Source organism: Siniperca chuatsi, linkage group LG16 (genome assembly GCF_020085105.1).
Source record: "Siniperca chuatsi isolate FFG_IHB_CAS linkage group LG16, ASM2008510v1, whole genome shotgun sequence".
Taxonomy (NCBI): Eukaryota; Metazoa; Chordata; class Actinopteri; order Centrarchiformes; family Sinipercidae; genus Siniperca; species Siniperca chuatsi.
In genome coordinates, this window is record NC_058057.1 from 2519748 (window position 1) to 2580695 (window position 60948).

Genomic DNA, 60948 nt, shown 5'->3' on the forward strand with positions numbered 1-60948 from the left:
GTCCCCTTCTCCAACAGGTCAGCTTCTCTCCCCCCCCCACCCCTCTCTCCCTCTGCCAGTCTTCCACCCTAAATCCCACCTTCCAGCTCCCTTGTCCCCTGCACCCTCCTGGAGCTCACACAAACCTTCTCACTTAAGAGATGCTATCACTTCTCTACCGTTCCCTCCTGCTCATCCTTGCTCAACAGGTAAGAAGGGCGTTATCTTTTTCTATTCTAACTACAGACAGACTGGGGTTTCTGATAGTACAACACTCGAAGGCACTCAACACCTGCCATATGTGGAGCAACAGGAAAATACAGATGTGTGGGTGTTCTCAGTGGCAGAGCACCAGGTATTTCAAATTGAATTGCAGAGAAATAAATGACTCTTGTCTTGCTTAGGATTGTTTCTGGAGATACTGGTGTATTTTTCAGAATTTGCCTTTTCATTATTAGGAATATACTTAATTGAATTTGTTTTACTGGGCTAGTAAAAACTGGCAAAAGGGGAGCAAAGTCTGAGGTCTTTGTATTTAAAGCTTCTGTGGACTCATTTTCACACCATGAAATGAGCTCATTCAGTAAATCTGGCAGACAGGCTTCAGATTTTTGGCATAACCCTCAGTGAACCTCAGGTTCAGTCAGGGGAATTGGAGCACAAGTGGCACCATGCATAGATTGCATCATAGTAAATACCAAGCAAAGCAAACCAAAAATATTAGTTTTACAGGACTGAACAGTAGAATATTTAGAAGCTGTTAGGCTGTCACCACTCTGTAGTGCCGTTTTCACCTCAACATCGACTTCTATTTGAAATGCCTTCCTACTGTATGTGCAGTTAGGCTGAGGCTTTAAAACACTTCATTTCAACGAGGCTATCTAACCATAATAGATGAAATGCTTGAATTACAAACCACAAAAGAACATTGTATCATTTGTGCTGGTAGTGAAAAGAACGACGTCACGATTCTAGCTGATTGGGCTCAATATTGCTATTTGCATTTTTACGGTATTTTTTTCTTTTAAAATTCTTGTAACCCACCGTCGAGAGCTGGCATGCAATGAATATCCTTTGCCAGATGTTGTGTGATTACAACTGCGATGTGGCTTAGACACATCTGAGCCACAAGGACACCCGTCTCAACTTCTAGTGAAATTTCTCTTAAATAATGCCAACAAGCAATAACTCAAATGCTCTAAGAAGGAATTCAGCCTCTGTCACAGTCTTATATTCAGTTACTCCAAAATTTCACCATGGCAGGACGGTGTGTGCGGGACTGAGTCAAATGAAGGAACATGTCACCCAGTGCAACGGTGCGGCTCACTGATGTGTTTTTAACCATTTTTGGACAACAATGGCGCGCTGTGGCACAGAGGATTCATTCATTGTTGGTTTTGGTCTTTTCATGGGATTCGTTGCACATCAGAGTGAGGAAAGAGGCACGAAGCAGCGAAGGAGGGGATTGTGTACTCTCAAATTCTTGCTCATTTCTCATTTCAGTTGCCTGAGGGAACTTTGACACAAAATATGAATTTTTGGAAAATGTTGCTTCAGTATCACATATCAGTAGGACTTTTTGGTACCTGTCATCTGTACAATTGTCTTGTATACAACCAATATGCTTAAATTTACTTAGAGAAATTATAGAAAATGCAATCTGATATTGCATTTTGGTAACGATTACACTGAGATTAGGATATGAGGATTTTTTTGTCCTCTGAGCTGGTTATTTTTTCTTGTCTTTTCTTGAAAAGCAAACCAGAACTTTAAAGGACCCTTCTCTCTCCTGTTTCCATCTCTCTCTCTCAATCTGAGCCAAATAATATTTGACACAAAAAATATTGACCTTGGTGGCCAAATAGCACTTCAATGAAGAGCAAAACTACATATGGGAAAGCATTTTATTACCCTGTTATGCCCCATTAAGATTTCTCAAATTCAAACAACTACCTCATACTTGGCATGCTATGACCGGCCAAGTCATACTTTTTCCAACGTAGGAAGTGGGACAAGAAGCTGTCCATGAGAAAGATGGATGGGATTATAAACAGAAAGTAGTCAGCTGTAAAAAATAAAATAAAAAATCAGTTGGTCCTGGGAATGCGACATTTCACTATTTGCAGGCCACTAAAAAATACAAGAGGTCTGTTTTTTAAAGCTTAGTTTGTTTGGCAATTTTGCCTTTATTTGATAGTGACAGCTGCAGAGACAGACGGGAAAGGTTAGAGAGGGAGAAGGGATGACATGCAGCATAGGCCGCGGGTTGGAATCGAACCTGGGCCGCTGCGGTAAGGACTCAGCATTAATGGTACGCTCCCCCGAGGGGTCGCCCCAGAGGTAGGTCTGTTTGGGGTTGATCGGCGATCAAGCTGCTACAGATTTTGAAAGAATCCAACTGAAAAAATCACCCCCTCCCTTCAGGCCCCCCTGAAAAGCCACTCCCCCAAAACACATTTTCATGCGCACTGAGTGCACAGGCAGAGTAGGCCGGCTAATCATTTCATTTGGGCCAAATTAAACGATTGGTTGGGCTTATTACAGGCCTGCGACAGAGCATTTGATTTATTGATTGCTGTCGGGATGTAAAGAGAATTTCACCAAATATAACAAAAACTGCTTCTGAAATACACTACCTCCCCTAGCTTTAACCTCTTTCAGTCACTAGACTGGTACCATGGCAGGATGCATGAGTTCAAATATTGATTCGTGTTTGGTTTTGCCACACTATGTTGTATGTCAAATCTATTTTTTTACAATTGAATTAACAGACCAATTTGCACCCTTTCCTGTGATATATGCTGATGTCAGCATGGAAGTTTTGGTTGGAATGAACATACTGATACATACTGAACTACTATTCTAAGAGCCTTACAAGTAGTGGGGCTAAAAGACTTACTAAAGGCAAGGTCATCAAAATCTAAATTGTGTATCCCCTTGGAAGCATGAATGTGCTTTTTACTAGAGATATTTTATGTGCAAGCTTCACATTTTGGTCTGAGGGCGGTGCTAGAATATGACAGATACCCTGTCATGTTCCCAAATCTTGGTTCAGGAGGTAGAACGGGTCGTCCACTGATCAAAGGGATGCCACGTTCAATCCTCACCACATCCTGTTCACATGTCGAAGTGTCTTGGGCAAGACACTGAACCCCAAATTGTTCCCGATGGTCAGGCCAGCAGTGTGAGTGTGTGCATGAATGAGCAGAAAAAACCTTATAAAGCGCTTTGGATAAAAGTGCTATATAAATGTAGCCATTCACCTGACCTGGGTCTCCAAAAAAATTAGCAATCATCCTCTGGCAACAATGTACATATTTATGAAAAGACAAGGTTTTGATCCCAGTCCCTGATCTCAAATGGAACTTACTCTACTTAAATTATTTTGTGTTTGGAGTCAGCGTGCAGGCTTGATACTGATTTCCAATAGCCTTGTGATGTGTGTATAACTACACTGTTTCAAATCCATACCAAGTTTCATGGTAACAGAGAGCAAAAATATCTTGCTCTTGACCTGAGTGTTGGATGGACTGAATGCCACGGACATCCAGATGAAATAAGTACATAGATGTAGACGAAGGTGTTGCTGTTGTCCATTCAGCATTTTTTGATACATATGGAACACCAGCTCTGCAAGTCTAAATTCAAATGGATGCCGTTGAGGTGTGGGGGTATGCTGAACAACTCTTTCCTAGCAAAACATACAGAAGCAAACAGTGATACAAATATGGAATATTCTTTTCTCAAAGCTACGGTGCAGTTCAAATTTCAATACAGTAGCAGCCGTTGCTGTGTCAAGAATAAACTGAATTTGTAAAGCACTTGAAACCCCGCCCATTTTTACATCTCAGCACACTCACCCAAAGGCTGCAAAAAGTGGTGTGGCCTTCAAAATGTCACTTTGTCTAATAAAAGGAAGGACGCTTTATCTCCCAATCCAATCCACGAGAGTGGTGTTTAAAAAGGATTCAACTTTTTTCGTGAAAACAGCTCCAGTATGAAATGGTGAGAAAAAATGAATTGCAAAAGGACATTCAAAATGGATCTCTGTCCTCCTCACCCAGTGCTTCAGCAGGGCTCAGAACAATGGGCAGCTGGCTCCTCGAGACGGGCGGGCTGCGGCTGAGAGGCGGCAGTTCTGCCAATGGCCCTGCAAGTGTCGGGAAAGACCTCACTGTGCCCCGGGGGTGAGCTCTGTCCTGGACGGGTGTGGCTGCTGCAAGAGCTGTGCTAGGCAGATCGGAGAGCTGTGCAACGAGAGGGACGTCTGCGACCCGCACAAGAGCATGTACTGCGACTTCTCCGCTGACCGGCCAAGATATGAGGTCGGAGTGTGTGCATGTGAGTGGCTCTCGTCTTTTCTTGATTAGTCATGATAGGGTAGGTCAAAGTCACAGGGGTGCTGCAAACTTTCTGCTCCCTTATTAAATCCCTTACTTCCTTAGAGCTTGGTCAGTGGGATGCATGCTGTTACCAGGTGTTCAGACTGAAAGCAGCACCGTGTTAAAAAGAAGGCAAGGGGCTGCGAGGCGCGTTTGAGTCTCAAAGATCACACTTTACGATTGGGTTTCTGCCAAAGCTGAGTCTGATATATACCTAAATGCTGATTGAATATGTATCTGATACACTGAAATAACAGCTGCAGCTCACTTAAAAGGTTTCCGGTGGAGTTTTAGACCTCTAGTAGCTATGGAGCTGTTTTTCTGTCACAAAGGAGAGCTTCCCTGCAACACTAGCAGACTGAGGTGGACAAAACACAGTAGAGTACAGCCCGCAGAGGCTTTTTTGGTGTATACACTCAGAGAGCAACTTTCATAGGGGGCGCGTGTTTTTTGGTCCACCATTTGACAAGCGTCTGACAGAAGAGATACACTTTAATTCTAATCAATAAAGCCACCTACACTACCCACATAACAGCTCACATTTCACTCACGCTTTATGTACGTGCCTGAACCTGAAGCATATTTTTACATTTAAAGTCTATTTTTTCCAGCTTATGTGCGGAACTACAGGGATCGTGTACTGGGCTGTGAAACAACAGCACTATCAAAAAACTACTGTCTTGTGTATATTAATTACATTCATGTGTTTCATTTGCAAACTTTTATTGTAGGAATGAATTCTTTTTTGTAAAGAAATCAATGCCACATTATATTTAAATCTTGTGCATTTGAATTGTCATGCTGATAATGAACTGTTGAATGCTATTTTGAATATGTTTAACCGTTCGTAACAACTGCAACATGGCAAATTATGATATTACCTTTGAGTCACAATTCTGAATATTTAATATACTGTCAAAAATAATATTATCACAATGACATGATTTCTTGGATAAGTTCTTGGATTATCACAAAAATACCAAATTCATTTATGTAAAAATCTTCGCCGCTTTTAAGATTCAACATCATCAAGAGAGGTATGTCGCCTGCATCAGTGAGTACCACAGCTTTGATATGTTTCCCTCATTCTTTCAGACCTGATGGCAGTGGGCTGTGACCTGAATGGGGCCCACTATGAGAACGGAGAAGCTTTCCAGCCCAGCCCCCTCTATAAGTGCACATGTATTGCTGGAGCCATCGGCTGTACCCCTGCTTTCATCCAGAAGCCTACTGGTCTCTTAGGCCCTGCCACGCTGATGGGCAACATGCCAGCCGGCCTTCGCAGTGGCCAGAGCCCAAAGAAGCACCAGCAGGACACTACCTACATGTCAGGTGTGTGTCTGTAGAGTAAATCTGTGGAGAAGGGCAAGCCTGTCTGGCCTGGAATGGTAATTGTTAGCTGGACGGAAAGGGGAGTGGGCCTTTCATTACTGTGGCAGTGTGAGCAGAGGGAGGAGTGAGGCGTGGCTGGCTGTGGGTAGACTGCCTCACAGAGACAGAAAGATGGATGGTTCCAGTTATAAACAGGAGGAGGGACAACTCATTTTATTAAAAGCACCAAAGATTCCACGTTGATGTAGCTGTGTAGTTTGTTTGCTTCGCTTGGCATGAACCGTATTTATATCATGATGTGTCTGATTGAGGGAAACACTAATTTAATTTGTCACTGTGGAAAAACAGAGCACATTGTTTTGATTTAAAATTCACAAGCTGAGCTCCACACAAGGAAACTGAAACCTTTTTGGGATGTCTAAAATGATCTGGTGCTGCAATGTAGGCTTTCGTTGAAAAGCAATTGGTCTGGTATAGCTACAGTACTAAGTTGTGTAAGTACAGCTTAAAGGAGACATTTTTAGGAGCTGATACAACTGGTGGCAGAAAATGAATTCCCTTGTGGTGGGTGAGACCAGGTATCTGGGGTCTTTCGGTTGATTCTGATCTGTGCTCTGCTTGGCAGTACGGTGGCACGCAGACTAGTTCTTTGTGTAGGGTGTTGTTGACACAGTGCCCTTTAACTGTAATACTGAAAGCTTACAGGGATCCTCCTTTAGCCTGGAAGAAGAACTGTCTGATCCAGACCACCCCTTGGAGCCCCTGCTCCAAAACCTGCGGCCTGGGCATCTCTGTGCGTGTCAACAACGACAACAGCAAATGTGAGATGAGGAAGGACAGACGCCTGTGTCTACTGCGGCCGTGTGAGAAAAGCGTGATAAACGGTGTTAAGGTGACAAGTTAGTCAAATTCTATTCAAGTATTGACCCAGTTTTATATAAAATCAGAAAATGTACCAATAAAATCACTGTTTTCCCCTCATTAGGTGCCAAAAGGAAAGACATGCCGTCCTAAATTCCAAGCAAAGAAAGCGGAGATGCTCACACTCTCGGGCTGCACCAGTACCAAGAAGTTTAAGCCCACGTACTGCGGCGTCTGTACGGACAAGCGCTGCTGTGTCCCCAACAAGTCACGCATGATCAAGGTCAACTTCACGTGCAAGGGAGGCTCCATACAGTGGAAGATGCAGTGGATAATGTCCTGCGTGTGCCAGAGGAAGTGCAATGATCCAGGTGACATGTTTTCTGACCTGCGGTTACTCTAACGGATCCGTCCAAGAAGTCCAGAGACAAAGACACAGGATACGAGCCCTGCTGTGACAGACTCAGGACTGAAACATATGCGTACTTTGGTTTTTCTCCTCAGCAGTGGTGATGTGCCTCAAGAAATCTAAAAAAAAAAAAAAAGACACAAACTCAAACTGAAGCTGCAAAACCTCATTTCATAAGGAAGAATGGCTGGGATCATTAAACAAATGAAGCGATATGTTGTTAGTTATGATAAAAGCTTTTATGAACCCTGTCTTCAGGACATGCACGTGCAATAACAAAAAGGAATGTAGCCAGTGCAGTAGCTGTAACAGCAGATGTCGACTCATGAACAGTACCTCATAATACTATGATCAGGGAGCCTAGAAATGGCAAATCAGGTCATACTACAGATTTAGTTGAACTCTTCCATTCTTTTTACATGTTGTTCCTGCTTATTTTTTCAGACAGGGAAAAATTTAACCAGGTCATAAATGAGACAATATTGATATATAACTTATAAAGGTATATACAAAAGATTTGGTTGTGTGAAGTCATTTTTGGAAAATAATCACTGCTATACAGGCAGACAGACAAAGCAACAGATTTACAACAGAGGGGACCTTCATCTGGCGATGCTGAGTCTGGGTGCGTCGGGCATGAGTCTCCCCTTGGTGGCATCCAGATGGTGGTACTCTTCAATCAGTGAGCTGAGAGAGTTGATGGCCTCTGAGAAGAAGCTCTGCTCCATCCCTTCTACATGCAGGTAGTGGTGTAAGTGAGCCTTCAAAAAAAAAAACAACAGAGACAGAGCACAATGTGCTGTCATTAAGTCTGAATACAAACAAAAGTATTTCAATCAGATTCAGATTCCTCTCTCACTCTTTTAAGAAAGCATGTGGCAATACATGAAACATGTGGAAAACAAAACAAAGTTCTTAGTAAACAAGCAATATTACTTTTGGAATGTAGTTCTGGACAAGTGGCAGTACTAATACCAAGAATATGACCCAACCAGAACTTTAATTTGTATATAGTGGTGAAAAGAGACTAGTGGGCACACTGAAGGTAGTGTTTGTAGTTTTGGTGTTGACACTGAACAAGGGTACTCATTCCTATTCAACCTTTACCCCAATTTTAAAGTTCAAGTGTGGAATGACGCAAAAAAGATTGAACTGGAAAATATGCATACTGCAGAAGGACAGAAGAGCCATTGAACTGAGTATCATGCTTCCACTAGTTCTGCAATATGTATATATATAGTATTTATTTTTTCAAGTAATCGTTTAATCTATAACATGTCGAAAACAAATGACAAATGTCCCCCACAAGTTACCAGAGCAGAAAGCTACAGTATGTCTTCAGTCTGCTAATACTGTTGAACCAACTGTCAGAAAAACACAAAAGGTACTGAATTTTCTATCATAAGTAGTGGAGGAATACACAAATAAATCCTCACGTTTGACAAGGTGTACCCAGAAAACATTTGGTTATACTTGATCAATGATACATTCCTTTGACTCTTCTAATGGTCTAAAAACATGAAATTACTTAAAATGCACCTTCTTCCTGTAGAGCTTGGTAAAGCGTTCTCTCAGCTCCATGAATGTGGGCTTCACACAGGTGTTGTTAGCCAGGGCTAACAGGCAGTGGGAGTGGCCCACAGGAGGCACTGAACACAGGCCCGTCTTCCAGCCTTCCTGGTTCCATGAGACAAAGGGCAGCAAAGGCTTGAGTCTAGAGCGGGGAGAAAATTACATATCAAATGCAAGAAATTCTTGCAGGAAGTTCAAAGGATTACAGGGTTCATGGGGCACCTAAGAGGACATTTTACATTCATTATCATTATTGGAAAAATCTACAAGAGTCTTAGTTTCACTGAAAACAGTTTTACAGCACCGTTTGTATTATTATTTGCTATCTTGTGAAGGAGAAATTTGTACAGAATAATGTTGGTGCCACTACAAAAATGATAATGACCCAGTGAAGGATGCCAACAGACTGAAGTTACGAAAATCTTCATTACTGATTCATTTGTTGATATTTTTTTCAATTAACCAATTAATAATTAGGTTAATAAAATGTCAGTTTCCCAGGTGAGGTCTTCAAATGGCTTGTTTTGTCCAACCAGCTGTCCAGAACTCAAAAATATTCAGTTTATAGTATAAAATAGAGAAAAGCAGCAAATCTTCACATTTGAGCAGCAGGAACCAACCATGTTTGGCATTTTTGCTTGATAAATGGCAAACGTTTAATCTTTTAATTAATTAATTCATTACTTTTTCATCAGCACCTACAAAAATTTACAGGAAAAAAAACATACTGTTAAGTTAAAAAAATTTTCAATGAAAAAAAAAAAAAAGGCTGACATAACCAACAGCAAAATATGCTGCAATACATGTCCAGTGATTAAGTGTGCCCTTAAGAGTCTTTCCGTGGGCAATATTTCTGTGCTTTTCCTCCTCCTCCCTCCCTTTCCTCCTCCTTTACACCATGGTCACGCACAAATATGTGCTCTCACAGCAGCTTCTGTTTCAGTTTCTCTTGACAACGTGCCACATGAAAACAAGGTCTGCAGGGAGAGCAGAGGAGAGGCGGGTGCTGAATGGACCAGTCATGAATCATTGCTGGCAGTGCTGAATGGGGGTACTATTTGGGAGAGTGAGTGTGTGTGAAGGTCATCTTTGGGCCTATTTGGGTGGGTGAGCTGACTCGTTGGCTATTTTGGTGCAGAAGGAGGTGGAGCGGGAGGATGGTGCTCTGACCTCTCGATGTTCCTGCGGAGGTCGGACACCTGCACGTCGCCCCTGACCATGAGGGCGCAGGCCAGGTAGAGGCTGCGCTTCGGGTCAGCTCGGATTAGCTGGTGGTCTTTACTGAAGGCATCACTGAACATCTGATCCAGTCTAGAAGGCACAGTTACGAGACAGAAAAGTAAAACCAATTTCATGTCATGTTACTTGACACTTCACAATAAAAGTGGTCAGTGCAACAAATACATCCAGATATTACATTTACATTTGCATCCTGACAAATAGCAGCCTTTGTGGTTTGCTTGTTCAGCACATAATGTCTCTATTTACTGGCTATAGTAACTGAAATGGCCTTGCAGGGATTTCAGGTACAGCTGAGTTGGGGGGCCAAGGGGGCTAATGTTTGAGAAAGAAGAATTTTTGTACCTTTTATTTATTCAGGCAAGTTCTGCTGAGCAGGCAAGATATTTTTAAGCAACATGTTGCTCTGCATTCATACAGTCACATATATTCACCTCTGGGAGTTTGCCCAGTACAACCACCGCTCTTTTTGACAGATGAGCAACTCCTCTGGAGCAGACGAGGTCTGTATGGCTTTGATGGCAGTTGTTGTTGCAGCACTAAACTTGAAGTTGCCACCACCCCACTTGATAAAATGAAAGCCACCTTTGTGGGGTTTGAAAATAAAAAAAATGCAAAAAGAGCTCATCTACTGAGCCTACTGATCATTTGTATCATCTCTGAGGGTAAAATCTGTAGTGCTCATGTTTATATAAATATGTTTTCAGATAACATTTGAAAACACAATAGATTATAACATTTGTCAAAACAATATTCTTATTTGTATTGTGACACTAGTTTTAACCATATCACTCATCTGTAATACATTAAGCCCTTGTCCTACATGACTAGTAATGTTTCATCATTATGTTTCAAATGACAGTTTAAGTAACAGTGTAAATAAATTCTACACACTTCTAATCAGGGAGGGCATTACTGGAGGGGGTTCTCTTCTCATTCATCACTACAGTCAACATGAGGCATGTGTTGAGGGGATGATGGAGTTCATATGAGCTCTGCAGGAGTTAGGTTAAAATAGCTGCAGTGACAGCCAGACAACAGACCTTCTGGTGGGGACACTGACATCTGCCAATGTGTAGAGAGGGGTGAGGCTGGGCACCAGGTAGTGTAAATGAGGGAAGGGGACCAGATTCATGGCAATCTCATTCAGATCCATGTTGAGCGATCCCTCAAAACGAGCTGAGCTGCAACAAAGGAAACTCAAGGTGACACATAAGTAACATTTAGAGACGTGGACAGACAGAGTGATATTGATTTAGCAAGAAAAGGCATTTTGATAATTAGATACTCACTGTATAACAATGCAATGCTCAATTAATTAGAAATAACTAGTGGAAAAATGCACATTTACACTGCCTCCCTCATATAGGCTCAAACTTCAGGCAATTCACAAAGTTCACTCACTTCACGCTGGAAACCAAAGATAAAATTAAAGAAAAAATTGAAATAAATGAGCGGGGACACATAGCGAATACAAATTCTACCATACAGGACACGAGGGCTCACTGATGAGCATGAAAAAAATGTGGATCGTATGCTAGGGCTTTCACAGTCACCAGATCTTAGCCCAGGTTTGTCTGGCTCTTAACTGTATTGCATAAAAACAGGAATTGTAACTCATAAATTCAGTTGTGCCGTTCGTTTGAGGATGAGCTTTTACCTCTAAATAGTATGTGTTCTTCTAATAAACAAATATTTTAGCCACACCAGTGAATTGGTGATTGGAAGGGTGATCACCTAACAACACGAGAGTTAATTAGCTCTTGCTCTTGTAAACCAGGTGGACAGAGCATGGATCTGCCTTGAGCTTTGGATGGGAAATGTCAGGGGATTAGGAGCATTAAGGAGTATTATAAATATTATTATATCTTAGTGACCCTAGCACCAGAAGGTTCTATTTCGTAAGTTTCTAAAATACATGTATGCAAAAAAGGTTTCAAAATAAAAAGATTTTGACTCAAGTTCACGCATAAAAAAACCCATGGGAGCATGTCTAGTGGTAAAATAAACATTTTGAGACGGGCCCCTTTCCTCCAGCAGACAGGGGTCTACTGTATATGAGCAAACACTGATACTATACCTGGTAATATTGAGCAACAGGTTAGCCACAATGTTATTCATGGCATCAAAGGGCTTCTCTGCCCCGCTGAGCCCGCCCTGCCCAGAGATGATGGTGCTGTCTCTCTTGATCACCGACCCTGGCTTTCCACCATGAGACATATGCTTAATCTTGTTCACAATGTCGACCAACGACTGGAGGAGGAGAAGTGAGGAAGAACAAAAACTCGTTAAAATTGATAATTTCGGTTTGTACATGCTGCAGAGATGTTTGCAGAGAGAGGGGGAAAATTAAACATTTACAAATGCACAAACCTGGTTTTCAACAGGCAGGACACAGTCAGCATGCTCAGTGAGCTCTCTCATGGCCAGAACGCTGTTGTAGGGAGAGGTGATGACATCATCCTCCGAAGACGGATAGACGGAGGTGACAATTCGACACACCTCAGGGAACTCCTCCTCCAGCAGGCTCAGGACTCTGGTCCCCAGGCCAGAGCCCGTACCTCAAATTCAAAATCCATGCATTTTCTTTCTGCTGTAACCTGATTTCTTTAATGTCATAAACCAGAAACCTGGTTTCTGTAATTAGTGTAGAAGTCTGTAGAAACCTGATTTTCCCGTCTCAATTCCCCCCAGAGAAACCACATTTCTTGGGCATGTATACATATTATATTGTTTAGTATTTGTAAAATTGAGACACATTTGTGCTATAAAGAAAAACTGCCAGTCCAAACGCTCAGAAAGCAGCCTCTCGTATCACTAATATGTTTCAGACCAACATCTAAAGATCACTGATTACCAAATAAAGGCGTGTTGATATGATATGAATGATAGGAAAAGCATCCACACACTCTAATCTGTGCAATAGTCATTTATAGAGGCAAAGTGTTGGTCAGGGACCTTCTTCAAGCATCAGTGCTTACATGCATGGATGGGGTCAAACTGTCTTTGTGCCTTACCTCCTCCCATAGAGTGAATGAGAAAGAAGCACTGCAGACAGTCACAGTGCTCTGCTGCCTTCCTCAGTTTATCCACTATCTGCTCCCTGTAGGTTGAGCCATACGTCATGTGTCCAACTGCCCTGGAGAAGAAGAAGCATATTAATGAAGGACTGTCAATATTTTGCACATCGCTGCACAAAACTGCTCTTTCATTTAAATAACACCATATTGTACATATATAATATATAATACATATTTTTTCATATTTTATTGTCAATTTTCTATTTCTATTTATGCTTCTTGACTTGCAGTACTTGTTGAATTTAACTGAATAAAGCAAGTTATCTCATTGCACTTTTCCTATAGAGCAGGTCTAGACCATACTCTTTATAATAGTATTTACAGAGACCCAACAATTCCCACCATGAGCAAGCACTTGGCGACAGTGGCAAGGAAAAACTTCCTTTTAAGAGGCAGAAACCTCGAGCAGAACCGGACTCAGTGGTGGACGGCCATCCGCTGCTGCCGTGTTGGGTTAATCTATCTTTCTATATATTTTTTACTTACTGTGTTTATTGTTATGCACTAATATACCAAGGCAAATTCCTTGTATGTGAAAACCTACTTGGCAATAAACCTGATACTGATGTCTGTTTTTGTTTAAAGCCATGTCTTGGAGCCAAAAATGGGCTACAGGTCTGTTTCTGTTGAAGTAGTCAAGCATTTTGTATAAATGAACTTTGGTTCCAGAATGATAGATGAATTCTATAATTTGGGGCAGATACTGAAAAATGATTTACCATTTTGCAAACTTGGTGGAAAAATAGAATAAGGATTTAGAAAGTCTTGGTGAGTATTCGCAAAAACATTAACACACTCAACATGAAATTGAAAATTTCAACATGAAGACAAAACAGAAACTAATTTAAATGTTGCTGTGCAGTGTAAGGGTGTAACGGTGCAGCCTATAGGCGACAACCTCTGTAAATAGGTTTGTCTGACAGAGAAAGACAAAGCAGAGACTGCCAAAACTGCATTTTGTACATTCCTCGGGTTGGTGTGGTATGTGCAGGATTTTCCACAGGCATTGACTTGTCCAAGGATATAAAGATATTTCAAAGGTGCTTCATAGTGAATGCTTAACTGTAAAAAAATAGATAAAAACAGTGTGCAACAGAATTACTACTCCAACTTAATATTAGTTTGTTAGGACGCACACTTACAAACTAAGCTGGTGGCAGCACAGAAAAAATAAATGTTTTGCGACAGAAGATTAGAAGAATATAAAAGGCAGTTTCCTAAGCACATGAACTTCAGATTAAGAGGCAGAACAAGGCTTTTGTTTAGGGGGAAATCTATATGATGTGATAAGCACAGCTCTAACATAGCTCAGCCACAACACGTCTCTCTGTCTCATGTGAGACAACAAGAATTCTGCTTGACAAGCATGTCATTGCAAAGACCCATTGTTTCTTTTTACAATGGTTGTCAGGCTTTAAGGTCCAGTGTGTAGGATTTAGTGGCATCTAGCGGTGAAACTGCAGTTTGCAACCATTTGAATACCGTTGGTCTCACCCTCCCGTTCCAAGCGTGTAGGAGAAACTACGGTGGCTGCGAAGCTCGCGAAAGGCCCAATCTAGAGCCAGTGACTGGTTTGTCCGTTCTGGGCTACTGTAGAAACATGGCGGTGCAAACCGCAACCTCTGTGGAAGGGGACCCGCTCCCTCTGTAGATATAAACAGCTTATTCTAAGTTAATGAAAACACCACAATTCTTATTTTCAGGCAATTATACACTAATGAAAACATACTTAGAAATATTATATTCCATTTCTGCCAATAGCTGCTCCTAAATGTTACATACTGGACCTGTAAACCTATATGGGGAATATTCACACCAGCCCTGTCAAGAAGCACTACTGACCTTTTCCACAAATTATACTATGTAGGCTTGAGAAAGTGGAAAACAACAACACCCAAATGTTGAGACTACTAGTGATCTTTTGAGATCTTCTGCTCTTTTATATTCTTGGGTAGTTTAAATGTGGTGGCTATAAAAGATAGCAGGTTTTAATTCTTCCAGCCAAGGAAAAAATAATTATTTAGCACTTTGAAGAAATTACTCTGGCAATCCAATTTCATTGACTCAATCCCCGAACACCACACCATTACAACTGAGTATGATGTAACGGCACGTGTGAAGCATTGTAAACACGTATGTTAAAAATTATGGTTTTCAACAGTTGCTACTGGCCATGTGAGCTTGTGAGACGACGTCCTGCGGCTAGTCTGTCTCTCACCAGTTGTTGCCTGAACCTGACACGTCTGTGAGGAGCTGAGTGCTGTCGAACACTTCTCTCAATGGGCCCTGCAGGATCTCATTGACCACACCCTCCTCCATGTCCACCAGCACCGCCTGTGGATTCAAATATGAGAGTATGAGGCCAGCACATATATTTCATTGCTATTATACGCTGAGCACATGGCTTTGAACCCCTGCCATCATTCCATAACTCCTCTCCGTGACCTTAACCAATGGATGACAAACCTTTCATTACACAGAATCCAACCCTGACCTTGACCCTGACTCTAAAATAAGCTGTTACCCCTGTGAAGACCAGAAGATAAAAAATGTTCTCTCAAGCTGTTTTCTGGTAGAGAGCAGAACTTACCCTGGCCTTCAGATGTTGGATTCTCCCACCGACACAGGCTCCCCCATCACTTTTCCTGGAAAAGCGCAGCAAATATAAAAGGACTATATTTGGACCACTGGATGGATGCACATGTCTCAGCTGATGTAGCAGTTACTGGATGAAAGCAGGTGTGATTACCTTGAATCCACATTTCGGAAAAAGCTACTGAGGGCCTCATCATACAATCCTTTCTGAATAGGAGAAAAACACAGGATATTAGGGATGCTCTTATAAGTTATGGTAGATGATAGAAATGTCTGTTTTTGTAAGATGAGTTAGGGCAGAGTTTTTTTCGTAGTTCAGGCCATCATTCCTATCCGTCAGACTTCATTATAGCAATGGAGTTGTGTTTCCAGTTCTCAGCAATTACAGTTACAATGTTATCATAACTTATAACTGATGAACAAAGGCCCAAAAAACTACAAAAATAAGACCCAAGTTGTAATAAACTGGAATTATCCTTTAAATCATGCATTGATTGGGGTTAAACCGATTGGGTCAACAAGGATTTGATTTGACTCAATTTCCGATTTAAATCAGTTAGTGAGTGATTCAACCTAAGAGCATTTTTAAAAATGGCAATAATTTATGTAAATCACGATTCAGTTAAGTGACTATTAAAAGTGTAAATTCATTAAATACATGTGCAATAATGAGTGAGACTATCTTACAGAGCTGCAACTAATGTTTATATTCATTATTGACAAATCTGTAATTATTTTTTTGATTACCAATTAACTGTTTGGTCTTTCAGAAAATGTCTCATCACAATTTCCCCAGAGGTGACATCTTCAAAATGCATTTTCTCACAGTCCAAAACACAAAGATATTAAATATATAGTAATTACAGCACCAATTTAAGTTTTAATCCTGGCAGGGAAGGGATGGGTGGGAGTGAATATGAGTGACAGCTGAGGGGAGGGGCTGGTGAGGATGTGAATCTCATGCACATAACCATATATATATATATATATATATATATTACCCATTGTTATAACTGTGTGTGACAGTTTCCAGAGTATACATTTTGCAATAACCACAAAAACACAGGTGTCCATTCCATTCAAGAGTCCCAGTAATTTTTTTTTACTGCATCTATCATCATTATTATTAATTACACCTGTGCTTCTCCTGCTGGGACATGTCAAAATGTCTGCTGTGACTATTGTTGTGGTCCTTGAAAAAACTATCAACTACAACATACTGTAAGTGTAATGTAAGATGAAAGTGTACTGTCCGTGGGATTGTGTTTGACTTAGTTCATGAGTGTAACGTCTTAACAGACAAAGTGCCTGTCTTTGCTGCATGCATTGTGTGTATTAGCACTTACTTTATTGACATGGGCATGTTCTCGCAAAGCAAGGTCCCAAAACCTGCAGCCAACCTGGTTGCCACACTGTCCAACTGAAGAACACGAAAGAAAAGTTTAGCTAGTTGACTTACGATAGGGAAACGTTTCCAAATGTCAGCCATGGTTAGAAGCTATATTTAAGTTATGAACGTTCACCTAATGCTACCTACTAGAGCTGCCTACAGTATCACAACACAGCAAATGACAGCTAACGTTAGCTTTTAGCTCGTTTCTGGATACTAACGTTAACTATAATGTTAGTTACTTCAGTTCAACGAGCTGCACTTGAGTTTTACTCACCTTGGACAACAACTGATTGTGTCATGGCAGCAGCAACACACAGACCCCTTTATAACGCTGCCCTAAGTCATACTTAATGTTAACATTTGTCCATAACTCTCCGTTAAAACGAGTTTTTGAAAAGACTTTTGAACGCGCCTTTAGACCGCTGTGTTTGGTCGAGTGCTGATGACGTCTTACCATGGAAACGGCGTATTTGGCTATTAATATTCATCACCGTTTTACGTGTCTACCTAGCTCATCTCAACTAATATTTACAGTAAAACGGAGAGGAGGAGGAGGAGGAGGAGGAAATGGAGCGCGAAATTGGAAACGAGGACTCGAGAGGATTTGAAAAGAAAAAGAAAAGAAAGAAGAGCAATAATGCAAGTGATTCCAGTCAGACGGTGAAGAAAGAGCAGACGTGTCTTGTTGGGATGGTATCTGTGATACAAACAGACGGGATTTTCAAGGATCCACATGAGGTCGGGCAGGATAACAGGAAGTGGGGTGGTCATCACGGACTGTGCGTTTGGAGATCACAGCGGTGTGGACTGCTTCCACTCGGAGCAGAAGTGAAGAAGGGGGCAGTAAGCGGCTTGCCGCTGACGGTGGAGGACGAGTCATGTCAGGAGGTTAAAGGTGTGTGTGAGGCAAGAAGGCTGACAAGATTCAGAAAAGGGGAGGAGGAGGACAGTAACTCGGTGTGTTTGATGTTTGAGGGGGAGTTGCCGGAAAGAGTGGATCTGGATTGTGTGTGTTACAGGGCGAGGCCGTATGAGAGAGCTCCTCTCAGGTGTTTCTGCTGTTGCTGCAGGATGAAGAGGAGGCAGGAGATGTGGGAGATGTGGGAAGGATGACTGTAATGTGGAGGAGTGCAAAGTGTCTGCACTGTGAGGGGAAACCACCATACGGGATCAGCACAGAGCCCAAAAAGAATTAAGGAAGTAAAAATTAACAAGATCAGAGCAGAAAAGGGATCGTCACACGCTGCAGCTGCTAGGAGAATGCAGAGGAACGGTGAAATGGCGGCAGTGCAAAAGGAAAAGGAGCAGAAAGGGAATGGAGATGATCAGAGCATCAGTATGGACAAGAAACGATTTCTGGCATTCGTTGCCATGGTTATAAACTGTGCTGCTGAAATAAAGGGGAAGTGGGAAAGGATTAAGATGGTGCTGGACGCTGCAAGAAGGTTCTCGAATGTTGTGGACACATCTGGAGAAGATCCAGATGTTACGTTGAGGGAAGGAGAAGCACCGACTCGGACAGCTGGGTCTGGGTTGTAGAATGGACTGTGGCACGGGAGCACTTTGGGTGCACACTGGAAAGAGTTTACACTGTGAAGCTGTTACAGTCCAGCAGCTGGTGGTAATGCACACTTATGGATGCCAACCGCCATAAAACTCAAAAGAAGAAGAAGAAGACCTATCTCATCTCTTTATCGCTCCAAATAAATATGAGATATGAGATGGTCATCGGTTTAATACAGATAAACGTTTCTGGAGATATTTTTGTTGAATCAGTCAACTATATATTATGAGAAGAATCACCACTCTATGGTTACTAATGCTACAATGACATGACTGAACACAGTGTTGGGCAAGCTACGTAGAAATTGTAGTGAGCTAAGCTACCAATTACTCTCCATTAAATGAAGCTTCACTACACTGAAGCTCCCCCAGAGAAATGTAGCAAGCTAAGCTACAGCAACCTGGCAAAAGTAGCTTACTACATACAAGCTTTTTTTATTTTTTATTTTAGCATTGAACCAACTTTATTCCAAGTCAGTGCTCTCTCAGTGGTCAGTAAAACTGTCAGTAAGCTGTGCTCTCTGCTCTCACTGCTCCAAAAGCAACCGCGCTTAATTTGATCAGAAAGTGAAAAAAGCTGTAGCTAGCTAGTGGTTAGTGGTTAGTGGTTGACGAGTTGCTGGCTGGTGTTTGCAGACTGAACTGTGATGGTTAGCTTGGTTGGTGATGGTTGTGTTAGCCAGTGTTGGGCAGTAGCGGTGCTACAAGTAACACAAGCTAACGTTACTAATCTCCCCAAGCATTTTGGGTAAATGTGAGCATTTCTGTTCACGTTCAAGCGCAGTCTGCAAACACCAGCCAGCAACTAACCACTAACTGCTAGCTAGCTACAATGCAATGAGATAACTTCTGTTATGAATTGACGCAATATAAATAAAATTGGATTGAATTGAATTGAATTTTTTTCACTTTCTGATCAAATTAAGCGCGGTTGCTTTTGGAGCAGTGAGAGCAGAGAGCACAGCTTACTGACAGTTTTACTGACCACTGAGAGAGCACCGACTTGGAATAAAGTTGGTTCAATGCTAAAATTAAAAAAAAAAAAAAGCTTGTATGTAGTAAGCTACTTTTGCCCGGTTGCTGTAGCTTAGCTTGCTACATTTCTCTGGGGGAGCTTCAGTGTAGTGAGTGATTGGTAGCTTAGCTCACTAGTAGCTTGCCCAACACTGCATATTATTTCCACATTTCTCAACTTCTCTGAGTTGTTTTCTTCATCCAACATTTGGTTGGAAAAATCCACCTAATGCGCAGTAAAGGGCAGTGTTACCATATTTATCTCAAGTAGCAGTCTATGACAATAGACAAAAATGAAGAACAAATAATATAATACGTATAGATTTTACAACAGGAATAAAATGCACCAGTTGAATAAGTCATTTTCCAAGTAGGGTGTTATAAGTTCGCAGAGTCCATCCTGTCCATCCAGGTAGCAGCAAGAAAACAATACAAGCTTACATGGATGTGAAATATCTTTTATTCATCAGAAATAAAACAGTACAAAAAGGAAACTTTTGAACATGAGCTTGTACAAAAAATGTGCCATTGAAATTATAAAAATTTGAAGAAAAGACCTTCTACTGTAGAAATAATTTAAGTCTACATAATGGATACACTGTATGTTCCTCAGGATGGTTCTGAACCTGACATCGGTTCACATTCTCCTCTAAGTGATGGGCTTCTTTTCTGGTTATTTTTAAATTTGGGCAATTTGGTCGTATTCTTGGCATGAGACATTTTCTTGTAAATCAATAAAGAAGAAATGACAAATTACAGTAAAAGACAGAAACAAGGACAAACATCTGACAAAGAGTGGAAAGAACAGTGACAGCTCTTCTCTTAACGGTTATGTTTTACAGAAAGAGAGTTTTTACTGTGTTTGGTCAGTGCTGTATTGGGGATAGTGATGGCGTGGACAGAAGTGTTATGCCGCTGGACAGCTTCCAACGCTGACCGCTCCATTGACCAGAACAGCTTTGCTGAAGCTCACTCTGCTGTTATTGATGGTCAGGTTCCTCATACAGCCCACGTAAGCCTTCCTGCTGGCGATGCTGTCTGGGAGGAAAAGGTCTGAGAGTAGGAAGAGTGCATCACATGATTAGAAAGGTGTAATGTTAGTATAACAGGAGAAAATCAGAAATGTGGTTCTGGCTCACCTGGAGCTCCACCGATGAACACTGGTTTCCTGGCATCCGTGTAGCTGGGGTTCAGGGGTCCCACCACATGGTTTACCTCAGAGTCCACATCCAGCTGGACAACATTGGCATCCCGGATCACTAAGATCAAGCAGGACAGAATGCATCGGTTTAGTCAAAAAAAACCTCTACAGAATCCCTAATCAAGCTGTAAAGAATGGCTGTTTTTTATAAAGAAACCAAAGCCAGTGTGGGGAAAAGTTTTCAGATACTTTACTTATGAAAAGTTAATAAAAATATTCAATTACAAGTAAAAGTCTTGCATTTAAAAGTTGAACATACAGAAAGTAAAAGTACTCACTATGCAGAATGCCCCTTTCAGTAATGTAATATATATTACAATATGGGATGTTTAAATACTGGTGAATTAACTTGTAAGCATCATTTTAAAGGGGCACTCCACCTATTTTACACACAGATTATTTCCTCAATGAAAGGTCATGGTCAGAAGAAGAATACATACTTTATTAATCCCTCTAGGGGTAATTACATTTTTCTTCACTTGGCTTGGAGACAGAAAATTATAACAGAAAACCTTGTGTTTCAAACTGTAGCCATGGATTCCGAAAGACATGGGCATTAAGCCTTAAAGCCATTACTGAGTTGCATTATGGGAAGTGTAGGATCTCTCTGGAGCTTGACCCATATTAGGGACTAAACATCACCATATTTTAGCCTTTGCTGCTTCAGGTTTGTTTTTTTGTTTGTTTGTTTTTTTAATCAGTCTCTTTAATTTAAATACCATATACTGTACGATAGTATCCAATATATACCCAACAGTATATTGTATATACTATAAGATATACTGTTGGGTAGTTTAATCTGGAACAAGGCATCATATTCTATGTTGATCATACAGTATGTTTTGTTTGAAAAAACGCAATCATTTTACTGTACTCAACGACAGTATTTGAGAAAGTGTCTTAGTCCACCACTGCCTTGTTCTGTGTTTCACACTTTAGTGACAGTGGCCAAAACCTGATCTGAATCCTTATATGTGGCTTAGATCTGTTTTAATGACAGTGTGAACACAATCAAACTGAATTTAATATTTTCATGTGAAGTTTGGCTTATAGCATGGCAAAAACAGATACATCAAAACAGACTGCAAAGCTTTTGACCAGGGTCTTTAAAAGGTTAAAATGTGACAGCACTCTTGATGTCTTTACGCTGGCTTCCCTAGCAACTACTGCAGCTCACGAGCCACCGGCTTAGTGTTTATTTTATTTACTACTCTTATATTGTATCTGTATTTGATGTGCTTACTGTGAAGCACTGCTTTACAAAGCTGTCTGCCCTACAAAAGGTGCTACGTATATAAATACATTTTTACTTTACATCTGCATTAACATCACATATGTGACATATTTGGTATAATTATTGTGCATTTGCAGGTCCATTCAGCAGTGTGACCTGTTCAGATTGGCATCAGATATTCACCACATTTAACAATGTAGTGTGAAGTGTCGAACAAAGACATCAGATCAGATTGTTGACTTTTTTCAACTTTTCAGTTTTTCATCATTTCTTTTATTGGTGTTTGAGTGTTAATTAGGAAATTCTCACCAGTGATCCTGTGCCAGTTGCCAGCGCACAGACCTGGTCTCGGTGACACCTTTGTGAAGAACTCATGAGACCCGTCATTCACAAGAACCACCACCTAAAAACACAAACCAATATTGTATCCAAACTTTTGAACATATAATGCATTTTTGATTAATATAACCTGCAGGGTTCCTAAATGTGTATTTCTGGATAACTGTACCAATGACTTACTGCCCCTTGGTGAATGTACATAGTGAAGTAGCCCTCTGCTGTGCGCACATGCAGTAGCACCCCAGATGCCACACGGGGGCGCACTTCCATCACTAGCTCAAACCTTAGCCCGAGGTCAAACGTTTCATCTGAGGGAGAGAAGCAGACAGAGCAAGATGAAGTGAGTTATGGGTACCTTATCCACTCTGGACCTCACCTCTTTGCCACATTAATCAGCCATGTTTCTCTGTGGTGCGTGCGTGTGTGAAATTACTCGACTCATTCAACAGCTGCTGCTCAGTCCCTAAGTTCTGTGGGGCCTTCACCTTCCCCCATCCTCAGCTCCCCCCCCAGCAGAGAGACAATTTCACCACAGCTGCACTGAGGGTATCATGTTCCCTCACTCAACCAAACCCTCTCCATGCACACGGTATGGTGAAAGACCAGAGGGGCTTCTGAGTTTTCCAAAAGGAAATCTAATGAGCCGTGTAATATAACAGATGTTCAGCTCTCAAAGAGTTGCAGGTCCTATCAAATAGTCTTACATTTGGGAAGAAAAATTGCACAAAATCAGCACTTCGCTAATTTTGGATTAATACAAAATGTAGAAGATGGAGGAAAAACAATCCTGTGCCTTTTGTTTTCCATTAAAAACTACTAGAAATGTACCCAGCATGACGTATCCTCCATCCTCTGAGAAGTATGTTCCCGCCTCGGAGAGTCCCTCGAAGCATGGAGTGACCCCAAAAGTCTCTGCCATGGAGGACAGCCATTGCCCATCAAGCTGAAGGTTCTTCAAACAGCCGGTAAAGCTGTACGCAGAGTTTCTCTAAAAGTAAAAGCATTGAAACGCATATCAGAAGCTTAAATAAACATTACAGGGCTAGTTTTAAAAATCACAGGAAGGTAGATATTTAAGTGATGTAAAATTGTGAATAAAAATAACCCATTAACCCAAATAAAAAGTTGAATACATAAGCAATAAAACACATCCTTGCTCAGTTCAACACACTCAGAGATTTTGCCCCCTTGGTTGACCTATTCTGGTATGACCAGTAGCTTATGGTGGCTAATGTTAGCTAAAGTTAACTAACTTCAGATAGATATGGCTGTATGATGCACTCTCATCGCTCTCATAAATCTTGTTTTTAGGCGCAGTAGGCAGCTGGTTTTGGGGGAAAAAGCTTTGATTTACCAGCTGTATCTGTCCAGCATCAAACAACACATGGATAAAGTTAGCGACTAGCTGGTGAACATAGTGGAGCATTCAACTATCAATCAATTAATACTGCTTTAAAAAAAATCAGAGGATGCCATCCTGTTGAGCTCTAAGGGGAGAGGGTCACAATGGTGGTTTCCTGCTGTCTGTTGGAACAGCAGTCTAAGCTGAGCAGAGCTGGATGTCTGCTGGTATGACAGTATATGTTTCGGAAGACACCAGAGAGTTAATGTTAAATCTCTTCCACATAAACTTCAACCCAAACCTGAATATTCTTTTGGGCTCTCCCTGGAGGAACTCCTCCGACATAGATGGGACTGCTGACATGCCAGGAGAAGTTGCTTCCCTGAGCTCTGTCTTCCAGCATTGTGAGCCCATCAATTATTAACCGTCCCATACTCCCATCACGGATAAAAATAACCTTCAGCAGGAGAAGAGAGGAGGTCGTCATTGTAGAAATTGTTGACACATAAGTAAACATGCATCCACCTATGCATACAGATTGACAGAACTTACATTATGCCATGCACCGTCGTTGTATTTCTCCTCGCTCTTAATTTTGACTCTTTGATCTGCTACGTTAAAGGTGTATACGAGCTTCCCGTGGGCCAGGAAGAGAGCCATGAAGTTGTCCTCTTGGCCATCAGATACATAAAAGATGAGGCCAAAGGATGAGTGGGTCTTCACAGACAAAGAGAAGTGGGACCTGGGAGGTGGTAGATGCATTTAGTCATGCTTGCAGGCACAAAGAAACCCTTGAAAGAGTACATGTGCAGAGCTTTTGAACAGACTTGACCTTGAGGATACTTGTAAAGAGTTCTTCACTTGCCATACCTCTCAGAAAGGGAGTCTGGGAGGTCTGTGTAGTGCTGCCTGCTGTTGGCGATGCCGCCATAGTGGAAGGCTTGACGGGTTGCTCTGGGACTTGAGGAGAGGTAGCAGGGCTCGATGTTCAGCTCCGATGGCTCCTGGTCATCACTCTTCAGTTCGATCAGGCCCAGAGGGAGGCTGGACTTCTCCCTGCTAACCTATGAGAGCGTTTATTGAATGTCACGATGGCACAGATCATTGCAACCAATTGAAAAAGGATAGATCCCCCAAAAGCCAGTGTTCAACAGGTCTACTGAAGGCACTCCTTTTGTTTTACCTTCTGTGATTGGCTCGGTTTGGCTCTAGAAGTGTGTTCCCTGTGCCTTGACAGCAAAGCAGCAGGGGGGCGCTGGACTGGACAGTCCTGCAGGGAGGTCTGGACCTTCTCTGTGTACCGCTGGAAGTCCTCAGGCTCAATGTCCCGGTCCTGTCTACAGATATATAGGTAGAAGGTGAGACAGAGAAAGAGATGCAGAGATGCTCTCAACACACTAGCATGCCTCCATAGCAACAAACTCCATGTCTTTAACTATTCAGCTCACAGCTTTATTTTCTTCACATAGGGGGAGACGGGGTAAAGCCTCCACACTAAGCAGCAGCTAGAGCCAAATCCTCAATGAGAAAGCTCTGTGTTGCAGTCTGGAGAGATATGAAGGGGACAATTTGGCCTAGTATAACCTGTAGGATAATTTAGTTGCAACCCCTCGTACCCTAGGCTGTAGTGACTGTTCAGCAGTGATTTACCTGTTGATGTAGGCATAGCTGATGCAGCCTGTGAAGTTCTTGAAGCTGCTACTTGGAGACCCTCCATAGTAGAAGGTCTTTACAGCAGAACCTGATGAAGATCTTGTGGTTGGACGTTTCTTCTCCTGCTTGTCTTTGTCATCCACCAACAGTGAATACCTAAGATGAACATTTCGGTCATTAAATTCTGACGCTTAGTGTTTTCTTTAGTCACCAGTGCACCTTGATTTCTACCTACTTACTGTACACAAACCCCCACATATCCTACTATCTGATCAACGTTGCTAAAGGAAGCGCATGATATTGCTCTCATATCATGATATTGCTCTCATATCATGATATTGCTCTCATATCATGATATTGCTCTCATATCATGATATTGCTCTCATATCATGATATTGTTCTATACTGATCTCCTCAACAAAGAATCAGCTGTCAAGTCTACTCCGCCTCCAGAAGACTTGCCACTGTCAGTATCCTCAGCGGATGTGAGAAGAACCCTGCTGAGAGTGAATGTGAGTAAAGCTGCTGGGCCTGATAACATCCCTGACTGTGTACTAAGAACAAGTGCCAATCAGCTAGTTGATGTCATTACTGACATTTTTAACATATCACTGTCACAAGAGATTGTTCCCACCTGCTTCAAGACAACCACCATTGTTCCTGTACCAAAAAGGTCTGCAGTATCTAGTCTAAACGAGTACCGCCCTGTGGCACTGACCTCCATTCTTCTATAGGGCTTTGAAAAACTGGTTCTCCAGCACACGAAAAACAACATCCCATCGGCCGGATTACAAACAACATTGAGATTTCATATCGGGAGGAAATTAATAGTCTTGCAGAGTGCTGCACGGAGAACAATCTACTGCTTAATGTCAGTAAAACCAAGGAGCTGATTGTTGATTTTAGGAACAAGGAGGCAAAGACACACACTCATGTCTTCATCAGTGGAGCTGAGGTGGAGAAGGTGAACAGTTTTAGGTTCCTGGGAATCAGCATCACAGAGAAGCTGTCATGGTCATCACACATCTCCACGCCAAGTTCTTGTTAACTTTTACAGAGGGGCAATGGAAAGCATCCTGACTGGAAACGGCCAAACTGCCCAGAACATCATTGGTACCCATCTACTGAGCCCAAAGGATACTAAAAGACAATACCCACCCCAGCCTGTTCACCCTGCTGCCGTCTGGCAAGCGATACAGAAGGATCTGCATTACTATAACACTACCTTGCAGTGTTATAGTAATGCAGTGTTATATATATATATATATATATATATATATATATATATATATATATATATATATATATATATATATATATATATATATATGTATATATATATATATATATATATATATATATATATATATATATATATATATATATATATATATATATATATATATATATATATATATACCTTGTGTGTTATAGTAATGTATATATATATATATATATATATATATATATATATATATATAACTGTGTATATATATATATATAACTGTATATATATATATATATATATATATATATATATATATATATATTTGTTTAGGTTTTTGTGTGAAGGGGGCTACAACGTCATTGTGCAGCCCTGTGTTCTAGAATGACAAATAAATGTACCTTGAACCTATCTGTTTAACAACCTACCTTTTTGGCTGTCTGCAACATGTTTAAAAAATGTATCAACAGTTTTTCACGAGACGTACCTGACAGATAGATGCTCGCTCAGTGAAGAAGTTGATATATTAGGCACTGATGCAGATTTGGGAGATCTGCATTTGCTAATTATTGGATTCTAGAGATACAGGCCTTTACTTTCATGGCGGTAAACTGGCTGTATAGTCCAATAAAGCCACAGCGGTAATAGGATTTCCTGTTTGTGCTGGTTCTTTGTGTGGCGATCCTGACATGGGCGTGTTATTAATATTTTGCCTGCAGCTTTGACTAGTGCAGAAGCACTTGTGCCCGACAAATCTCTGCTCATAAATATATCATAAACTCACTGTTGAGTAGCTACAACAGAGTGTATGTTGCTATATAATATGATAAATTAAAACTAATACAAAGTGACAAAATAAAATACTGATAACAGAGACATATTATGTTACTTTTGGAATATGTAAATTATACTGACTCTCTCCCTCTAATGTTCATTTCATTTTTCATGCATTCTGCCTGAATTCAGTAATATAACACATCTCCTACTTCTTTAATTTTTCTGCACAGAGAATTAGAATTGGTAAAATAAGCAATTTAATCAAATGAAATACTAAGACAGTGCAGGAGACACTTTCCTTTTAAGCTGATGGGGAGTGTTTCTCCTCAGATTCCTGTCAGGAGCTGTAGGTAAATATTTGTTTGTCTGGCAGCTGATGGATCATAGTGGTGAACTGACATTTTACAGAAACAGTTCTAAACTTTTTTTTGCTGTTCTCACTTGTTATTTTTTCAAAATAAAACAACACTTTGTGCCGCAAATTGAGTGTTTATTTGACAATATAACGTAATAAAAAGAGTTTAGTAAATGCCCCTAAAAATCAGTTCAATAAAAGGCAAGGAGCCCTTCTTGCCCTACAGCCGGTGGGGTGGGGTGGGGGGCGCGCGCTACATCTCAAAAATCACAATTCGCCTACTACACATAGGACTCACATGGGTTAAGCAATCAAATTATCTTGAACTTTAATTGAGACGGAGAACACTTCTATCTAAAAGGATTTTTGCACTCCAAATCTCTAAATCTATTTAACATTATACAGTTGAGAGGTAACAGGATGTAGAGATTTCTAAACTCAAAACTCAAGTTGAATACTTACTTCTGATTGTTCACTGAGGCCACTAAGAAGTGTGTCCTTCCGTCATTGTATTGTTTCTTGTGTGATTTAACTCGTGTGCCTCTGGAGTTCAGCACCACTGCTCCGTTCTCCAGGGAGATGCTGAACTCATCAGACTGAAGAGGGAGAAAATACATTTATAGTTATTATCAGCACAATATCATCATCGTAATAATAATAATAATAAACTTTATTTATACAGCACTTTTCAAAATCAAAATTATAAAGTGCTTTACATGGTTGAATCAGGGTTAAAACATTTCAGGACTGAGGCAAATACAATCAGGCATATAAAAAATGCAGCTATACAATGAAATAAAATAAAATAAAACATAATAAAATAAAAATCAAGCCCCAACAATAAATATAAATTACTATTAATAAAACAGATACGATATGTGGGCAATAAAACAGATTACTAGAATTAATAAAAGGCACATTTGAAAAGATACGTTTTGAGAAGTTATTTAAAAGATGTCACCGATTCAGCAAGCCTCAGATCCTGTTCCAGAGCCAAGGGGCCCGGTCACCTTTAGTTTCAGTTCAGTTCAGCAGTGTAGCTAGGAGCTGAACCATGAAGTGCTTTAAAGATGATCAGTAAAATCAATTCTAAAACTAACTGTTAACCAATGATGAGAAGCTAAAACAGGTCTGATATGATCACGTCTTCTAGTGCTTGTTAGCACATAGCCGAGCGGGTGCTTTTCGTACCAGCTGAAGACTCAAACCTGACTACAATGAATTATAATAATCTGCCCAAGAAGAAATAAAAGCATCAATGACCTTCTCGAGATAATTTCAAGAGAGAAAAGATCTGATCTTTGAGATGCTCCTTAATTGATAAAAACATGACCAAACAACATTTGTAATTTGCTTTTCAAATGAAAGCTCACTGTTCAATATCACACCCAGATTTCTGGCTACAGGTTTGACATTTGAAGACAGGGATCCAAGATGTTTCTGTACAATCGCAATTGACTTTGAGGGACCGAAGAGAATTATTTCAGATTTATTTTCATTTAGCTGGAGAAGGTTTTGGGACATCCAGCACTTAATTTCTGACAGATAGGATAGATAGTGATTAAAACTGCCTATATCACTGTTTTTTTAATGGGACATAAATTTGTGTGTCATCTGCATAACAATGGTACTGGATTTTGTGTTTAGTTATGTTCTGTTCCAGTGGAAGCATGTATATACAGAACAACAAGGGGCCAAGGATGTACCCTTGGGGATGATATATATTGATATAGGGTGATATATGTCAATACTGTGTTTACAGCTTGTTCCACTGCCACTTCCTCTTAAGTGGATGAAAAATCAATAAAGCAGCTTTAACAGCAGTGAGCATCTGTGTCATCCAGAGAAGTTGAACTCACAAGAAGTCTTAAGGAGAGGATTTTTTTAATTACGAAAACATCTAAGGTAAATTATTGGTTTGTCTTGATGTACAAAATTATACATTGGTCATTGTTTTGACCCCCAAATTCTTAAAGTAATTGAAACTGCACAAAATTTTTTTTTTCTCAACCAACCATTTCGAAAGTTAGCATTATACCACTGTCTGAAACCATGCGTATAAAGACAGATGAGTGTATACCCCTTCAGTGTGGTAGAACAGGAGTCCACTGGGCTGCAGCGTTCTAAAGTTGAGTCCTCCCTCAAAGTTGTCGAAGGGTGAAATCTTTGCTGTGGATCCCAGGTAGCTCTCTCCAGTAAAATAGGCTTTACGGGACATCTGTCACAATAAAAACACATCTCCCTTTATCACCTATTACCTTTCACTCTCTGCACAGCTTACAGTTCAGCGATCCCCCAATGGGAATATCGATCGACTCATGTGAAAGCTGTTGATCTAGAACAGCCAATTATTTTCTCTCAATTGAGAGTGAAAGTTTGTGTATTTGTGCAGATGTGTGTGAAACTGTGTGTGCGATCTACTCTTCATCCATATTTGGTATTGATTCCAGAGGGACATTTGCAGTCCATTATCAGTGACAGTGTTTGAAGTGGTGGAGGGAGCACTTACAAAGGATTCCTCAGGACAGCCGCTGCTGATGCCAATTGTGCCAGGCTCCTCTAGCAGGTTGAAGTCTTTTTTCTGGAATTGGAAACCTTTCACACAGCCTTTCAGGCCTACGACAGCAGACAGCTCAGGCCTGTGGTGATACACATACTGTCACCACCTTATAGTGAAATTCTAAGCTGCACTACACAAGGTATCTTCAGAACATCATTATTATGCTGCCAAATTGCAAAGTGGGGCTTACCCATATTTAGAATCCAAGGAGTCACCTATTTAGCCCAAATTTATACTGTCAGGTATACTTACTACAAGGAAATCTCTTGACAAACACAACTTCTGGTTAGCTAGCTAGTTGCTAACTTTGTCGGTCTGGTGTTCGGTGCTGGACACGCAGTTTATGATGATTTATCAGAGCTTTTTTTGCTGAAATCAGTTGTCTGCTGTTTGCTGCTGGAAACAGTTGACTAGAGAAGAATTTGGGGGCTGTAAAACCAAAACAATGAGCTAAAAGAGGCTAAAAAGTTCCGTAGAGCTGCAAAGTCTGGTGATAAATCTCTGTAGGTAAGTGACCTCTTTCACACATGCTCATTTGATTCATTGTTAATATAAAAGATATTGGTTAGTGGAGCTCTAAGCTGCACTAATCGCTGTTTGCAGTGAAGAAGCTCTGCTAAACCCACGGTCCAGCACCAAACAACAGACACAGTTAGCATCTAGCCGGTGAACATAGTGGAGCATTTAGCAGCTATAGAGCCAGATATTCATAATTTGTCAGGTAAATAAATGCTAATGTTGCTCCGTAACTGCTGGATGTGTAAATGACAACTTTTTGCTAACACATTTGCTATAACAATTTTAGGTGATATAGGGTGATATATGTCACTACTGTGTTTACAGCTTGTTCCGCTGCCACTTCCGCTGAAGTGGGAGAAAAATCAATAAAGCAGCTTTAACAGCAGTGAGCACCTGTGTCATCCAGAGAAGTTGGACTCAAACTTTCAAAAATGAAATACGTTGTTCTCAGCAGCCACTTGGGGTTTCCAAAGGGTGATGTCCAGTTCAGCTTTGAACGTTTTGGTCCACACATGAGAAACATACTGTAAATGCAGTTCTTGGAAAACAGACCTCTGTTGTGTTGAGTGTAATATGTTTGGTTGCTAGTGTATTTAACTCACCTGGATTTCAGAATGCTCGAGGGAGCCCCACCAATGTAGATGTCTGAGAAAGGCAGTGTGGTTTTAGGATTCTCCATAGATTTAACATGGCTCTTGTCCACCAGTAGGATAACCTTCTTTGACTGGTGGTAGATCACAGACACCTGTGCAAACGACCCAACACCGACAGTTACAGCAACACATAACTTCGTCAGTTCAAGTTGAAATTGTCTAACCAGCTAAATGAGAAGAAGGAATCCACCTCATGGTATCGTGCATCATTTATTTGCAGCTTTGGTAAGTTATTCTCCAAAAGTTGTGGCCCAGTGCTGAAGCCGAAGTCATACATTAGGCGCAGAAAGCCATTCTTTAACTCTAAAAGGAAATATTTATCCTGAAAAGAAGAGGTAAACATACATTAGGATTTGGCTGTGCATTTGAGCTACACTGAACAATGAAAACTAAAAATGCTTCTACACTTCATCAATTGATGTGATGTGATTCAATGTCTAGAAAGAAGAAAATGTGATATAACATGATGAGATGTCCTGTATATTTAATGGACAGTATATGTGGATATTTCTATCTAGAACTTTTTTATCCATTGATACCAAGCCTAGGGTCTGAGGGTCTGGGGTCAAATAAGGGGTCACACTGATACTACATTTACCAAATGGTGAGTTTCTCTGGAGATGGAAAAAATACATTTGAGATGTTAGACTTATGCTTATATTTGAGTGTGAAAAAGGTCTTTTGTGTGAGGTTAAAGATAAAAGCACATTTAAAGAGTCTTTAGACTTACGCCATTGACCATGAGGAAAAGGACACCATTGTTTGCGACAGTTCGTACTGCAATATCAAATCTTGTGACGACACCAAATTTGCCCCTCCTCTCAATATTATTGATGAGTGCGTAGCCTGTTCCATCAAACAGGTAGCTAGCAATACGACTCTGGGAAAATGCCAACTTGTACCTGAGAGCAGAAGGAGAAGTGTTATTAGATATTTACAATATTTTGAAACAGTCTATTTGATATATTTCAGATAATAATCAGATAATTCAGATACATCCCTTATACTTCAACACAAGAAAAGGTTTCAAATGAGAGGGCTGGATGACCAAATGGGCAAAATGGGCAACTCCTACGGGGCCCCAAAAGTCCCAGGTTTACTGAATGCCAATTGGTTTTGTTAATTTGATTGATAGCAAACTTGTTAGGGACATTGCTCCACTAAAGTACAGTATCAGCTAAGCAGAGTCCTGCATTATTAGCTAATTTTGTGTGTGTCAAAATGTAGTTTTAAAAGCTTAATTATTTTAGTTTATATTGTGCTCACATTATACATATTCCTAAATAAAATGTGTTGAATCAAACTAACTCTGTAGTCTGCTGTGTGCACTGTACTCAATTGGAATTTGGAGGTGGCAGGGCACATACACAGTGCACAGTGAGTCTTAGCTGGGGGGGTCAGCAGGGACCCAACAGCTACTTTTTGCCCTGGGGCCCTGCAACAGGTTAATCCAGCCATGCAAATGTGTACCTGGGGCACGGTGTTGATGTAACTACATCCATTTTGTGCGTCTCTTTGAAATTGTACAGACTGATCACGTCATTGTTCAGCGAACCCAACTCGATGCAGCCCACAAAAGGAGCAAGACTCAGAGGTGGTGGAAGCTAGTTAACAAAAAAAATGTCATTATTTAGGAAAAAACTGATGATTAAATAAGGATTTATTTGTAATAAGGAATGTTTGTAAAAGCCATTACCCTGACATCTGGTGGGACACCACCAACAAAGAACACCATATCCTTGGGGTCAATGTCAAACATTGAGTCAGTGCCTGGAGCCTCGCCTTTCTGGATGAACTTCTGCTCGTCTGTGGAGCTGTGACTGGGGATGGTTAGGAAGATTTTTCCATGTCTGCCCAGCCTGCAAACAAAGAGCACAAAGGGGCATGAGTAATCAAAGTCATTTTACCACAGTCTGGTTTAGAGAGACATACAGTATGTGAGACAATGGGCCTCATGCAAGAACATTGTTGTATTCTTATCAGACTAGAAGAATTTCACATTGTAGAACTACAAGGTACAAAGTAATGTATTTATCATTTTACAACACAAGGTTGTACAATGAACATATAAAATAAATAAAATTAAATAAATTTGCATCTGATGGAATGTAAACAACAGATAGAGATAATGATAACAATATGGTTTCCATCTTTCCGTAAAAAGTTTGACATTTGTGAGACAGTGTCTGTCCATTTGGCCTGCGTTTGAGCACCAAGCAAGCCGTGGTGCCTGCCTGGTCCGGTTGATCTGGTCTGATCCAAACCCTGGCTTCCTTTTTGCGATGACAACGATGATGTATTATTGTCTAGCTAATACGTGTTTCAGCAATAAAACCGAAAAATGAAAAAAAAAAAAAACAGATGAAAAACAAGAATGTAGCTAGCCGAATTTGAAGGAGCTACAGGCATCTACATGCACAGCGGTTGCCATAGTCAAACTCTTCTGATCCAGTCGATTTGAACAATTTTGACTTAGCCCTTTCCATCAAATTCAGTCCGACATTATTCAATGATGTTCAGCAATAAAGCCTAATAAAAAAATAATGGATTAAAAACAAAAATGTAGCGAAGTTTGAAGGAGCTACCAGCTGCATCCACATGCTGGAACAAAGGGAATAAGGAACAAAAAAAAGAGTAAAATTGTTAATACAGCTGCTCATCAGAGCAGTGCTGACCACAGTGCAAAGTGGTCCACGACTTATGGTATGTGTCCACAGGAGTGTTTTTGGACGCGAGGGATCGCGATTCCCAGCATTGGACATAGGCTAATTTATGGAAATCAGGGGCATCCAGCGCGACTTGCCACCTCTGGAAAACTCCTGCCACCTCCATGGAAAAATCTCCACATTTCGGTGAACTATTTTTGAATACAAAAAAGTTTCTAAACTGTCCATTTGAAACCTGGGAGCAGACAGCCCATCTACAATCAGGTGCAGCGGAAGTGTTTCCTGTTGTGTTTCAGGAAGGAGAGCACCTTCAGTGTTACTCACCCAAACCCATTGTGTGTATCCTAGAGGTCTAACAAACTAGTTATTTGAATTTCCTTCCTCATAAAACATTTGCAAAGCTTGCTTGCTTGCAGTCTTCTTCTTCGCTGCCTTGTTGTTGGCACGTCACCACCACGTATGATCAGTGGAACAGCGTGATACCACCAGTAGAATGTGTGCAGGAGGTGCACACACACGTGTGTGTTTGTCATTGTGCGCTTGCACGATACAATTAAATCACTTGTATGTGCCACTTGAACGACTCATTTTGTACGAGTGATCCAAAGTTTACACCAAAAGTTTATTAATGGATATTACCTCTCTACTTTGATGTAGTTGAAGACTGCGGGCCATTGGCTGACAGGCTTTGAACTCAGTGGGATCTCAACATCGTCCCCCCCGAGGTTGTACACGTACACCAGGTTGTCATTCTTGATAGCCAGTCCAATGTAGTCTTTCCTACCCTATGAGCAAAAACAGACGATTATATTGCATCACGGTGAGTTCATTCCCTGTTCATTTTCCCATTATGGCCTTTGTTTAACAGTTCACCCCTGCAGTATGAGTGTCCGACAGGGAAATGATAATATTTTACCTTGAAATATGGTGGTTTCAAAAACATAAACATCCTTCATTTGTGACTACCAATAGCGCTCATGCTGAGGCTATTATCCCCCACTGACAAGCCGTAGACAAACACCACTGCATAGATTACAGTGGCAGTAAAATCACCAAGGTGAAGTGTTGTTAAAGAGAGGCCTCCTTTGGGCAGCTGCACTGTTTCTGTGCCCCGGTGGGCGGGGGCTAACAGTATTTATGTAAATAACTCCAACTTTGGAGACGCTCGCATGCACTATTGTCACAGGCAACTGTGCACTTTCAAAGCCTGTCATTCCCGCCTCCATGATCACAACAAACTATTCATGTCCACAAGCTGCTCCCTGCCTTTTATCTTTGCTCTGGGTTTGTGAAGTGTCAGCAGCAGATCTGGGCCACAGACTATTTGACAGATAGTTAATGATCAGGGATCATTTTCAGATTTGTGAGCAAAATGTACATGCCTAGTTGTTCCCCACAGTTGCTTGTACTTGATGTAATGGCTCCCATATGTATCCACTTAGCATTCTTTTAATATTATAATAACTGATGAACCCCAAACGGCAAAGCAACCAAATTAGTTTTCCCTGGATTTCTCACATTTCTGTCTCCCAGGTATAAGATCAAACGGTCCTCTATGGGATCCTTGTCAGGATCCACTCTCATGAACAAGCTGATGGATGTCACTGTCTTCAGTTCTTCTGGGTTGCTGTGAGGCTGAACCTCCACTGAGGACTGACCGTTGAACTTCATGGACACTTGGACCTGGGGCAGAAAACAAACCAGAATGACTTAGAGCTCATGTGAGATCAACGTGAGGAATTGTTTTTGTGTTTTTGTGCAGTAAAAAAAGTTTTGGGAATGCAAGGACGAGGGCTGCATATAAATTTGCCTAATTTCACTGGCTTTCAGCAAGTTGCTTCATGTATTAATCAAAATGTCTATGTATAAGCTATCATGAGAATGTGGCAACGAGGTCTGCACGCACTTCCTTGATGGTTAGTAAATGGGAAACAGGTCCAAAAGGAAGCTTGGGTTGACTGTCCTAAATTGACCACATTGTAAGCATGTTTAAAGTGATGAACTAACTTTCTTGGCCACACTCCTGGCCTGGGCTATGAGCTCTCTGATCCTCATGATGTTGGTTGTCACGTTGTTGACAGGCTTCTTCTCCTCAACCAGCTTCAGCTTGTCCAGCAGCTCAGGGACGAGCACGTTCAGGTTCTCCACTATAAAGTACGTTGAATGAGAGGAAAACAAGAATTTAAACAGGATAACATATACAAGGAAACTAGGGAAAGTGAACCAACCCACGAAATTACTAACAGGGTTAATACATTTTTGAGTTACTGTTATGTGGTATTATAGTGGTAAAATGGTGATTTCCCACTTAGATCTTTAAAATAGCCAAGATGTGTACGTTGTCGTGAACATTGCAGCAGTTATTATACCTGCTTCCCCGGCAGACATGACGGCCTGTTCATAAGCAGCTGTAGAGTATTCGTTGTTCCGCATGTTGTCGGCCCACTCCTCCACCTTGCTGCTGATGGGGGTGATAGTTTGAAGGACCTCTGATGAGCGGTTGAGAGTCCCCTCAGCCACCTGCAAGGTGAACTCCAGTCGCTGTGGTGTTCTGTCTGGAAATGGATGCAAAGGGTGAGGAAGAGCAAATTCTGAAAGTGGCCTGCTGTCATTAAAACCCAAAGCTTAAACTGGTCAGTTCGTAAGTTACCGAAAATGTTCCAGTGAAAACTGTTCACAGTGAGTTTGTGAATTATCCAGAGTAACAGGGACATTAGCATATCTTAAAATCTGGGCAAATATAACCAAATTAGCTCGATACAACTAGGCAAACGAGAAAATACTTTTTTTCTTGTAAGCTGGTTGTTCTTGCAATCTGGGTGAACCCGTTAATTCAAACATCAAAAGAACAGTCTGACATTTCCGGAACTACGTTTGTTGACAGGGGAAATTGCTAGCAAGCTCCATGTAGCTAGCAGTTTCCTTCTGCCTCCAGTGTTTGTGCTAAGGTAGGCTAAACACACCACTGACCGCTCTCCGTACTGAACACACAGATATGAAATTTGATTTTCTCATCTGTCTGTGGGTTTGACAGCAAAACGTCAGACTGTTACTGTAAAATAACCAAGTATTGTCTTACCTCTATGAATTCCACTGACATCCTCCGCTAATTGTGCAAGTTTATTGGCGTTTTTATCCATGGTCTCTTTGGTCTCCTCGATGTATTTCAGCTTGTCAACCACCTCAGCTTCTACCTCTGTTACAGAGAGATACGGTAAATGTCAAAGGGACATCGGACAGTGGACGCATTAACAACGAAAACATTTCACTGATTTCTCATTCTGTGAAAGCCCCATACCAGTTTGTTCTGTATGTAATGAAACAGACTCCTTGAAAACGTTGTCGCTCTGCGTTACCAGGTACCCAAGCTGTGCACTGATCCCAGTGATAGCCTGAAACAAATGAACATGTAACAAAGCTACAGAACGGTGACGGGAGTTACTGTGGATGTATGCTGTGTATTTCTGTGATACAACGTACATCTTCAGCTCTTTGGGATAAGTTGAGGGTGGTGAGCGAGGTGATATTGGCATCGTCGATGTATTTCACTATGTTGTTGTAGACGTTGGCAGCACTTATGGCTCTCTGCACAAAGCCATTGGCATCGCTGTCTCTCAGATCCCTGGGGGAGACAGAATGATACATGTTGCAGTCTAATTTGAGTGTTTCTATATTGCACATAATAGCTTAAAAAACTCCCAGTTCTCATGGGAATCTTATCAAATTAAAGCTGCACAAATCAATATTTTTATATTAAAGCCACTGGAAATGTGGCTTGAAATAGTAAAAATGCATATATGATATCAAAGTTGAGCGTCTCATTAAGCATCCACAAAAATCTGAGTGAAAATAAACGTTCATAACTATTAGAAAACAGCTCAATATGCTGTTTAGACCATTTCTCAAGACGTGTGTAGGCGTGGCAGATCACATTTTGATTGACATCTCCCTCGGTATGACTGACACCTCCCTGGCTCTGCCTATGTCATCAATCTTTCATGGCAACAGTCACTCACAGCGTCCGGCCTTACATGTGTGAGCCGTCTGATTCGGAATCAGAGGACGAGGCAGAAGCCCTGCCATCTGAAAATGTTTCACTTCAGTTGGTCATTGAATGGTGAGTTACAAAATGCTTTGCTATCCATATTACTCCTGAGTAGAAGAGTTAGCTAACTTAGCTAAAATGCCCCTATTTGTTGTGAATGAATGAATGCAATGCAAAATTATGGAAATGTAGCATTAGCCAGTGCCATACAAGGGCCGACAATCTATATTCTGTGGCCAGCACGAAACCCCCGGTCCTGCTCTATGAGCGGAGTCCACCACAGTTGGAAAATAAAGAATGAGACGTCGCACAAACAAGCATGATGGTGGAGAGAGAGAGAGCTAGCTAGATAGATCAAATAAAGGCAATATATGGTTAGCTAGCTAATTGCAAAAGGCTAAGTAGAGACGAGCTGGCTCAGACTCAAAGACTGAGCGGGAGCCGAGAGGTTTTGTTGCAACTGTTTATGTGGGAAAACTGATGTGGATGTTTTATGATTGGTTCGCGGAATTAGTTGCGGAATTTTCGTAATAAACATCAGAGCATAACCACGCCCAATTCAAACCCAAAATGAGGAAAGTTTACAAAAACTTAAATGACAATTTCAAATTTAGATTGAAACTAAGTTCTAATACTTTTTAGATGCTTACTATTATGTACATCATACCATACAACATAGCTAGAAGGCTATTGTGGATTTGGCTTTCCAGTGGCTTTAACAAAAGATCAAATGACAAGGTGTGAATGTAAAAGGGGTTGCTAGTTGTGACAAATCCACAGAGAATTATCATGCGACTCTTCAGTTCCCCTCAGATTTACGTAGCAATTTAGCATCTTTGAGCTCATGGCTTTGGTTTTTGGGCCACAACTTTACTGTTTGGTTTGGTCCCAGCAGCAGGCAGCTGTTTCCTGTGAGAAAGCTCTGATGAACCCACTGTACACTAACTGTCCAGCACCAAATGCTAGACAGACAAAGTTAGCAACTAGCTTGTGAAGAAAGAGTGATTATTCGAATTACATTTGTCAGGCGGCCAGTAACAGCACTCCTAATGAATGCTAATGTTGCTCCATGTCTGGTAGATGTGTTAATAGGTTATTGTTTGCTAATGCATTAGCCATAACAACCTAAAAAGGTTATGATATGTTAATGTATTTTTTTAGTCAGGAAAACTTCATTGACATGTAGTCTTTAGATTCACCAATGAGATGAATAAAAATATAAATAGTAATGGTTGCAAAATAGCACTAGAAAATAGCAACTGATGAAGAGCATATAAACAATATTGCTTTCTGCTGTAGACCTTTTTTGCAAAAGACATTTTGACATGTCACAGTAGGAAAAGCATAGGTGTAATTAATAAAATGAATAATGGCTGAATTCCATTTAGCTGCTTCAGTTTCAGGGTCATGGTATTGTGCATGTTGGCTTACTGTCACGGCTTATTGGGACACTTGAATAGAACAGAGCCATCGTTAATGTTATTAGTGACACCTGTGCTTTTCCAAAATGTCTGCGGTGGAAAAAATAACTATTATAAGTCACTCAAAAGCAGCAACTAAATGCCTCAACGATTATTAAAGAATGAGGCTGGTGATGGTCTATATTTTTCTTATTGTCCACAAATCCCATGAAAACACCAAAACAATGAATTGATCCTACTAACAAGTATTGTATGTGTATCAAAGCCTGATATATCTTCTTGCACTGGGTGACATTTTTCCTTCATTACCATGAACACACACACTGTAGTTTATTTTGACTCAATCCCATATATATATATATATATATATATATATATATATATATATATGTAAAAATTCTCACTAATGCACGAAATGTGTATTAATACGCAGCTAAAAATAGTCCCCCACAAATGCATTATATATGGCACTCATGTTTAGGTAAAGCTTTCTAAAGATTTTAGTGCCCAGCTGTTTTAGGATTTTACTGAAACTAGACAGTGGATTTCATTTTCAAAGGTTTATATCTTTAGTAGGAACCAATGGGCATGCGGCTCAGTGCCACAGACGGGGTCATGTTTGGTTTTGCTCTTTTCATGGGTCTGCCTATTTGTAACTAATAGGTTTAAATCAGAAGGGTGTCTCACTCCTCCAGTTTGTTGGCCTCTCTCTCCAGCTCCTCAGCGTGCTCGTCAGCCCTCTGCACCAGATCTCTGTCTGCCAGCGAGAGGCGTTCAGTCCTCTCCATCAGCTTTTGGCTGGCGCCATCGATCGCTGCATGGTACTCGGTCACGTTCTGTGTGCGTACAGACACACACACACACACATGCAAACACACAGACACAAACAGATATACATAAACATTTTACTATTTGCAAGGACATTCCGCTGCTTTGCATTTATGTCCCATTCTCAAGATCCTTGTACCTTGTGATAAAAGTCCAAACACACACACACACACACAGACACAGACACACACTAACATAAGCTAACATTGTTACCTCAGAATGATTGTTATTCCCAACAGAGTAACTCAATAGAGAGCCACTGGACTAAAAAGGGAGAGCTGTTTGAGAACATGGCTTATTCAATCTCTAGCAATCCACAAATTGCTTCCAAATCAAATTGGCCAGCTTTAGAATCTGACACAGGCTGCGTCTCAGGAATCCATTTCATGAATAAATTCAATGCAGGCCCTGAGATGTTGGAGCCCCATATAGTCTATTAGATTATGATACATACCCCCTCATTCAGTGAGCCATAAAGAAAACCTGAGCATCACTGGACTGCAGGGACCCAGAGATATTTCCATTCTCACCCTTGACCCCAGCTTCTGAAACCACCATGGGTCCTCCTGACAATCATGGGTCCTCACAGTCACATAAGCCTCACCTGCACTATATCATCCACCTCAGCCACAGTGCTCTCTGTTTCAGAGATTAAGCCTCTGGCTATATCCAGTGTATCATTGACGGCAGCGTGGTCCTCTGCCAGCCTCTGCTGCTTCACCTGGGGGCACAAGGACATAAACATGATCAAATTTAGCTACAATTCAAGCTTCAGAACTTATTCCAATACTACTGTATAATATGTTGTCTTTATTAGATAGGATACTGTAAATATGAAATGAGAAGTAGGATCACCAGCTGGACTGGAACAGGGGACATTGCAATTACATGTTTAGCGTCTTAAACCAAGACACCCTGAAACACTATCTTTAAAGGAACAGTTTGTCATTAAGCAAATACGCTTTTCGCTTTCTTACCCAGAGTCAGATGAGAAGATTGATACCACGCTCATATTTCTGTGTTAAGTTTGGAGCAAGAGTCGGGAAGTGATTAGCGTAGCTTAGTATAAAGACTGGTAGCATTGGGAAACAGCTAGCCTGGCTTTGAGCAAAGTTCACGCTTTCCAACACTTCTAAAAGACACAAATAAACACGGTATATCTTATTTGTTTAATTTGTACACAAACATAAATGTAAAAATAACAATTTGTGGTTATGAAGGGAAACTCTTTCTTGGTGAACAACTGCTCATCCATCTCAGCACTTCTGTGCAGCATCTCCGCTGGTTGCTTGGCAACCTCATGGTGACAACAAGACTCTGAGAAGTTACTTCTGCCATCTGTTGTTCACAAGAAATAGTTACAGCACATAACTCCAGTAAAACCAGTGACTGTCGTCTCCCATTGCTTCCAGTCTTTATGCTAAGCTAACTGCCTCCTGGCTCCAGCTCTGTATTTAACACATGGACATGAGACTGGTATTGCCATAACTCTTGGCAGGAAAGTGAATTTCCAAAAATGTCAAACTATTTCTGTAAGCTAGACTGAGGACAGTTTTCTCTATACATTTTTCTAGTTTAGTTTCAGATTTAGTTTGTATTTTACTTTTTCACTAAATTGTGGGATACAATTTTAGCTTGTATTACTTTTTAAATACTAAGATGTAATACGAGAACTTAGTATTACTGTTTTTCACACCATGATATACCATATAACTACAATATCCGGTTTGATAATTTGACTGCATGACTGAGTACCAATGATGAGATCATTTGATTGGCTGTGGTAACCAGGCAGTGTGCACACTGTGGCTGCAGCTGGTGTCGGCTGGTCTGTGCTGAGGCGAGGAAGAGCCCCAGATTAGGAGAGGCTCCGTGTTTGGTTAGTGCACCATTCATGGCATTGATTTACAGCAGAGACCCTGATCATGGAGATCTCCTCTCCTGATAACGCACGCGCACACAAATACACAGACACACACAGAACACAGTAGCAGCTGTTCTGCTGGACAGCAGACCCAAAATGTCAACCAGGGCGTGATGACAAGGGCTGGATCACAACTTCCTGGATCCAAATTCCAACCACACAAGATTTTACACAGTTGTAAATCAACAAGTCTGGGGAAATGATATCAAAATACACCACATAAACTCACGGACTGGAAGGCCCATACTAGTGTTTTTGCATGCTTTAACCCATTTATTACAAATCATGTGTATTTACATTACTTCCTAACCATTTTACATTTCATATGTTTGGATATTAAGATGTTTTAATGTGTTGCCTACCTGTCAGGCAGCATTTGGTTTCTACATCTCTCTATGAACATTTCCCTCTCACCTGAACTCAGACCTTAACCTGCCTGCCTGCCTGCCTGCCTGCAAGCTATTTTTGGTCATTAAACCACTGATCTCATCCTGCTACCTCTGTCTGCACTTCTAATCCTGCATTTCCTGAGTCTTGACAGTAGCTGTGTGTGTATTGACCATCAGCAGCATATATGTGAACACCTTGAACGACCTCACAGTCTTGTGAATTGTGTTTGGTTTTTAGCAGTGCGTTTAAAACCATCCAACCCCACCTGCTGGAAGGCGAACTGATGGAGCTTATCCAAGGCTCATTCTATGGATTAATGATTTTCTCCTGAATCGTACACAGCAGGTTAGATTTAATACAGCTATTTCCTCCCCTAAGTTTATAAATACAGGGGCCCCACAGGGCTGTGTCGTGTCTCCCATACTGCATACAATGTACACCATTGAGTGTCGAGCTTTAGTCTCCACTCATACCTATGTATGCTGATGATACAGCCTTGGTGGCTCCTAAAGCCTGACAACTCATATTTGGGTGGTTTTGAGGAAGAGGTATGGAACTTCATTGAATGGTGTTGTGACAATTTCCTTGAGGTTAATGTGACTAAAACAAAGGAAATAGATTTTAGACGTTATAGAGGAAAAGTCCCAGAGATTGTTGACCAGTTGGAGTTAATGAATGTGCTACTGGGAAGGTAAAAAAACTGCAACAGCTAATGTTCTTCCTACAGAAATTATACAGTGTTAATGTGGATCGCTATGACTTGCTACTGTTTTACGTGGCTGTCCTACATGTCCTTTAGACTGATTTGTGTTTGGTAACATGCGCAACCAAGACCAAGATAGGTTGCAGCGCATAATCAAGATGGCGAGTGGGGTCACTGGGCGTGACCAGAAGTCAGCTGCTTCATTTTATAAAGGCTCAGCGCATCTTCAGTGACCCTCCTCACTAAGCTATCGGGGCAAAGGAAGGATTTTGCAAAGGAAAATAAGAACAGCCAGGTTTAGCAAGTCTTGTTCCTTCAGCAATTAAAGGGACAAAGGGACAAATGAAACGGACGGGTGGGGGGGATAAGATGAATTTGGAATAAGATGAATCTCCTCGGCACAGTAATAATTCTTTGTGTTGGCTGTGGGCTGTATCATGGGAAAAGAAAGTCATGTTTCTGTGTGTAAGCTCTGGGTATTATCATGGGAAAATGTTTTGCATTGCAGCATTGTCTCTCCCCCTGCGCGGGCCTCCTCATAATGTAACAGTCCAAAGCTCCCACAGATGGTTTTGTGTTTCTGTTCTCAGCACTTAAATACCATGAGTAATTGACTTCTCTGACATGCCTGGCAAACAACAACCAGATCTCGCTCACACAGCCCCATGTAACTGTGCAGTGCATGCTAAGGATAGGCTCTTCTTGTGTCTTTTAAGGCCATTGTTTGAAGCACTGTGAGAACAGATAAAGCAGACCACTAGCACCTAGAGGAGGAGCTCCATGCCACAACACTCCCTCACAGCAGGGAGGAAGAGCTGTGAGCTCTCTAACAGGACTGTTTACGAATGCATCCATACTGAGAAATACAGAATGAGAAGGGAGTGCTGGAGGAGAGATGAGAGAGGGGAGTGGCACTCAGCAGGAGCCCACAGAGGTCATGGGAATTCACCTCATTCCTCTGGAATTTGAGGATATTGGCTCTGTTGCTGTCCTCCGTCTCATGTACGGTGCTGGCTGCTTTCTGGAGTAAGCCCTGAGCGTCCGACAGCTTGGTGGAGAAGCGGGACAGGACCTCCCTGACAGGTGGGAGGCGGCTGTCTGTGATTATCAACTTCTTCTCCAACTGACGGATACGCCTCAGCACTGGAAACACAATCAGAAACGCGAGTCGTTACTTTATCATCATTAGTGTCACATTTGAGTAACTCAAGTTTCTACTGTAGACACTCAGGCCAAAATGGCTATCTCTGTTACTCTGTTGCTGAGTGAAAATCAAATATGGGTTTGTGATTGGTCCCCTGCAGAAACTACAATGTGTATCTAAATATGTACTGTGTCTCCATGTGTGTGTATCCATATATAACTGTGTATGCATATTTTGTTTTAACACAGCAATGCTTTCTCCTTTATTCTTTAAGGGGCTTAAAGTTATATCAACACATATTCCTTTATAACAGTGTTTTTATTCATAAAAAGAATCTAATGAAATACCAAAAACAATAATATTGAGTTAACATGGGGGGCCAATGTATTTCTTCGCAACACCAGGCCATGATTTTTAGCCCCACTAAAAAAGGGTCTGGGATGTCAATGTCAAGGTTGGTTGGTCCACTACTTTGGCCTGAAATATCTGGACAACTATTGCATCGATTGCCATACAATTTTGAAAAGACATTAATTGTTTCCAGACGATGCATCCTACCGAATTTGATGACCCCCCCGGTTGATATTTTTGGTTCAGAGTGAAATGTCTCGACAAGTATTGGATGCCATGACATTAAATACAGATATCCATGTTTCCCTCAGGATGAATTGTAATAACTTATTAATAGTCATCTGCTGCCTTTCATTTAGCACCATCACTATCAGGTCAAAATTTCAATTTGTCCAATACTTTGTTTATGACCAAGTACCTGCAAAACAAATGACACTCAGCGTCTCCTGTGCATTATTTTTGGTGCTAATTAGCAAATGTTAACATGCTAACAGGCTAAACTAAGATGGTGACCATGGTAAATATTACCTGCTGAACATCAGCATGTTAACATCTATTAAGGCTCACTAGGTCTTTTTTTGGGACAGAGGACCACATTGTTATTTCTCTCCCTGACTCACTAGCTGACTGGACAAATTTACCTTTTTCTGGTCTTTCTTTCTGGTGAAAGACCATGGGAGCTGTGTGAGAAATTTGTTGTGGCTTACAAATGAAAAGTTTAGTCAGAAAAGTCATTTTTAGACAATTTCATGAGCGCTATGTCTTGCCATACCAAAATGATGACAATGAGGATAACAAGAAATAATCATTATGTCAAGCATGTTTCTGCCTGTGTTTGTACTCTTGTGTTTTGTGAACTTGTTGTATATCTTCTCACAGTCATGGGCTTCAGTCGACTCGTCAGTGGCGATGGGCTCTCGTGGGGACAGATCTAGTTTCCTCATCTGGGTTACCATTCCCTGGGCCACCTCAGTGTTCTGCCTGACCACCTCTGGATCCACATCCTGGTGAACACTGTACAGCTCCCAGTCATGGATCATCTCTGTGCACATCCATTAACACACATAGATGAGTTAGGGACCCAAATACATAAGCCCCCCAGATAGCAAGTGTAGACTTTGAGGTCAAATGGTTATATAAAGTTCAGCACTCCTCAGACACTGTGTTTAATGAGTTTTAATATGATTGTATGCAGCCTGCAAAATCAGCTCCCAAAAGTTAGTCAGTAATATTTAAAGCTGCACTAATCAACATTTTCTCCAGTAGGACAACTTCATGACTGCAGGATACCCTGGACAAAAGAGTCAGTTGCACTTGAGCAGAGCTGTTTGGTACCTTCAATGTGCACGTTGAGATCAGTGAGGTTTGTGCTGAGCTGTTCAGCCAGGGTGAAGGTCTCCAGCGTGTCGTTGTCTAGCTTGTTCCACAGAGTCTTCACCATGCTCTCCTGGAAAACCACCACAAAAACTAATCAATGACACATCAATCAGTGGCTGAAGTCACTTGCTTCTACAGACCAAACTGGAACTCTCCGGTGTCTTGTATAAAGATTTGAGACCTGAAACTGACCTAATCCTCAGGTCAAACTAGGCAGAGTAATCAACAGATACTCAGGTAGACCCCTTCCTGAGGGCAGGGCTTATGTAACACAGAGTAGCTTAAATTTCTGAGTTCCCAGTCCATTTTTCACAATTGGGAATGACTTCCGGATGGGAGCCGAAACGTCTTGATTCTGAAAACAGTGTCCAGATGACTACAACTGAAACCTTTTCTACGATAGAGCACTCCTGGACGAATGAGGGACTGCACCGTCTGAGATGCACAATGTATTTCTAGGGACAAAAACATTGGGTTAAAGTTCTAAAGCCCTTTAAATTCCAGAGACTTCCCTTGAATGGTTAATGTGCATTAAATGAAAGATGACGGCTTTGCTGACCGATTCTCCCAGCTGTTTGATGTCCAACACCACAGCATCTGTGGCCTCCTCCAGCTCCTCCGTCTGGGCCTTCATCACAAAGGACTTGTTTCTCCAGCCTTGAAACTGAGTCTGGGAGCAGAGCAAATTATGTTATTTGTTTATTAGACCACATTATAGAAATTGTGAAAAACTCAGTGTAGTGTAAAGAACAAGGAAAAAGAAGACAAACTCTTAGAAGGTTTACACTGTTACATAGGATTGATCTGTGTATTGCAGTGCCTCAATTGACTTTTTCGGTGAACCCACTTCATATTAACCCGCCATGTTTCAAACGTTTAATTCAGTTACAAGTTTCTTATATTTCCTACATTTAAAGCTGCATTCATCTTTTTTGTTTTGGCCACACTGGGGCAGAACCCTAACCCTAAAAAAAGCATGCTTGACATGTTATGGCCTTGTAAAGTTTAGATGGCTAGCGTGTTAGCAAACTCTTTCCTGTTTATACACCCAGCAGACACAAAGCAACATTAGCATTCATTTGGAGTCTTGTTTCTGGTTACATGATGAGTGTAATTCTAATATTTACTCTCCTTTTAGAGCTGTTTTGATTGGAGACCCCCAGGGGTCATGTGGTGAAAAACATATTGATGTGGAAATCTGTGTGAATGTAAAAGAGATTGTTAAACCAGTGTGAGCAGATTAGTAAACCGCTAAATGCTACACTTTCACTACCTAGTCACTAACGTCTCTCATTTGGTGCTGGACAGGTAGTGTAAAGTCAGAGCTGTTTTGCTGAAAACTGCTGCATGCTGACAGGAAACAAGGTGGATGAGAGTGGTGAAACTGGAACAAACTATTCATTTGGGGGCCATAAAACCAAAACTATGAGCTAAAAGAGGCTAATAATCTCTGTAGAGCCGAAGGGAACCACAGAGTTGGGTGATAATTCTCTGTGGGTTTGTCTCTACAAGTGATACCTTTCACATTACACATTGTCCTTTGATCCATTGTACATATAAAAATGTTGATTAGTGCAGCTTTAACATGTCTTTTAACGCATGTTGTAATTCTATTTGTTCTTGCATTTACGTCTGCATTAATCCGTTATGTGTGTATGTACCTGCAGTCGATGAGCAGTGTAGTTGTAGTATTTGAGCCTGTCGTTGGCAGCAGCACCAGTGGATATGTTCAACACTCCGACTTTCAGCTGGTCCAGTGTCTTATTGGACAGCCGCAAGTCCCCAATGAGATGCCAAATGCACTCATCACAGCCTAAAACCAAAGAAGATAAGTGGATTACAGCATAGTTGTACTGTGCTATAATTTCAAACAATTTGTCTTTTGTTCTTTTCAAAACTGTATTAACTGTAGCAGTGTAGTGGAGACTGTACTGGAGTCAGTTCAATTCAGTGGGCGTTATTGGCATGACATTTGACATGTGTTGCCAAAGCACAATTACAATTATGATAGAATTAACAAAAATTGATTAACAATGATTAAACAAATATTGAAATAAAGTATTTATAGAACAAATAGATATATATATAATATAATATATATATATATATATATATATCTATATATATATGTAATTGTTAAATGTGATTTTAACAATGCAAGACAAATGAAAACAATGCAAGTGTCTACTGATAAAAGAATATAAAGACATGTTAAAAAAAGATGTGGTGGAGATGGTAAGTACAAGTTTATTTATTTTATCTGTCTATATATCTCTGTCCTGCTGGTTGCATCTTTTGTTGTGGCAGGAAGTGACATGTTTAGCAGCCAAGACTGCACATTCTTTTTTTCCCCCCAGAAGGAGAATTCATTTCTCCCTTTCTGTCAGACTTCTGAATTCAGGGCAATTTTTGAGAATTTAAGAATTCCTCAACAGAATATTTCTGTATTTTTGACATTTTGTTAGAAAATGTAATTCTATCTCTACAGCTCCTCTGGGCAGCCAGGTCTGCCTGTGTCTGCCCTTCTCAGCTGCCAGACTGTGGTCACTCAGTCTGTATACTGTCAATGTCCTTCTCAGGTTCTTATCTCTGCTACAGTTGTTAACTCCACTTACTGATGTTGCACAGGTTGACTGTTGCAGCCTCTGGCAGGCACTCTCCTGTATGCATATCACAGTGGCCACTCTCACAGTCACACTCTGTAAAAAACAGATGCAGATGCAATTCATGATCAGCTAGAAACAGGTTAGTGTAGTTATCAAATATATATCAACACCACAGAGGGTATTTTGGCTTGAGGCCTGCACATCTGTCTTGTGGCCTCTCTTGTGTGGGACTGACGGTTTTAGCAGCTGTGTGTGTGTATAGATTCTGGCTGCATGGTGATGTCATCCAGCTCTCTGCAGAGATTCTCCGGCCACAGGGTCACAGCTCTCAGCAGATGCTTCTCTGACATCATGGGCGCTACTGGGGTAGTGGGTGTGGGAACGCAAGTACTCAGCGCAGCTTTTTTTCTCTGGGAAAGCATTATCTGCATTGAATGTTTCAACAATATGTCTGGGGGTGTTTTTTCAAGAGACCAAGAGAACATTTGACATGTCATATGATGGACAGATGACTTACTCTGGCACCCGGAGGGGCTGTAGTCCCAGTAGCCTGGGAGGCAGCGCTCGCAGTAACGACCTCCAGCCCCCGGGCGGCACGGACAGCTGTGGGTGAGAGGATGACAGGTGGAGCGAATGGAAGCTGGCCCGCATTCACACCTCCGACAGCCCTGACAGCTGGAGAAACCTGAGTAGCCTTCCTAGATTACATGAATAAAAAACAGATCCCAGTTTCTGGCTTTTCAAGTTTATTTTGAAACATATTGTTGTGTATTATTTAAAGGATGAGTCTATTGCAGCTGAGGTGTTATTTTGGTACTTTTGGCCATCATTTCTATCAGTAACAACATCATACACAATTCTGAGAACACAGCAACATTACCACAACAAAGTCCGGTGGGGCACGGAAATATGAGCATTCTGACAATCAGACAGGGTGTCACAAACCAACAGTTTAGTCAAAGTATCTAAAACACTTTATTTGGAGATAGAATTCAAGTGAGCGCACCTAAAATGTTGGTAATAATCCCTCATTCTGCAGGAAAACTGGATGCACAACCAACTATGGTGAGGAACCTAGATCAAATTTGAGCCAGGATATCAGCCTGTAAACTTTGCTGGATGTTTACAATGAACAGTTTATAGTTTTACCCTTCACCTTTGTTTTCTCTTCCAATCAATGCTTGTCAGGTGACATTTCAACTGCTTTCATCTTTTACTCCTCAAATGACAGTTCGACTACTTTCAGCTCTTACACTGCAAATTACATGTTGTCAATGCTTGCATATCGACTGTTAGTGTTGAAAATGCACACGCTACAACTATTCCAAGCACTTCCACTTCCACAACTGCTTTCATTGCTTCGCCTGTAACTGACACTTCAATTGCTTTCACCCATTACATGTCAACTGACATATTAGCTGCTTTCATCTTTTGTTCTTCAACTGACAGCTCAGCTACTTTCATTTCATACTCTTTAAATGAGAGTTCAAATGTTTTCTTATTATTACAAATTATTACACTTCAAATAACAGTTCAACAGTTTTTTAGCACTTTCACTTCAGCTGAAACTTCAGCTCATTGCAGTGATTAATCTTAAACTGACATACAGTATCAACAGCTTTCAATGCTGATTAAGCCTTTTCTACTTTTACTGTTCACCTGTTTTCTCTTCAAAACAATTTTGGCCAACCTGGGGGTTTAAAACCTGAACAGGGATTTCATGTGAAGCAGCGTTAAAGGATAATTCCAGAGTCTCACAGACTGAGCATACGGTTCCTCTCACCTCGCACTGGTCACAGAGTCGTCCGGTGACGCCCGGCTTGCAGTGACACACTCCTGTCCTGTCGTCGCATGAAGAGGTGCCGCATTTATTGCACTCGCACTCTGCGACAGACACAGGACACATGATGAGAACATTAGAGGTCAAATGATATCATGAGCACGGTGGAAAGGGTTATTTTTGGAGGCCTCGAAAGACATATGGTAATCCTTGATCCTGGATTGTGACCCTGTGTTATTTTTCCCACTGAATAGCTTCAGGATGAAATACACACCACAAAGTAGATAACAGCGGAAAAAAAAAACTAACTAACTTTTGCTGCATATATAATGATTTTGATACCAGTGAAATGAAATACAAATAAATATGTGGTAAAAACAGTTAATATGCTGACTCCAACACGGTGTGACATAATGCTCTAGGTCATCTTGTGCTGTTCTGCACTGACCTGGAAGAATGCTGAACTACTGTCACTGGTGTATGATTAGACTGGTGTAATGTTTAGGAGCCGGCCAGAGCCAACTGTGTCAAGAAACTCATTGAATTTTCCTGCCTTCATTATACATCCGGCTTTGTTGCTGGCTGAAGATGCACAAGTAGACTTGTTCAGGTTTCATTGAACATTAAGCAACAACAATACCTTCACTCAAGCATAACCTTTGAATGTGGAAGTGATTCTTAACATCATGTAGAAGATCAAACATCTCTTGAATGAAGGTTAAGGTTGTAGGAGTTCACTTGTTGCCCTCACCTCTGCAGTTCTTGGCACTGATGGCGTCGCCGTAGAAACCTGAGGCACACCTCTCACAGTTGGCACCGGCGGTGTTTCCCCAGCAGTTCTGGCAGTGGCCTGTCATGTTGTGGCACTCATTGAAGATCAGGTTGGGGTCAGAGTTGCCATTACAGTTGCATCTCTTACAGGAATTACCAATCGCCATCGGGTTGCCATAGTAACCTGGAGCACATCTGGATGGGAAAGACTGAATTACTGCTTGTTAGAATGAGCAAGTTAAGGAAAAATCCACCCTTGGATACTCTCTTTGATTTCCTGTGAATGTCAGGAGGATCTTTTATAATGAAATCTTTTAATGGAATCTTTTCCTCCTGTATTCTATTATACTTAGTGATTTTCTTTCTTTTCAATAATGACTTTAAATAACCTACAGAGAAGGGGCACCTTGTGGGTTCAGCTGTTATATGTGTAAGTAGCCACACACTCCAGTAAAGATTCAATTGTCTTGCGGTAGATTCTGGGGGACTGAGGCTTCTAGTGGAGAACCAATCACTATTTCTACATTCACATATTGATTCAGATCTGTACTAATGTTGAAAATGGGTGTAAATTGATGATGATGCACAGAGAGACTGACATGACTAACACCAAAACCAAATTCTATTGTGGCTGAACTATAACCCTGAAGTCATGTACATTTCTACAACTGGAGAAGTTACAGTTACAGCTTGCACTGTAACCTACTGTTAGATGACTCGGACATCTTTGTATTGTCATGAAGTTCTGTCCACCTCTGTCAGTAATCTGTAGTTTTTATTTTATGTGTGCAGAGAGAATTATCGCTTATGTTGGATTTATGTTGAACTTCTTTATTGGTTGTTCAAAGCTGTCTCAGCACTGACCTCTCACAGAAATGTCCAGCGTAGCCTTCTTGGCACTTGCACCGCAGAATGGCACCTCCTCTGTCACAGTGCACTGCGAAGCTGGCCGGACACACAGGGGAAAATATTTCAGAGATTACCTATTGCTTGCCAACATGCAGTCTTGTGGCTGCAGAAACAAGAACAGACTGGCTTACTTATTGGAGGGGACAGAGAGGGGGCAGGCGCAGGGCCGGCAGGTGTGGCGTCCATCCAGGCTGGGAGCCAGCATGTAGCCATCTTCACACATTTCACAAAAATCACCTGTACTGTGGTCCTTGCAGTTCTGAAAGGGAGGACATTACAGCTGATGGCACCAAATTTCTGACAATGTTAAAAAGATTTTTATACGGCCATGGAAATTAAGTGCAGGGAAGTGATTTGTTCACTCTGATACTTCGTGAATGATAATCAGTGTGGGGAAACTTACTGTACAAACACCAGTGATGTCATCGCAGTAGTCTGCGTGGCCTTTGCAATTACATGGTAAGCATAAGTTTTGCTCGCTCAGGAAAAATCCCTTTTCACAAACCTGCAGTGGGAACAGATATACAAATTCTTACTTACTCGTACTAAAAGTAAAACAGTGGTAATAATGTGGTTCAGTTTGAAGTGAGCCCTTTGCACTGCAGATATATTCTGTCTTCCAACTTTCTCAGTGAATATGCTAATGTTAAGTAGACTGACCATGGTCCTATTGAAAACAGGGACTGAAAGCACATTTTTTGGCTTGTTAGATTCTGTGCAAAGCTGTTATTTTCTCCTAAGGGTGGCACAAGAGAAAAGCTCATGGCGAGTCCAAATTGGAAAGGTTTTATCATCTGGGGAGCATTAAAGGTGGGGTATGCAATTCTGGAGAAATCCAATACTTTGACAAATACCATGATATAGAGCGAACAACGACGAGCAAGTAATGTAACTAACGTTAGCTAGGTTGTGAACTAGCAAACTGTCGCTACAGTTGATGCTGCAAAGCTAACAGCCAGAGAGGACGAGACGTTTCCCAGAGCCAGCACAGCAGCTCCAGACAGCGATGCTCACAACTCTCCTGCTGCTATAGCTAACATCACAACAACAGCATATCTTGGCAAACTACAAAGTAAGCTGAGTTCTTTTAGAGAACGAAATAATCCTCCCACCGCATGAAGGAAAAATGGAAGAAAGCAATTTAAAGATAGATCCCTTTTTCTCAACCAGATGCAAGGGATGCAAAATTAATCCAATCAGGTACTGTAGCATTCATGATCAAAGTGAATGTTCACACAAAAGCTATACAATACTGTATTTCCAATATAAACTCAGAGCACTATTGCCAGTCAAATGAATCTTCTAAACTTTTCCAAAAATGACTTACTCTTCAACCCTTGGTATTGCATATCTCAGCCTGAACTATGAATGACAAAGATAACTCTTTGGGCCCAGCAGACACCGGCCCAGGGGCCCAAAGGGTCAGGGGGCCCCTAAGCCAGAGCCCGTGTATAAAAATCGACTGTTATTAACATTTCTTGTTGGAAAGTTAAAGAGCACAGTTGAAAGTAGCCAGGTCCTGACCATGTTTTGATCCTGATCTAAGTCGAGGCTAAACTTACTTATTACTTATTTTTAGAATCTTTTGGGTTTTTTTTCGCCATTATATAACTCCACACTGCACAAGGGCAAGTTACTAGATTAAATAACTAAAGCTATTTAAATGTGCTTGACAGCAGAATCTGTCCATGTCTGAAAGGTATTGCAGTTGGTAAGGACAGCAGTTAATGGAGGAATCTTGAAAGATATATTAGATATAATAAAGATATAATATATGTGAACATACCGCTAATATACCTGAATAACGTAACACACAATACAATTTTACACTGGTAATATTCCTGATAATACTGATAATTGGTTAGATGTTTTTTGCAGTTTAACTTTTACATGAAATTTAAGTATTGACCTAAATGTAAAAAAGTTGATTTCTTAAAACTGCATGAAGTGAGTTGTGAGGAAATTATTAAGAATTGCAGCAGTTCCCTACCATTCAAACGTCATTTTAAAACCTGCATCCTGTCTGATGTTTGTTCACCATAGTTTCTCAGGATGATGTGATGTCAGAGTTCAGAGCTGTAACCCCCCCCCCACACACACACGTACACACACACGTACACACACACACACACACACACACACACAACCCTTTGAACATCTTTGAACATTTAAATCAGCACCATTCAATGAGGCGTATAATAGCACTTTGTTTGCAGCAGTCTGTAAGAACTCCATAGTCTGACCTCCTTGTTCCACTCATTCAACTGGACATTGATGCTGTGCATCCAGAACAGCCAGAAGACGGAACATTCGACAGACTTACAGTACTGTATGCTTACTTATGATTCACATTTTCCTTTGATTTATTCACAGATGGGCTGAGACAAAGACATACTTCTGTAGCCAGCTAATGTGAAACATCCTGTGAACAGCAGCACTGATTCTTCTTGCAGACTCTTTTCCTGTGGCTTTCACTGACCCACAGTGCACAAACACTCATACCAGACCCATCCATCATTACCATATAAACAGCCATTGTGTCAACCTTTCATGTAAAAACATCCTGAAAATACAGATACATGCAAATGAGTTTTGTACTCAGAGAAAACTGATAAAAGTTTTGGCCCCAAACGGTAGTTCAAGCCATTAGGAGTAACAAACCTCAAGTTTATGAGAAAAACACCGAGGTCCCGAGCTATTAGCCATTTGTAAAGCCACTTAAAAGATTTTGGAAATGGTTCAGACCTATTAGCTGTGTGACAGTCTGTGATGGGTCAAACAGCTGCAGTGTGTATACACAGGGGAGCCCAGGGCAAGGAGTTGAGGCTTAGAGAGAGACGCAGCAGATGGTCTTGGGGTAGGATGTGGACTCTTTAGACTCCTCTAAAATGAGAGGAATTCATCTCAAGTACACACCCAGCAGCTTGTGGAATAACATTTTTCTGGAGTCAGGACATGGTAGCCTAGCATAGCATAAAAACTGGAAGCAGGGGCAAACAACTAGCCTGGCGCTATCTAAAGTAAAACATTGGCCTTCCAGCACCTCTAAAACCCATGTGGCATTTATTTAACCTGAACATAAACAGAAACGTAAAAAGGACAATCCGTGGCTTTAGGGGTGTTGGAACTACTCTTTGATAATCAACAGTTTATCCATCCACCAATCCTCTCCAGCTACCTTGCTGGAAAAAGCTCTGATAAAGCCACTGTCCACTTCCTGCCTAGCACCTACTGTTAATATGTTGGTAACACCTTATACACTGTAAACCAATCATTATTAACAACACTGAGGAAATTTGAGACAAAAATTTGTAACAAATCGAGTCAAGTTGCATGTGTATTACTGAAATAACATTATCCAGAACATGACATGCATGTTTAGTTTTGCCTTTACATGAGTTACTTTTGTGAAAATAAAAAATGCAGAAAGCTCATCCTGTTGTCATCATATTTTGGTTTTGACAGATATGTTTTTTGTTTCCTCCCTGTCAAAAATGTGCTTTACATGTCTGAATAAATGTTGCTAACCTGAATCTTGCTAGCCTTGCTAGCATGAAAGCACTATTGTTTGTTTATTTCCCCCCCATCGATCATTAATTTTCCCTCCCTGTCGTGGCCCCCAGTTTAAGAACCACTGGGTGAAACAAACGAGAAACAACATGTTCATTAGTGATCTTTAGAGTTGTTGGTAGCCATACTTTTAACTTTGAAAAGAGAGACAGACTCTGGCATTAGCTGTTTCCTCTTGCAACCTGTAATACTGAATCTGAAAGTTTGCATAGGAATTTCAACCATGGTGGTTAATGAATCCCTAACTATCATGGAAATGAAAACAACTGACATTTGCAGCCTTTTGCCAACTATGACCACACTCAGTAATGTGAACTATTTCTGCGGCCCTCCCACTGTGCCCACTACAGTGGAGAACAAAGATGACATTCAACATGTTATATAGCCTCTTTCTGTTTTCACGTCAAGCTGCCTCTTCCAATGCTCTGCTCTGTGTTTTCAGTATTTATCAGTGTATTTCTTGTGTGTTGACTGAATGCTTACAGGACGGACCATAAGGCTCTATCTCTGCGATACAGAGCCGAACAAATGTAGCTGGTATCAAGCACAAAAACAGGATTTGGCTCTACAGAGGAGTGCTGTCCAATGTCAACACACTCTCTGGTCATGTAGCTCCAAAACTGTGGCCATGCCCTCTCTCTGCAGTGTGTGTGAGGGAAGCCTCTATGACAGAGTTGGATCTCTACAATGTTGTTTTATAAAGATAACTTTTAAATGCAATTGGTCCAATGCCTGCGTTCTGTGTGTTTTTATGTACAAATGCCTGCCGACAGTTTTTTCCAGAGTGGGAGAATTAAATGGATTAAATGGATTAAAGGTTGAAGGTTGAAGGTTGAATCTCATTTCCGCTTTGCCTCCCAACTGGATCTGGCTGCCTTGAAGAGGGGTTCAGACAATGGATTTAGTCATGCTAACTCCTCTGATCATCCTCAAGACTTTACAGATCCCGGGTCATGAGAATCTCAGCGTAACTCAATAACTGTGCACAGACAGTCAGTCTGGCTGCAGGGGCAAGGCCTCCTCTCCAGGGATCCAACTCAGAAAACTCAGATGTTGAGAAATAAACATGCACAACAGAAAATAATTGAAGAAATTGCACTGGTTTAGCATTGCCAAGTTTGGGGATTTAATACCTCCACATTCTCTTTGACATTTTTGACCTACAGCCCATTTTCCCAGGATGTTTCTTCATACCGATCAGTTCAGAGCAAAGTCACTATATAATAATATTAATAATAATAAACTTTATTTATTAACTTTATTTTACAAATTTTATATTAAAAAACAAAGTTACAAAGTGCTTAACATGGTTGAACCAGGATTAAAACATTTCAGGACTGAATCAAATCAGGCAATTCAAATTATACAGAAATAAAATTGAATTAAAGCTGCAAGCAGTAACGAGCGAACCCTCGCACCTTACTGCACTTCAGGGTGTGCCGCATCCACGGCATCTGTTGCCAGTAGATGGCGCAATGACTACAACTCCTAATTGGCATGTCTTCAGGACGGGACTCTCGTCAAACGTGAAGTTTGGGGCAGATTTGACCATGTACACTCAAGTTACAACTTCCTGTTTCAACACATTTCAAAACATCGAAATTCGACGCCATGCCACGGACACGCCCTGTAACGAAAACTCAAGCTTGTGGAGGTGCAAAAGTGCACAGGAAATTCAAAATGGCTGACTTCCTGTTGTGTTTAGGGTATGTCTCCAAGAGGCTTTTTTGTAAGTCTTGAGATGATCTACCTCCCAAATTTTGTACATGTAGGTGAAACATACCACAAGGGCTGCTTTGTTGAAATTTTGTAGAGGGCGTTTTCGAGCCATTTTGCTACGCCTACACAAGAACCATAAAACATCAATTTTTTTGCCACTTCTGACGTGTGCGCAAAGTTTCACCTGTAGCCCCTCAAAACTGCAATTCATTTCTATAAATAATAATAATTCCTTCAGTTTCAATAGGGTCCTTGCACCGGTCGGTGGTTGGTTGCCAAGAATCATGGCTCTCCAGTTCAGGTCTATGGGGCCAATGGACACAAATCAACACCAAAAGCATCCAAAGCGGCCACATAATGACGGTAATGGAACATTTGTGTAAAAGGATTAAGTTGTAGTTGGCCCGACATCTTGTTTTACCTATTTGCAGCTACAGGCAGCTACCACATGTACAATATACTGTACAAGGATGTGCAGCAGTGATGATTAAGATGACATCAAAACTGTGAAAGAAAGGGTGTCAACCAATCAATCTCATTATAGATCAATACATGTTGGGGTTTTACTTAGATTGAGTTGATGATGACGACCCTATTAGTAGACAAGAACGTCAATGTTGGTCGACTCTGCAAAACCCCCCCAGCGTTATTAAAATTCTTGCTTTCTATACAATACTTCCTGCATTGTACTAAATGTTGACACTTTATGTAAATCTTGAGGTGCGAAACTGTCCAATATCTACATAATACACAATACAACATTTCTAGGTATACTGGGTTAGATGATGAACCGTGCAGAAACGGGGCTCTCAATCATTTCACTGAAGTTTATAAATGTCAAAATCTTGACAATTTGAGTAGTGGTTGATTTGGCAACACTTGCTGCTGGTGGTAGCAAGTGCATTTTAATAACACAGCTCCTAGAGTTTCGTTCAAAACGACACTTGTATCGACCACTGGGGAGCAACAAATATGCCTTGAACGGCTACTCTGTCAGAAATGCAATAGAAGAAGAGCAACTGGTGTCTCTGTTTACAGTACAGACAAACACACAGTGGGCTGAGAGGATTCATCACGCAATGTTGCTTTAATAAAAAAGACAAAAGAAGACAGCTAGCTGTGCCGTGCAACACGGTAATACTGAAATCATGATCGAATGTTGTCTTCTGCATTACGTGAACGTAAGCACTGGCTTTTGTCTTCCGCATCTTGTCCAGTACATGCTCGCATCGTTTCCTGTGAATTTTTTGTGCGTGGGTACACAATTTTAATCATGCGGGAAAGGCAGAATTACCAGCAACAATTAAACTACTATATGGGGAGGCATACGGATTGCAAATACAATGAATGGCAATTGTGGAAAATGTTGACAATCTTACAGATTATAACTTCAAAATAGATAAATACTCTAATTAAAAAAGATTAAAAAGTCTAATTTCAATTTTTATTGAAAACTGTCTGCACAGTTGAAAGTTTGGTCTCTGAGCCTGTATCCTTTGGAGCTATACTAAGCCAAGGGAATACTGGCCAGTAGTTTTGTATGGTTTCTCATGCCCTTACTGTCTCTTTCTCTCTCTCTGGGGTGTTGCTCAACGTTTGGCAGCTGGTTTCCATTAGGGAACTGTCAGGAAGGGGCAGGAGGGGCATGACAGTGGTGGAGACAGTAACTCAGAGCCCATGTGAGCTTTAGCCTTGGGGTACCTCTGATGACACAAACACACACATGCGTGAACAGAAAGCAGGGCCATTGTGAAGTCCAGACAGACACATAGAAGTCCTCCTAGAGCTCTCCAGTCAGCCAGAACTAATCCCTCCCAAAAGACTCATAAACCTGTCTCATCCTTTACAGTTTTCACCTTAACATTTGTGTACACGATCATCAGCCTCATTACATACATATGTAGTAGGTAGATAAAGTCAGAAACTTAACATAGCTCTGCTAGCATGCACAGTTTACCAGCCAAAAAGAGATAAAACCAAATCTGTCTTACTTTCAGCACCGATCGTTGCTGTTCCCCAAGCCTGGCGGCAGAAGCTGGATAGGCAATCCCTGAGAGGATGCAGAGAAGGCAGAGGCAGGACAGAGATTTAGCAGCCATATTTGTGTGTTTGCCCAGTGGAGCACTCTCTCTGTGTCTCTGTCAGTGTCTCCTGGCTGTAGGAAAGTCTCTGGGCAGCTCCTCTTGTTCGGCTGCACCCGTTGGCTTCACTTTTCCACTGCTCTGACCTCCAGATGCGGCACTGCACCTAGTCCCGGCCCGGGCTGAGTCCTGTAAAACAAACTTGTGTGGACTTCCTCACTTTCTCTCTCTCCCTCCCTCCCTGCCCTGACTCCTCTCCCCTAGCAGAGTTGCCTCTCCCCTGAGCCTGTGCCTAAATCACATACAGATGGGAAGGCTGGAAACTGCGAGAAAGAGTGAGAGGGGGAGAGAGAAAGAACGACAGACAGAGAAGCAAATGAGCAACAGAGGGCTTCTGTCTCTTGAGCAGTCGGCAGGCTCGAGGCAGACAGTGCACCCATCCAAACTGCATATCTCCCCCCCTGACTGACAGAGTCAGATTGAGTGTTAGGTCCCCTTCTCCATTTGCAGGACCGTGGCACCCTTTCACCTTGGGCTCAACAGGCAGCACCCCTCCCTCTGCTCTCCCTCTCCCCTTCCCCTCTGTACAGCTAGGGTGGGCAGAGGGTCTAAAGCTTCAACACTCACTCTGCACTCCGCAGGCAGAAAAGAAACAGCTGCTCCGATATCCCGGCCCAGCTCCACCTCACAGTCCCAGACATGAGCTTTCTGTTTGTTTTCCAAGGTCAGACCATCAAAAGCTGCTAAATTTATAGATATTGTGTGAGGCTCTTAACAGGAAGAGCCTGAGTGTGACATTTCCAGCACAAAGGATGTATTGTCAGAGACTAAAAATAGCAGTTCCCTAAGATCTAAATTGCTGGATACTGCACTTACCGCCAGACATGTCACACAAGTCCAAAGACAGTTGTGACTTCTACACAAAGACCATGTTGTAAGTAGTTCCAAATATGTCCAAGTTATGTCGTGCTAGCCCATAGGACCATGTGGAAGTAATATGTCTCAAGTAACTAATAAACAGGTTGTCACATTCCAGTTATGCATGGCAGAGATGCTATCCACACAAGAGCAAAACAAGGCCTCAGGCAGCTCTATATATTTGTCCGAAAAGAACCAGGGTTAAAGTAAAAATGAAATATGAATTCTCCTCACTTTTTTTTTTTTTACAGAAATATACAATATAATGTTACTGCAGTTATTTTTTTTATATTTTCAAAAGCAAATATGTCCATTTTTGGACATATTTGTGGAAACAGCATCAAAGTCTAAAGCCTCTGGGGTGGTGTTTCCCATAAAAGAAGTTAACTGACATCTGAGAGATGCCTGGTGGGAGATGTGCTGTGAACTTCCGTGGTACGCTGCTGACTGGTGCACGTCACCAGTTTT

At 41.2% G+C, this 60948-nt stretch overlaps 3 protein-coding genes across 4 annotated transcripts; 1 reads left to right on the forward strand and 2 right to left on the reverse strand.

The window, feature by feature from the left end:
• The first annotated feature begins 51 nt into the window (after positions 1-51).
• On the forward strand, positions 52-7479 carry ccn6 (cellular communication network factor 6). Of its 2 annotated transcripts, none has more exons than XM_044169457.1 (5): positions 52-188; positions 4044-4320; positions 5457-5693; positions 6392-6585; positions 6679-7479. In XM_044169457.1, exons 1-5 carry the CDS (start codon positions 141-143, stop codon positions 6955-6957), a joined length of 1035 nt encoding a protein of 344 aa, XP_044025392.1. In that variant the 5' UTR covers positions 52-140; the 3' UTR covers positions 6958-7479. The 2 variants fall into 2 exon arrangements, with proteins under 2 accessions (XP_044025392.1, XP_044025393.1); XM_044169458.1 differs by having other exon boundaries at positions 6413-6585.
• On the reverse strand, positions 5892-18775 carry tube1 (tubulin, epsilon 1). The gene is made up of 13 exons (XM_044169456.1): positions 17117-18775; positions 16796-16869; positions 15604-15656; positions 15445-15499; positions 15073-15188; positions 12792-12913; positions 12148-12335; positions 11855-12027; positions 10818-10958; positions 9706-9846; positions 8503-8677; positions 7564-7724; positions 5892-7082 (listed from the first exon to the last, which is right to left on the reverse strand). The coding sequence occupies exons 1-12, from the start codon at positions 17139-17141 to the stop codon at positions 7566-7568; spliced, it is 1422 nt and encodes a 473-aa protein (XP_044025391.1). The 5' UTR covers positions 17142-18775; the 3' UTR covers positions 5892-7082; positions 7564-7565.
• Positions 18776-19861: 1086 nt separating this feature from the next.
• On the reverse strand, positions 19862-60226 carry lama4 (laminin, alpha 4). Its single transcript, XM_044169608.1, has 40 exons — positions 59473-60226; positions 52596-52697; positions 52324-52451; positions 52148-52228; positions 51264-51478; positions 50516-50616; positions 49250-49430; positions 48742-48825; positions 47788-47939; positions 46686-46796; positions 46085-46196; positions 45627-45791; positions 44204-44397; positions 40842-40958; positions 40097-40245; positions 37424-37565; positions 37242-37335; positions 37023-37139; positions 36313-36498; positions 35951-36090; positions 35462-35626; positions 34583-34728; positions 32974-33136; positions 32748-32881; positions 32008-32179; positions 31468-31599; positions 31227-31369; positions 30055-30184; positions 29626-29763; positions 28008-28141; positions 25186-25344; positions 24719-24872; positions 24406-24599; positions 24088-24277; positions 23837-23992; positions 23022-23181; positions 22374-22501; positions 22164-22257; positions 20559-20678; positions 19862-20472 (listed from the first exon to the last, which is right to left on the reverse strand). Exons 1-40 carry the CDS (start codon positions 59578-59580, stop codon positions 20327-20329), a joined length of 5637 nt encoding a protein of 1878 aa, XP_044025543.1. The 5' UTR covers positions 59581-60226; the 3' UTR covers positions 19862-20326.
• Between the last annotated feature and the right edge of the window lie 722 nt (positions 60227-60948).

Coding starts and splice junctions, on each gene's coding strand:
- ccn6 (XM_044169457.1), top strand. CDS start 141: ATGCTATCACTTCTCTACCGTTCCCTCCTGCTCATCCTTGCTCAACAG. Junction 4,321..5,456: donor TGAGGTCGGAGTGTGTGCAT/GTGAGTGGCTCT, acceptor TCATTCTTTCAG/ACCTGATGGCAGTGGGCTGT. Junction 6,586..6,678: donor GCGTGATAAACGGTGTTAAG/GTGACAAGTTAG, acceptor TCCCCTCATTAG/GTGCCAAAAGGAAAGACATG.
- lama4 (XM_044169608.1), bottom strand. CDS start 59,580: ATGGCTGCTAAATCTCTGTCCTGCCTCTGCCTTCTCTGCATCCTCTCA. Junction 52,452..52,595: donor ACATCACTGGTGTTTGTACA/GTAAGTTTCCCC, acceptor CCTCCCTTTCAG/AACTGCAAGGACCACAGTAC. Junction 37,566..40,096: donor GAGGCCAACAAACTGGAGGA/GTGAGACACCCT, acceptor TGTCTCCCCCAG/GGATCTGAGAGACAGCGATG.
- tube1 (XM_044169456.1), bottom strand. CDS start 17,141: ATGACACAATCAGTTGTTGTCCAAG. Junction 12,028..12,147: donor TCCTGCCTGTTGAAAACCAG/GTTTGTGCATTT, acceptor CTCCTCCTCCAG/TCGTTGGTCGACATTGTGAA. Junction 9,847..10,817: donor GTCAGTGTCCCCACCAGAAG/GTCTGTTGTCTG, acceptor TGTGCCTTCTAG/ACTGGATCAGATGTTCAGTG.